This window comes from Lycium barbarum, chromosome 10 (genome assembly GCF_019175385.1).
Source record: "Lycium barbarum isolate Lr01 chromosome 10, ASM1917538v2, whole genome shotgun sequence".
NCBI lineage: Eukaryota > Viridiplantae > Streptophyta > Magnoliopsida > Solanales > Solanaceae > Lycium > Lycium barbarum.
The window spans coordinates 30,612,379-30,684,467 of NC_083346.1; the positions used below are offsets into that span (position 1 = coordinate 30,612,379).

Consider the following 72,089-nt stretch of genomic DNA (forward strand, 5'->3'; position numbering starts at 1 on the left):
GGTCGCTGACTGACCTGAGTGCCTGGAATGCGTCTGTCTCGGTCCCCCTCGGTACTCACTTCTCTCCCCCATAGATCTAGCCCTCTTACCTTGTCTTCTGTCACCCTCACGATCACTTCTCTGTTGTCGTTGTCGTTCCTCGAGGTTCTGAGCATGGGCCTGTATTCGGGAAATATCCATCCCATCTTGCAAAGAGGCTGTCAGGCAATCTCTGAACAAGTGTGGTCCTAAACCACTCACAAATCTATAGACTCAGTCCCCCATGTCAGCCACCATAGTCGGAGCATACCGGGCCAATGAGTTGAATTGCATACTATACTCTCGGGCACTCAAGCTTCTTTGTTTCAAATTCAAGAACCTGTCCACTGTAGCTCGGCGGACTTCAGGTGGCAAGTAGTGACGAATAAAGGCATCTACAAACTCTTGCCACACGGGAGGTGGTGCATTCTCCCCTCTTGTTATCACCCAATTCTTATACCATAGTACCTCCACGTCGCGAAGTCTATATGAGGCCAACTCCACGGATTCGGTCTCAAAAGCATGCATAAGTTTCAGCGTCCGCAACATCTTATCGATAAAACTTTGTGGGTCCTCATCCGGCTTCGACCCGAAAAATTCTGGAGGATTTAGAGTAAGGAAATCACGGGCTCTTGTACTAGCCGAACGATCACTTGGGCCCGCATTCTGTCGTTGTGCCTGAGCGGCAACCAACTACGTCAATAAATGTATGGCCTCGGACACTTGTTGACCCGAAGCACCCGGTGGAGGAATCGGAGTTGAGGCTCCTCCCTGCTCTTCTACATTGGGCGCAGCCTCACTTTGCGATTCACTTTCCTCTACATTTGCCGGAGGCTCTCTTTCCGCCAGCCTCTTTGTCGAAGCTTTTCCTTTCTGGGCAGCTGTAGCTTTTCCTTTCGGCGGCATTTTCTGAAACCATAACGCACTTTTAGGAATGATATAATCCTAGACATGGCTCTATCGCATGATCTCATGAGAAGAAAGATGGTCATTTTCCTAAATGCCCTGTAGCCACTTGTTTATTAGCGTGGCGCGCAACACACCATAAACAAGACTCTACTAGACACAGCTCGTAGACACTTCCTAGGGCGAACTTCTCTGATACCACTTCTGTCACGACCCAGCTAGGGGCCGCGATGGGTACCCGGAGCAATTACCGAGCACCGCTTACTCTACTGCTTGTCTCGCTCATTTAATACTCTTTTATCAATTTTACATACCAATTGTAGGAAAATCATATTTAATCAAAATATAAATACTTTATATACATTTTCCCCTTGGCCATCAAAATAATATATATACATATGAAAACATCTTGTGAAACCATCTAACCCACGCTGCGTATCTACGAGCCTCTACTAACATAATGAATACATACACGGAACAAGACTCCGCCATGCCCAAAATATGCATATATGAATGTACATCAAAAGAATAGCCATAAGCACCTCCGAACAATGGAGTGCTATCTATCAGCTGACAGCTACTGAGGACCTGGGCCAAGCTCTCCTCCCTGTCTACCTGTGGGCATGAACACAGCGTCCGAAGAAAGGACGTCAGTACGAATATTGTACCGAGTATGAGAGGCATACATAATGAAAGGAAACATCAATAATATAAGGATAACATCAACATGAGACATCTGGATCTGACTGATAATCATAAATGAAGTAATGCATGCTATCTTACTCATACTCATCATCATGACATGTATGAATCATATGCAAGCTGCCCGTCCATGTCGGAACGGTGTGATAATCAATAATATTAGCCCGCGTCCAGGCCTCCCGCATCCGGGGTACCATCTCATGCCGCCTACTAGTGGTGTCTGCCCACGCCCGTAGGTCGTGGTGTATCCATATCGCCGCCCGCCGAAGCGGTGTCTGCCCGGCCAACTAGGCCCGGTGTGAATGCAATCATGACATGCTTAACGTAAATACTCATAGTAATATGCTTATCATAAAATACTTATCTTATCATAATGCGTATATAAGACTCATGATCAACTTTACTCTATCGAGGTGACGTAAGGTCGTGATCCCCCGATTACATTATGGAACCATTATGGACATTCTGCCTCACCTTGAAAGGACTAGTACATAAGGTGAGTGTAGGCAAGGAATAACATCATCATCATTCTAGTGTCATCATATTGTATAACTTATCTCATATAGACATTCATAGGTATAAGCTTTTAACTTCTTGGAATGCAAGAACTCATGAAGGGAATAGGGATTCAAGCTAAAAGATTCATGCCATTAGAAATAAGGACTAGCCTCACATACCTTGGTCGTTTAGCTAAGATATCGCTCACTTGTTCTCCGTCGATATCACGTCGTTACCTTCATAAGAGAATTCGTATCAACATTAGTAACTGACTATAAGAACGCATCGTTAATTCTAGGAAAAGTCGGACAACGCTTCCTTCGCTCATACTAATTTTCTCACGTTCTATATCAACTCCCAATATTCATAATATTATTCGCAATATCATAATCGACAATCGTCATTTATGTGCGTTTAGCAAAATCCACCATTTTCCTCCAATTTTCCCTTATTTCTACTTCTAACTCATCCTTGCGTTTTCATGCATTTAATGCTTGTTTAATGATATAAACATCATTTATAACGTTAGTACTCACAACACTTCAATATTCATAGTTCAATTCCACTATCATTCACTTATGTCACTATTCACTCAATAATGACCCATTTCTATGTTCTTCCACATTTCAAGTGTCTAAGCTTTCCAATACTTCAAACAACATGGAATAATCATGAAACTACCTTGGGTGATGGTTGAACAATCCTTAAGTTGAAATACTTCACTTAGCCAAACCCTAGTTCCACCTTCCTTGGAATTTCTTCACTTAGATGATCCTTTATTGTGTTCTTACACTTGATTTCATGAATTTGGTGGTGTTGATCTTGATATCCCCTTTAATTCTCTTGAAGTCTTGTGGAGGAATTATTTGGAATGTTCTAGAGGTCTCTTGAGTTGTTGGATGAATAATGAAATAATATGAAGCCTAAGTCCCTTTTTAAAATCACAAAATCTGATCTTTAATGAATTCTTGTCGGGGTGAACAGTGGTCGTAAACCACCATATACGGACCGTATTCTGCCACTGTGGTCGTATTTAACCATTTCAAAGACAGAAAGTTTTAGCTGATGGACATGGTAGTTTACGACCTGGTTTACGGGCCGTAAACTGGGTCGTATTTAACCATATTCAACATTTACAGAAAGTTGGGATTTTTGACAAGCTGGAAGACGATTGCACTATACGGTCCGTAAACCACTTTACGGGCCGTATAGTGCCATATACGACCACTGGGCTGAAAAATTTTCCGCGACTTTCTTATTTCCAAAAATGCTTAATTAGCCATTCCCGACTTAATAAAACATCATTCACTCAACTTTTCATCATTCCACTCATCATACAAGTACGGAGAAATTTCCGAGGTGTAACAGTGGATGACCGACCAAGGATTAGGTAGAGGAGTTTGACTCCGTCTAGTGCCCTAGAGATGGGGGAGAAGTTGATGGCTATGGGAGCGTGGGATAGTAGGGGGGATGCGAGCAGTATGTGGGATAGGACGGCCAGTTGCATTAGGGAAGCAGCTAGAGAGGTATTGGGGGTCTCACGAGGCCGCCGTGGTGGGTACCGAGGGGATTGGTGGTGGAATGGAGAAGTCCAAGGGAAGGTAGAAGCAAAGTAGCAGTCATATGTAAAGTTGGTAGATAGCAAGGATGATGAAGAGAAGCGGACGAACGGGGAAAAGTATAAGACGGCGAGAAAGGAGGCGAAGTTGGCAGTTTCGACGGCTAAAACGGCAGCCTTTGAATGCCTTTATGCAGAACTAGAGGATAGAGGTGGGGATAAGAAGCTATTTAAGCTTTCCAAAGCGAGAGAGAGGAAGGCACGCGACTTGGATCAAGTAAAGTTCATCAAGGACGAGGATGGCCAAGTGTTGGTACAGGAAACCCGCATTAGACAGAGATGGCAGTCATACTTTCATGAACTCTTGAACGAAGGAGGGGACAGAGACATTGTGTTGGGAGACTTGGAGCACTCTGATAGGCATCGCGACTTTGGATATTGTAGGAGTATAAAGGTTGAGGAGGTTAAGGGAGTTGTTCGTAGGATGCGCAGGGGAAGAGCGACCGGACCTGACGAGATTCCTGGGGAATTTTGGAAGAATGCAGGCAGGGTAGGCTTGGAGTGGCTGACTGGGTTGTTTAATGTCATTTTCAAGACAGTGAAGATGCCGGAATAATGGAGGTGGAGTAAAATGATTCTCGTGTACCAGAACAAGGGAGACATTCAAAGCTGCAACAACTACAGAGGTATCAAGCTGCTAAGTCACACTATGAAAGTATGGGAAAGGGTGGTGGAAATGAGGGTGAGGAGAGGTGTGTCTATTTCAGAGAACCAGTTTAGATTCATGCCGGGGCGCTCGACTACAGAAGCCATTCATATTGTAAGGAGATTGGTGAAGCAGTATAGGGAGCGGAAGAGGGACTTGCACATGGTATTCATTGACCTAGAAAAGGCCTACGACAAAATGCCAAGAGAGGTCCTATGGAGATGCTTGGAGGCTAAAGGTGTACCTGTGGTGTACATTAGAGCAATAAATGACATGTATGATGGAGCTAAAACCAGGGTAACGACGGTAGGAGGAGACTCGGAGCACTTCCCTGTTCTGATGGGGTTGCATCAGGGATTAGCTATTACCCCGTTTCTATTCGCCTTGGTGATGGATAAATTGACGCGACAAATACAAGGTGAGGTGCCTTGGTGTATGTTGTTCGCGGATGACATAGTCCTGATTGACGAGACTCGCAACGGAGTTAACGATAAGCTGGAGGGCTGGAGACAGACGTTGGAGTCTAAAGGATTTAAATTGAGTAGGACCAAGATAGAATACTTGGAGTGCAGGTTCAGTGGCATACCGCGTTAGGCTGACGAAGAAGTGAGGCTTGGTACCCAGGCCATTCAAAAGAAAGGAAGTTTCAAGTATCTTGGGTCTATTATACAGGGAGATGGGGATATCGACGACAATGTTTCACATCGTATTGGTGCAGGGTGGATGAAATGGAGGCTCACCTCCGGAGTGCTGTGTGATAAGAAAGTGTCACCAAAACTTAAAGGCAAGTTCTACAAAGTGGTGGTTAGACCGACTTTATTGTACGGGGCGGAGTGTTGGCCAGTCAAGAAATTTCACGTTCAGAAGATGAAAGTCGCGGAAATGCGAATGCTGCGGTGGATGTGTGGGCACACTAGGAGGGATAGAATTAGGAATGAAGATATCCGAGACAAGGTGGGAGTGGCATCGGTGAAGGACAAGATGCGGGAAGCGAGGCTGAGATGGTTTGGGCATGTGAAGAGGAGAGACACAGATGCTCCAGTGCGGAGGTGTGAGAGGTTGGCTATGGACGGTTTCAGGAGAGGTAAAGGGAGGCCGAAGAAGTATTGGGGAGAGGTGATTAGACAGGATATGGCACAGTTTCAGCTCACCGAGGACATGACCTTAGATAGGAGGTTGTGGTGGACTCCGATTAGGATAGAAGGCTAGGTGGCTTATCCTTTCACCATAGTAGTTGTAGTTTTGCTCATTTGTTTATTGCCATTTGATTTCTGCATTTGATTGCTGCTTATATTTGTTGGGCCGTTGTACTTTGATTTTCTTATTTATCTATAGTAGTTAATGCTCCTTTCTTTCCGGACTGTTCTACCATGACTTTCTCGCTTTTGTTATTCCTTGTTTTCATATTGTTTTCGATATGCTTGGCCCTATCTGACCTTTTGTCTTGTTTTCCTCTCTTGAGCTGAGGGTCTTTCGAAAACAACCGCCCTATCTTTCAAGGTAGGGGTTAGGTCTGCGTACATTCTACCCTCCCCAGACCCCACATGGTGGGATTATACTGGGCTTGTTGTTGTTGTTGTTGTTGGTTATGAGCCACCAAAGTTCCTGCCAATTTGATAGATGATTCTGTCGACTTTCATAGGAATGTCGTCAAACCTGCATTTGCATCTTGCTTTCCAAATATCTCATAGAATGATACTAGGGAGGACTTGTAAGCTCAGATTATGAACAAGATTTCTCCATTTGTTCATCCACTAGTTCAGGATATGAGTTCTCAACATACTATTGGCCTGAATACCAAACATGTTATTGAAGTGCAACCACACTTTTTGACCTGTCATGCTTCCATGGAATAGGTGTTCTTGATCTTATTGATGGTGAATAGAGCAAGAAGAACACAGAGATGGTAAATTAATATCAAATCGTTTCATGTTAAGGTCAACAGGCGCTTTGTTGACCTTGATGAGAAACAATAATATCACTAGTAAGGGCAGGGTAGCCCAGTGACAAAGCACCCCGCGTAGCAGGTTCGGGAAAAGGCGGCAAGGGAGTGTGATGTAGACAGCCTACCCTAATGCAAGCATTGGTGGCTGCTTCCCCGGCTCAAACTTGTGACCTATAGGTCACATGAAGACAACTTTACCGTTGCTCCAGGGCTCCTTTTCACTAGCAAGGAATTCCGGAAATAAAGAACCATGAGAAGTGAAGGAGAAAACAAAACACAACACCTGACTTTTTTAGTTCATATAATGCAAAACCAAACTCTGAGAGTACACCACACATCACAAAAGCAAATTCAAACTTCAGACAATAGGAAATAGTTTTATCATCCAAAAGTTACAACACATACATTCAAGCATCTCCATGCCCAATCAAAGCCAGAAGCATTTTCTTGTAGTCCCCTGAAGTGTCTCCAGCAATTGCATGGTCCAATGTAACACTGTTCCTCCTATGGTACTCTTCTTTGATACGCTCCATGTCAACTTCAGCCCGAGTAGTGACAACTCTAGTAAGATCCCATTCATCTGTGCCCAGCTTCTTGATACCCAATCGAAGAACTTTCTCAAAGTATTTCTCTGGGGTTTTCAAGCACTCTATTGCTGCTCTGAGTAATTTCAGGTACTCATCATCATCATCAGCTTCCAGATCCTACATCGGTGCCAAATAAGAATCAATATGAAGATATTGAAGCAGTGATTCAAAATGGCACTACTAGTTAAGAGCTTCTTTCTCTAGAATAAATGCGAGATCTTGTATAGAATTTCAAAGATGGAATAGCAAACAGATCCCTTTTAAACAATGTGTAAGTAACGAAATTTCAAGTCTTTCTAATGTTTGAGTTTTACCTTGATGATTTCATGGCCATGGTGATCATTGTAGTGGTTGAATGTTGCATTCAGCTGTGCTTTACTCCTAGTAGAAATAATTCGGATGACCTCCTCATCATTGTAAGCCTTGTCAGAGATCTTCTCATGTAGTATATTTGCCTCCTTTCTTGCCAGTGTCATGTTCACTTCTTCTCCCTCGTATCTGTATGCAGTTATAAGAGGAACCAAAAGCTGTTGGGAAATTAGTTTACTACAAAATAACCAGCTCAAGGACGAGAATTGTAAGATTTATTTGTAGACAGACAACGCGATTGTCTAACTTTTTACACTGTTATCTCAGAGACTATTTACAAGGGGGATAGCTGTTACCCCGAGGCTATCCATTCCTCATCACCCTTTATTATTTATATTCACAAAGGTGACAAAAAGGTCTAACCAGCTTATATGGCAGAAAGAATCATCCTTTAGAAGTCACAGTAAGCAAAAAGAAGATTTAATGAGATTGACCAGGCAAAAGGATCTACTGGTCCTAGAACAAATAGTCAAACTAATAACAAATTGACTAGCACTAGAGTAACAATGAACTAAGGGGACGTCTGGTTCGAAGACAAGTTATGCTAGCATTATTTCTTATCGACTGTTTGGTTTATTGTATTAAAATAACATGCATTGCATAATTTCTAAATAGTATTGAATAGGTTGTATAAGTATAAGAATAGTACTGGTATGGTTAATGCATGGTTTACTATGTGTATAAGAATAGTACTGAACATGGTGTATAAGTAATACTGGTATTAGTTGTACTAAACTTAAATTTGCAACCAAACATTGTACTAAATTTGATACCAGCATTATTCTACCTAAAACACCCTACTAAACGAGCCTTAACTGTAGCACTGCAGATCTTATGAAGTACCTTACGGAAATCCCCAGTGGTGTGATAAGCAACATCTTCTTCAAGTGATTTCTTGTATTTAGCATGGTAGGCCTGCCTAGCCTTAAAGAGTTCATCAGAAGACCTGGTACTAGCAATTTCCATGATAACCCAATTGCTAGCAGTCAGACGTTTGGTAGCCTCATTAACCAAGTAGGCGTCGCGCTCAGCGGGACTCAAAGTCCACAGAAGCACTACACGCTGCAATGCCATGTGAATCAAATTATAGACTAGTCAAAGCAATATTTGGCTTAAGTTACGTATGATTAACCAATGTAGATGCCCTCCAGACAAATCTAATAAAGTAAAAATGAAATACACCACAACGATTCATAAAACGGGGTACTTCAAAATTGAGAGTAACCTGAAAATCACTTGACAGTTCAGCATCCAAGTCCTTGAGAAGATCCTCTGAATAAGCAGCAGCATAAGAATCTCGGATTAACTTGCGCTGTGCTGCATTCCTATGTGCCAAAATCTGAATAATAAGTTCCTCATTTGTACCCCATCCTGCAAATATTTAACCATGAGCTTTCTGTGGAAGATAAACTTCATCTTTCCCTTGCAAACCCAAGAAATAAAAACAAGCAGTGTCTGATGAGTTCTTCCAAGATTACTACGCCACTCGGTTACAACCACAAGAAAACATCATCTCTTATAACCAGCCAAACAAATAGTGGTAAATCCTTTTGTCAACAAATTAGTAAGCAATCCAGAAGTTAGATGCCACTAGACACAGAGGCGGTTGTAGACTACTGGTACCGGGAGTTCATCTAAACCCGGTACTTCTGATGTGGAGCACAAATTTATGAGTGAAAATCTACGAAAAATGCAACAAATAGAAGAGATGAGCGCATCACTTTAAAATTACAATGGGTTCAATACTAAAAACCTTAAGGATCGACCACATAAAACTTAAATTCTAGATTCAACTCTGACTAGACAACTATACCAACCATATGTTTGGGGAATGTCTAAAGAGAATCATAAAGAAACATCTGATACATATGGCTAAAGGCAAAGATCATCAATTTCCTCTATGAGTCCAGATTTTGGAATATATAAACAGCTGCATAGCTGTGAAGGACTATATCCTCCTCTGCCTTCAGATCACAAAATCCCACTAAACCAAAAAGTAAAAACAAAAGAGGGAGGGGGGGGGGGGTGTTGCTGGTTAAATCCATAAATATAATCTCATTCAACTAGGAAAACACGAGTTGATTTTTAATAGTTTTTATCTCAGATTTCTTTTCGATTCCAATTTTTTTCAAACAAAAAGTGACTTTTTGAGATAGTAAGTATCGAGTGACCATCAGAAATCAATACAGAAACATACCAAGGAAAAGTAAATGTCAATTACAAAGTCAAAATAGTGCTCAGTCAACAGTGATCACCCCATAAAACAGCAAATGCAATTGGAAAAGACTAGAATTTACATTTTTCATGATCATGTACTAAGATTACGCAATTGGAAAAGACTAGAATTTACATTTTTCATGATCATGTACTAAGATTAAGAATAAAAAAAATCCAACAACATATACCATGAGGGATCTAAAAAAATATTCAAAGTGGGACAACACAAAATGATGAATTAAAAAAAAAAAAACCTTTAAACGCTTTTTTGAGTTGCTCAGCATCCTCATAAGGATCAGGAACTGATGCTGGAATCTTAACACTAGCCATTTTCTTTTATTTTATTTTTTCTAATAAAATGTGGAGAGACTATATGTGTGTGTGTTCTTGAATTGATGATATCTATGAATCAGTCCCTATATGTTACATGTAAAAGTCAATAGTAATAGAAAAGTATTAAACGCGTTGGGTAGGTGGAAAATCGAATGCGATATTAAGAAAAGGACAATTTTTGGTAAGTCATTGAGATCCACGCTAGGACTATGTTTCATTATTTTGTAACGCATCTTGTCGTAACGTTACTTTTATGACTAGACTAGATGATCATAACGCAAGGAAAAAACTTTGTAACCTCCGTGTTTGAATTTTTAACCTAAATAATATATTATTTCAAACAATTAACAAGAATAATACAATATTTTTAAAATTTACAAAAATAGAATAAACATAGTTGTGTGTAACGTTTTAGGTAATATTTTATTAAAAAAATTTAACAAAAAAAGTTAGGGTGAACGGAATAACGAAAACAAAAAATGTAATTGTGAGTAAAGTTTTACAAGTATTTCGTTACTGAGAGTTACGACTCTCTGATTCTATTAATTACACTCTGCTAAAGTAAAACTTGTGGGTCCAAGTAATTTTCATTTCTCTCACTCCTTTTTCATGTGCTTCTTTTCTTATTTTTTTCTCCTATTTCTCTCTCTTTTATTTCTTTCTAACAAACTACACCAAAAATGAACATAATGAAAGAAATTCGCACAATTAAAGTGGAGATTTAAGTTCTATAGAAGTCCCTTACTCGTTTTCCTTTTCCTAGCCACACCTTAATTCTTATTTACTTTTTCAACGGAAAAAATGTTTATTTAATACACATACTTGTGTCACTAAAGTTTATTTAATTAAATTTTATTTTCATTTTTTGAAATATCTATCTCTTTGTAACTAATAATACTTTTACAATCGAAGATGATATTTAAAATTACATTGTAATTATATTATGATAAACAAATATATTTGCATACTTTTTCGAAATATGTAAGGACAACAATGCACTTCGGCCACAAGGAACAAAAAGTCATAGAAAGAGCAGCTCAGATCAATCAAATTTCACAACGGAATAAATTTTACTTATGTTTATTTAAATTGAATGGTCTTCAATTTTATCTTTATCTTAGGAAATTGTGTAGAAACTATAATATGCATTGTAGTATAGGAGATTTCTCACTTTTGTAAGAAAAAATTAAGAAAATAAGCATAGAAGAAATGTGTGAGAGAAATGAAAATCATCTTCGACTCACAAATTGTACTTTAGCCGAGAGTAATTAATAAAATCAGAGAGTCGTAACTCCCAGTAACAAAAGACTTGTAAAACGTTACTCACAGTTACATTTTATATTTTCGTTATTCCGTCTGTCCTAACTTTTTTCCATTAAAATATTTTAATAAAATATTACCTAAAACGTTACTCACAACTACGTTTATTCTATTTTTATAAATTTGAAAAGTATTGTATTATTCTTGTTAATTATTTTAAATAATGTATTATTTTGATCAAAAATTCCTCCGTGTTTTTACTAAATGAGTAAATGCAAGATGCGTGTATAATTAAAGTCCAGCCTCGGTTACTATTTGGCTAGCAAGACGGTTAAGATAAATATTCCATCCGTTTCATTATACCCCTATACTAAACTAGGAGTATATTTTCTTCTCTTTTACTTCTTTATTTTAACATGGCTTATTCGTTTTCGTTATTTTTATTTGCATACTGCTTTGAATTATTTATCCTTATCTAACCTTTTTTGTCAGGCTTTCTCTTGAGCCGAAGGTCTTTCAGAAACAGTCTCTCTATCTCCCAAGGTACAGGTAAAGTCTGCATACACTCTACCCTCCCAAATCCCACGTTGTGGAATTTCACTTGGTATATTGTTGTTGTTGTACTTATTTATTTTAGCAAATCAAGAGAGTTCTACTATTTTTTCTCCATACTACCCTTAGTATTAATAACTACATAGAGTACTAATAATCAATTTAGAGTTCGAAAGCATCATTGATATTTGATAAGGCTAGTTTAGTAAATTATAAAATACACCCCTAATTAAAAAAAAAAATAAGGAGTGTGCCAAGTCAACATGTGTCATGTCAAATGAAATGGGGGGAGTAATTATTCATTTGACCCATTAAATACGCGTCGAATAACATATTACTTAAAAATGAATTAAATATGAGTATTATCCATTAATCAAATTGAAAAATGGATATCCATATTATAAATATTCATTTGTTTGCTTCTTATTTTTCATGAGTTCTTGCTTACTGTGAGTCGTTTATTTTGGCTTTTAGCTTGTGTTCCAATTGACTATTTCTGAAACAATGGAAATATTGATATTTGTCTGTTAGCCCATTTTTATCTGTGTTAAATATGGGTGGTAACTTACACAAATAGCTACCTTTTTATAGGTTCTAACAATTTATAGCTACAAGTTGCAAAATTACAATTCGTAACTGCTTTTATTGTATTTCTGGTCATTTTCGCGTTTTCGAAATACAACGAAATACAAAATCATTGTTGAGTAAAAAACGGCTGTATTTAAGGAAATAAATATCTTCGCGTTTTCGAAATACAAAATCGTTGTTGAGTAAAAAACGGTTGTATTTAAGGAAATAAATATCTTCTATGAGGTTCCATAACATCACTGAAATATACGGAAATTAGATAAAACACAGTGAAATGCACATAATCAATGGCAAAGAAAATTAAATATAAATAGAAATACACAGAAATATATTGAAATACACATAGTCAATGGCAAAAATAACACACTGAAATATATTGAAAATTAAATATATTGTTTGCTAATACACTGAAATATACTGAAACATTTTATCAAACACTTGGTGGGCATAAAGCTCCACAACTCTCATCAATGGTGTTTCTACACCAACCTTCTATTCTCTTGCTCCTAGATGATGCTACAATATCATATTGGTATAATCAATACTATTCTTCATCACTCATAAGATAAACAATACCACATGATCAACAAACATAAGAAGGATTTTCCTCTTCTTTCGGCCCATCCATAGAGATTTAGCAAACGAATTGTTATGAATGTAATCACATGAATCTCCATTAACAGAACTGATAAGCTCCAGGATAACCTTATACCCAAGAATATCATAAACTTGTCGTCGAACCACTTCAGATGGAACAAGCTCTAAAGCTCTCTTTTTGATAAGGACAACAATGTCATTAATCTTTTTGTTTTCAAGTTTACTAGTTGATGCCATTAATTAACTCTTTGTATATGAAGTCATATTGGTTGGAAATTAGTTTTAATTATGATTTGAAAAAATGGAAGAAAAAATGGCACAATTACCATGTATTTAGGGAGAGAGAGTATATTTAGGGAGAGAGATAGTAATGCGGCGTGTATTTAGGGATTATGGGGTAGCACAGTTAATTAAAAAAAGTGGGTAGCTATGAAATGTAAATTTTGAATAATATAGATACTAAATTTAAATATTAAAAAAGGTAGTTACTATTCATAATTAAGTCTTCGGGATAGCTATGGCAAGTAAATTTTCCTTTTTGTTTACTCCATTTTTTATCTGTGCACATACGATCACATTTGACCCGCCCGTTTGCAACTTGTAGTTCCTACTATTAGTCTGTTATACACCTTTTAACCAAATACTAATTTTCGTTCAAGTGTGTTGTACATGCATTCCACGTGTTACACCCCGAAAACTTTCGCGTTACCAAGACTGTAGACGGCTTAGTATGAGCTCAAGGAAGAGTAAAGTTATACAAGGATTAAGGATGAATATTATATTATATAAGTATAATAATAACATATATATAACATTTGGAGACCGTATGGTGTAAATCAATTAATATGTTACTTGATGAATAGCCCTCGTAACCGTAAGTTAAGGTGGGGCCCACATGCCGGGGTTTAATAAAGGACATATGAAAAGTTATATGAATAGTACATGGAAAGTTGAGCAAGTCTTAAGAAGGACCCTTAAGCCAAATATGAGCACAAGCCCTCAAAAGGATGACTTAAGGATACGTTTTCGGACGATCTGACTTAAAGAGGCCAAAGAGCCATTATCATTTTGGAATTTGGAAAAACACCAAAAATGAAAGTTGTAGATAATTGAAATAGCTTTCCAACCATAGGTCGTGGGCCCTCATAAGATATCGGGATCAAATGTTATGAACATTTTAAGACAGACTGTCAAAGGAGAGGAATTTGCTCTGCGCGAACGCGCCCTAAGGTGGCGCGATCGTGCTGAGCAAATTTAAGTCGGTCCAGGCAGACCCTGGACCGTTATAAAAAGGAGCCTACCCCTTATTTCATCAGCCAAAACACCCCAAACTCTCTCCAAAAATCTAGAGAATTCTCTCCAATTCCCAACACCAAATTTTAAGCCTAAACCAGGTATAATTCCCGAATTCCGGTCCAGATAGCGTACAGTTGCGATTACAAAATCGTATAGCAACGCGTTTGGCTCAGTTCAAGGTGGAAAAAAATGGAGATATAGCAATATTATCAGGAGAAAGGTATGAATCTCTTATTATCAATGTTAATCTTGGTTTATTTACGAAGATAAAACTGTTAAATAGCGATATCATAATTTTGTTGGTGGAAATATAGGATAAACACTATATGGGATGTTTATGGGGTATTTTGGTATTGAGAATATTATGGTTGATATTGGTATTGTTGTTGTTGTTGTTGGTTGTTGAATTGAGATTCCGGGCTAAGCATATAAACAGGGGAGATGCTGCCCGATTTTTGGCAGAATATAGAATAGTTTAATTTGAAGTCTTAGCTCAAGTATGCGACAATGCGTGTAACGATAGTGTGAATCCTCTCGAATGTAGATTTACGAGCTTGGACGGATAAGCGTAGCTAATAGGAGGTCGAACAAGTATGTTAAGGCTCGTCCCTTTCTTTCAAAAGGCATAATTCTTATATTATTGTCTTTCTTATATTTTTATGACCTTCTTACATCCCAAGAGTTGAAAGCTCTAGATTATTAAGAGCTTCGTATGAGATAGAGATGAGATGTGTTTTATGATAATAATGATGATGACGACTCTATTTCTAAAGATTCCAAAGTTTACGAATTGATGCTTTATGAGATTTATGATCTTATTCTATGTTTCCCTTGATGTTATTCATTATTGATACTCTCATCTCATAATGCTAGTTCTTTCAAGGTGAGACATGACGATCATGATGTTCCATAATATAATCGGAGGTTACCGACCTTACGTCACTCCGATAAAGTTGCAGTTTTTACTTGAGCTCCTATGCATGCTTCATGTTAGGTATATGATGATGATTACACCGTGCCTAGATAGCCGGGCAGCACCGCTAAGGCGGGAGGCTTATAGATAATGATGATTACACCGTGCCTAGATGGTCGGGTAGCACCGCTAAGGCGGGCGGCTTATTACACCGTGTCTATATGGCACGGGCAGCACCACTAGTGGGCGGCATGAGATGATTACCCCGGACGCGGGCTAATGATGTTATTGATTCAGACATTTTATGTATATATGTGTGATATGTTCTAAAGGTAAAAGTGAGCATGCATGATTCCGCCTCAAGAGGCAAGCAGTTACAGTTATCCTTTCTTCTTATGCTTTCTATACTTCCTTATTATGTTATCATATATGCTTTACATACTTAGTACATTGTTCGTACTGACGTCCATTCTTTTATGGACGCTGTGTTCATGCCCACATGTAGAAAGGGAGACGGTGCAGATCCTTAGGAGTCATACCAGCATACATAGGAGCACTCCACTACCCCGGAGTTACCACTGTTAGTATATTTTTCTTTTGCGTACATATTTGGGCATGGCGGGGTCTTGTCCCGTCCTTATGATCTCAGTACTCTAGTAAAGGCTCGTAGATACTTATGTGTGGGTAATAGATGTTATGAGACTTCTTTAGCCTATACCTTGTATATCATTTTGTAGCCTTATGGGCCTATGTATGCACACATGCTTTGGGAGATATTTGGAGATTGTTTCATGATAAGTCTGGTGTTGAGAATGATGTATGTTCAGGCTGAGTATGATAGACAGCATGATAAGTGGTGCTCGATAGTCAGTTCCGGGTACCCGTTATGGCCCACTAGTTGAGTCTTGACACCACGTCAATCAATAGTAAAATTGTAATTGACGTTAAAATTAGTTCAACTCTCATTCAAATGACAAACTTAATGTTATTAAATATAACAAAGAAATAGTATAGTATGTAATTATAGATAGTTTATTCTATGAGATAATAATATGTTATGTGATTGCATCTCACCTATTATCTCTTTTACCTTTTTAGTTTCTCACCAAGTATTCCACATTCACATATTGAAACCCGACTAATTCAGATTATCGTCGTGTAAGACCCTTTACTTGGGCAAGTGCTCCCCATATAAAAGGTGATCGCCTAGCGAGAAAGGTTGTTTTACTAAGTAAGATAAGGAAAGAAACAAAGGTGTAGCAACTGCGCAAAAGTTGTTGTTGCAAATCGATTGTTACTAACTGCAAAGACTGAATTTGCTTGCAAATCGACTGTTACTAACCACAATTTTCGGATTGGTTTTAATAAAAAATATGAGTTCAAAAGTGCAGGTTTTTAAGAGCAAAAACTGCATATTTTCAAGAAGTAGAAAATCAGTTGCAATTTGCACGATTGGCCTTATTCGGGGGTGGTCTTTAATTTTTGGCCTTCGCCTAAAATATCTCGAGGTTTTGGGTTCGAAATCCTTCTCAGTAAAAAAAATAAATCGCAAGGCAGAGTTTCGTAGCAAAATTAGGCCTATTCGGGCAAAAGTTAGGCCTCAAAAGGCCTAAATTTTGTAAAATTCCAGCAGAGTAAAAAAAAAATCTGGCTTGCAAAATTTCGCAAGACAAACCTTTGCCTTAATGCAGAATTTGCCTTAAAATTCCGCCTTATAAGGCAGACCTTAAGGTAGAATCTTAAGGCAAACTTTTAAGGTAAATCGCGAAGCCTTGCCTTGCGATTTTTTTTTATTTACTGAGCAGGGGTTCGAATCCAAAACCTCGAGGTATTTTCGACCACTTTTTAAGCGAAGGACGAAAATTAAAAACCAGTGCCTTTGAACTGCAATCCGTGCAAAAAAATGAAATCAGTTTAAGGTCTCTATTGGATTTTAGTCTCAAAGGTCTAACAATTTGAGTAAGCCTCTAAGAAACAATTTTTATTTTTTTGTTGCGCGAAATGGCCTCCGAAAGAACTGGTATTTAATTTTTGGCCCTCAAATTTGTGGTCTTTAATTTTTATCCTTCGCTAAAAGCCCTTTGGTTTCGGGTTCGAATCCCCGCTCAGTAAAACAAAAAAAAAAATACGCAAGGCATAAGTTGGGATTCGTAAGGCATAAGTTGGATTAAGGCATAAGTTGAGTTTTAAACTCTGCCTTAAAGGCAAAAAAAAAATTACTTTGCTATTAATTTTGCAAACTTCTGCCTTAAGGCCTAATTTTGGGTAAAAGTTTGCCTTAAGACAAACCTCTGCCTTAAGGCATAAGTTGGGGTCCAACTTATGTTTTGCGAATCCCAACTTTGCGATTTTTTTTTTTACTGAGCCTGGGTTCGAATACAAGACCTCGGGGTATAAGCGAAGGTCAAAAATTAAAGATCACCAATTTGAGGGACAAAAATTAAAGACCACCCCCAGCTAAGGAATTTCAGAAGGGCAATTCTGCGAATTGCCCTTCTTTTGGGGTGGTCTTTAAATTTTGCCCCTCAAATTTGAAATCTTTAAATTTTACCCTTCGTCTAAAACCCATGGGTTCCAGGTTCGAACCCCCACACAGTCAAATTTTTTTAAAAAAATCGCAAGGCAGAGTTTAAATTTCGCTATGTCCCCACCGGCATACACTTGTGAAGGAATTACCAAAGTTATGCCGGACCCGACATACTTATGCCTTATGGGCAGACTTGGCATAAGTATGCTGGATTCGGTATAACTTTGGTAATTCCTTCACAAGTTTATGCCGGGTCCGGCATAAAAGTTTGCCCATAAGTATGCCCTCACCGGCATAAACTTGTTAAGGAAAAACCAAAGTTATACCGGACCCGGCATACTTATGCCAAGTCTGCCCATAAGGCATGAGTATGCCGGGTCCGGCATAAATTTGGTAATTCCTTAACAAGTGTATGCCGGGTCTGGCATACACGCGACCCAAATCTTGCCTTGCAATTTTTTTTTTTTTTAATTTATGCTTGAGCGAGGGTTCGAACTCAGAACCTCATGATTTCTGCGTGAACGCTCAGGGTTTCAATGCGAAGGGCAAAAATTAAAAACCAGCAATATGAGGGGCATAATTTAAAGACCATAAATATGAGGGGCAAAATTTAAAGACCACCCAAAAGAAGGGCAATCCGCGCAAAAAAATGATTTCAGAAGCCATTATTTGGGCTCAATCTGCATATTAAGGGCTACCCCGAGTAAGGACAATCGTGCAAATTGCCCGTTCAAAAACAAAATGCAGAATCTTACCTTTTTAATAACAATTTAAAGATACAAATTGATGAGTTCTTCTAGATAATAGGATCATTACAATATTACTAGGGCATGTAGAGTTCCCTATTATATCACTACACGTTTGCACGTGAGAAATATGCTACAGTTTCAACACTGTCAATACATCATTACGAGAGCGTGCAAAATTTTCCCGTCATACTACCGATACTTACAGAGTAAGAAATATGCTTTAGTCTAATACTTTTCTTATAGCTAGATAATAAAAATCAAAAGACCAAAGAATAGGAAAACAACAAACTAAATCGGTAACACCTACGCGTCATAGTTCAAGGACAGTGGATGACCATTGGATTTTCCGTTGCCCATTCTTTATTACTCTATATCTAATTCAGTATGACACATATGCCTTATAGTTTAAGGATTGTGGATGACCATTGAAATTTTTTGTTGCCCCTAGGATTACCATACTATATCATTGTGGCATATAACTCTACAACTTTATGTAGAAAAGCACCAAGACTTTCCACACTATTAATATTGCACTCGACGTATGCAAAGGCAAATGGTTATCCGTTCTACAGCATTAGAATCTCCAACAATTGACATTCCAACTAAGATGACGGAAACATTTGGAGCATGACTGCGTGAGTCTTTAAGAGTGGTTACCACTGTGTAATTGTATTGTTGTAATCAAATGTATCAAATAAGTCAAAGTAAAGGAAAATGAATTTAAATGAGGGAAGCTTGTAATTTTGATCTACACTTTCATCTCCCAACACGTTAACTTTAACCTCTTTGATTCTTTGCCATCTATGGTGAGATAGAAACTCCACATATCCAAAGTTGAGTTGACAAAATTCTGCCAAGATTACTTGAACACCTAAATCTAAGCCTCAACTCTACAATGCGAACATAAGCAATTATTTTGATGTAGTGCTCCGCATGAATAAAGTTAAAATGTATCGTTTAGCCGTCGCAAAAGCTTGTTAATTCTAGTCTCGTTCATATGGCTTTTGATCAGCTTCGAGATTTTTCTCCACACTTCGATTCTAATACTGTATATTACATAAATAAGAGCACTTGTAGCAAATATTATAATCAATACAAAGGTCACCTTCTTTGTAGATCAAGCACTGGCATGGAAGTGAGAGCTATACTCCACTTCCCCTTCCATGACCTCATATAGCGGATATATAAATTTCACCGCCGCGTCTCCAAGATGCTAATCGGGAATCATAGCAATGAAGTTTTTTTTTCAAAGAAAAAAAGGTTGTATTTGTTGGGAGGGTTGGGTGTGAGTAAAATCCCACATTCACGTATAAGACAATTAAAAGTAAATTTCAATATAAGTATTAATCAGTTATCTGATAAAAATAATAATTAATTTTCTATAAGAAACTAAAAATATACTATAATACTAATGTGAAAGAATCTCTATACTGCAGGACCAAAAGTTGATTTATTGAAAGTGGAGACAACAAAAATAAAGGTACCACCGACTTCACTGGGGATCGAACCCAGAATCTCTGGTTTCGTAGACCAGCGCCTTATCCATTGGGCCATGAAGTCTTTATGCAGCTTAGCCGCTTAACGTTTTACTAAACCAATTGTTTAGAAAACTATAAAGGATCGTTTGAATGGGAAACAAATTATCCGGGGCGTGAAATTTTCGGGATTGTAATTCCACCCTCAACGTGATATACAGAGGTTAGTTATTTCAGAATTTTATCCCAGCCAAATATAAACATGAACTTATTTCAAATTTAATTTCGAAACTAATTATCCCTTATCAAACAAGCCCTAAGGTTTGGATGGTTGATGAGTATCTATGTCTAAATAACTACTGATGATGAGATAGTCCCTTCCAACACACTCCTTTTCTACTTTCTCCTAATATTCCACCCACTTTCCTTTCTTTTGTTTCCTCTTTATTATTATGAGAGAAAATTAAAAAAAAAGGGTATATTCTGAAGTCTTTTCTCCATAGATGGTATTGAAAAATATGTCACCATATTAGAGCATCAAAAACCCAAAAAGGGTAGTGGAATTTCTGGCCATAAAGAAGAATAGAATACAACACAAAAAGCTTTAATAAGAGTAATAAAATGGGTAGTGAAAACAAGCAAGAGCAAATTCAAGAAAATCTTGTTGTCCATCATCATCCTTCTTTAAGGAGTAAAGCTGCACACTTTGTATCTGATGTTGCCACTGTTATTTTCAACCCCATTTCTGATAAACCCTTAAAGCCTAGACCACCACCTGTACCTGTAAGTTCTTTTTTTTTGCTCTTCTTTACAAGAAATAATTATTTTTTGAGGTTCTTGAAAATTGGAATTTTATGTGTAGTATTTTGATATTAGTTTCTGTATTATATCAGAAAGTCACCCTTCTTCTTGATTTCAATTCTTTGTTAACAAAGAAAGTGACTTTCTTAGATAATAACTATTAATTGAGTGACCATTTGAGAAATCAACTCGAGTATTTTGATATTAGTTTCTGTTTTGCTATTCTGAATACTGAAATTTGATTCTATGGGGTTTAAATTTTCAGCTTTTTTGGATACCTAATTGGAAATTGATCAGCTATAAGGTTTTAAGTTGACTATTTAGTGTAGTTGTGGTCCACTTAGGTTGTGACTTGTGAGCTACTTCAAATAATTTTTTTTGGGGTTCTTGAAAAGTGGAATTTTATGTGCAGTATTTTGATGTTAGTTTCTGTATTGGCTGTTATTCTTTTGAGCCGAGGGTCTATGGAAACAGCCTTTCTACCCCACAAAGGTAGGTGTAAGAGGTCTGCTTACATCCTACCCTCCGTAGACCGCACGTGTGGGATTACTGAGTATATTGTTGTTGTTATTCTGAATTATAAAATTTGATTCTATGGGGTTTGATTTTCAGCTCTTTTGAATACCCAATTGGAAATTGATCAGCTATAAGGGTTTAGGTTGACTATTGTAGTGTAGCTGTGTTCCACCTAGGCTGTAAGCTACCTTTTCTTTGCTATGTTTGCAATCTGTTTGAAGAATAATTCGGGTTACTAGTTACTATAGTAGTAATTTTCATTTTCACAATTAACTATTCAAGCCGTGGAAGTATCTACTAATGTTTGCATTAGGGTATGCTGTCTACATCACACCCCTCTGGTGCGGCCCTTCCCCGGACCTTACTAATGCGGGATACTTTGTGCACCGGGCTGCCCTTTTTTTTTTAATCTGAGATATCTGTTTAGGAACTCCGTAAAAGATTATCTGCAATGTTTAGCTGAAATTGGTAGTTTCTCAATTTTTGTCTAGTTAGGGCAAGTGAGAAACCACCCTCCCACCCCGAACTCTTGCATATTTTTGTTGGTTTTAGAGGGATTCGTTTCATGTCAAATTCTATCTAGTTTGTCCCCTGTTGATTTTTCCGCAGTAAGGTAATCGTTGCTGCCATGTGACCAGGAGGTCATGGGTTCGAGCCGTGGAAACAACCTCTTGCAGAAATGCAAGGTAAGGCTGCGTACAATAGACCCTTGTGGTCCGGCCCTTCCCCGGACCCCGCGCATAGCGGGAGCTTAGTGCACCGGGCTGCCCTTTAAGGTAATCGTTAGGTCCTCTAGGATTAGAGGAAGTAGAGGTTACTAGGATTGCTGCATCATTATTCATTACACACTTCTTAGTATTTAGATTCATCAAAGAGGTTTTGTGATTCCTTGTTTTCTCCATACTGTGAATTCAACAACATACCCAATATAGTCCCATAAGTGGGGTCTGGGAAGGGTGGGTTACGCAGACCTTACCCCTACCTTTGTCGGGTAGAGAGGCTGTTTCCGATAGACCCTCGGCTCAAGAAATTTGTTTTTCAAACATGGTTAGAGAGGAATGCTAGTGTGAATTTAGTTAATCTAAAATTGTATGCTAATAATTTTCTTATATTTCTTTAGGAAGATGGATCTGATTCTGATGGAAGTAAGCATGAGTTAAATGCAGCGGAAGATGCCAAAGATTTAGTTGATGGTCCTGATACATCTTCTTTCACCGCATTTCTATATTCTCTGTTGTCGACCTCAGGATCTGGGGGTAAGTCTAACACTAATGGCGAATACTATATGCAAGACGATCACACTGAGTCAATACCCGAACTTACAATGAAGGAACCTAGCAGAAAAAAACGTATATTTTCCAGGGGTAAACAGTCCCTCGGCAAAGCTCTTCACCAAGTTGCTAGACTAGGCGGCTTTAGAAATCAGGGTTCCGCCAAGGGAAGCTCTGAAGTGGTTGGTGGAAGTAATTCCAAAGTTTGTGAAGATAATCAGATACCTTCGGAAGATATGAATCAGAAACTTCTGAACAATCTTCCGGAAACTTCTGAGCCTTCAGTTCTCCTCTCTGAGAAGGCACGAATTGCTCTTTATGCTGCACTACCTGTGCTTGTGCAGGACAGGAAGTGGGTCATGTTATACAGGCAGGGTTAAGTTTGAATGCTTTTTGAGCAGCTTTATGCTTATCTTCTCTCCTACTTTCCAATTTGTAGTAGAATTTAACTTCTCATTTCTATTTTGCCAGTACATGGAGGAATGGAGTATCACTCTCAACTTTATATAGGAGAAGCTTACTCTGGTCTGGCATCAGTCTGCTGGTAATCGACTGGAGACTCGTAAAGAATTATGTACCAGGAGTTACACATCGAAGAATAGTTTTTATTTTGAACAATTGTTTGATTTCTTATGGTTTAGATGAATAAGAATAATGTTTATGGTTTAGATGAATAAGAATAATGTTTTGTTTCAGTTGTGTATTTCATGCTTGCTTGTATGTGGAATAGGACCCAGCTGTTTTATTAATATATGGTGAAACACTCCAAAGTCTTGCTATCTTTTTATGCCCTAACTTATTAGTGCTTCTGTTGCCGTCCAAATAATATTTTCAGAAACCAAGTATAGGTCAGCTAGATTATATATCTGTCACTGAAAAGACAACATGTCATTGTTTCATAACTTATTAATGCTTCTCTTGGCTGATAAACTCATAATATGGTAATCCCTTCCTTCTGATATTTCTGGAACTCAAGATTTCTGGGTTAGGCGTTATGGTTTTGGAAAAATAAAAATGATAGTTATGAGCTGGAGAAGTTCGATGTGTGCGGAGGCGGAGCCAGGGTTTCAACTTAATGGGTTCTGGATTTTAGTACAAAGACTTTCAAGTGCTAATAACTGGGTTTTAAATGTAATAGGAGTACATATTTAACGATTTTTTTAACACAAATACACTGTTAGAGCAAAAGCTACTGGGTTCGGCCGACCCTCTTAGCTTCTACCTTCGCCCCTGGTTGTGTGTCATTTTTGAAGTTGCAAAAGCTACTGGGTTCGGCCGACCCTGTAGCTGAGCTTCTACCTGCGCCCCTGGTTGTGTGCCATTTTTGAAGTCAAGGGGCAGTATATTTGTCACTTCAGATTTTTATTTGTAGCTGGTTGTTCTTCTTGCATGTGCTCTATCTGTCTATGCATTATTGAAGTTAAAAGCATTCCTGTCCGTGCTCATTTGCTTTTCCATCACTGTGAATGGTGGACGCAGTCATTAAGGCTTGACATTTCTAGATTGTCTAGTTGTTTTTCTCTCATGTTGTCCAAATCTTATAGGTTGTGGGGGACCGTAACGGTGCTGTATTTGGTGGGCTAGTTGATGCACCTTTAAAGCCAACAACGAAGAGAAGATATCAGGTAATTCTGAGCACAATGCTTAAAACATGTCACCTTTGTCTTTGAATTTCCATTTGTCATCTTGATTTTGATTTTGGTATTTGACAGGGTACAAATAATTCATTTGTCTTCTCAAATGTTTCTGGCCAACCTGTCATATTTCGTCCCACAGGTATCTCTTTGTTCCTTGTACTTCTACCAGACGTTTAAAATTTGGAGAACAAATTTCCGTTCTTTGTTTTTACTTGCTGTCCCTTTCGGATTTATTTAATACATCGAGACAGGAGAATGCTGGTTATCTTTTGTTGTTTATGGAATTGATGATCAAAAAGAGAACTCAAATAGTAGTCGTCTTATAGGAAATCTTGGGTTTGAAACATATTTAATCCATTGGTTACCTAAATTACCGTCATCTTAAGATGCTGAAAATTTTAGCTGGTGATAGTAGTATACCATACAAGCTATCAAATATAGATTTCTTAGTGGGTACCAAAGATGTAATAATCAAGAATTTTACTATTTTCCAGAAACTAGTCATATTATTCTCTCTGAAATCATTATCATCCCAATCCTGCCATGCTTAGAGCTGTTTCTGCTTTTGCTTTTTATGGATATTTTTTTACATCAGCCTTGGAACTGTTTGGAATTCAAATCAATTACTTATGACATTGACACTGGCGCCTATGTAGGTGTCAATCGCTATTTCACTGTCTGCTCCACGGAGTATTTAGCTTTGGGAGGCGGTGGTCATTTTGCCCTCTACTTAGATGGAGACCTGTAAGATTTCTTTCGCCTTTAATTTGATCCTTATTTCATTGCTTTATTTACATATGCCTTTCACTGCTTCCTACTTAGTATAATAATGCTCTCTAGTATGTTTTGTTCGAAGCAGCTTTTTGCCCATCTGTAACCTTGCATCTTCTTGATCCTTTACTAATGAAATTTTATTACTTTACCAAAAAAAATAATAATAATGTCCTCCAGTAAAGGGAGAAAAAAAGAGGAAAATCAAATGCCCAACAGTCCCTTGGGAGTTACCTCTTTCCTCTGTCCAATTTTAGGTTGTCATGTCAAGATTTCAAAAAAAAAAAAAAAAAAAAAAATCTCAACGAACTCAAGTTCAGAACTATAATCCTGATCGTCATGAACGTCGCCTTTTTTATTTAATATATTTACTGGGGAATCAAATCTTTTGATCCCAACTTATTCCCTCTATTGCCATAGTTAAAAAACTGGGGGGAAGCTAATTCTATCTTTTGTGTTAGATATCTTTGACTCGGATATTGTAGCTCCATAAACTTCTACCTGTATGCCCTGTCAACTAAGTTTACAGAATACAGGATGAAGGGATTAATTCTAGTTGACTTTTCCCAGGCTAAAAGGTTCAAGGGATTAATTCTAGTTGACTTTTCCAGGCTAACAGGTTCAAGTGCAACATCAGAAACTTATGGAAATTCTTGTTTGGCACACACTGAGGACTTTGAAGTTAAGGAAGTTGAGGTAAGTCTTGCAACTGTATCTCTATGTGTCTATTTGCACGCGTGCGCATGTTGTATTCTGCCTTGTCTGTGTCTGTATATGTACATGCATGTGTGTGTCAGCCTGTCAGGGCAGTTGCCAGTTTGTATGCACTTAGCTATATGAGAATTTATCTTTAAGAGTGCAAAAAGCATTTATCATGAGAATTTAACTTTTGAGTGCGTTATGCATTTATCATGTGCCATGCAGTTATGGGGCTTCGTATATGCTTCCAAGTACGAAGAGTTGGTTTCCATTTTGAGAACGGAGACACCTGGAATTTGCCGCTGGTAAACACAGGTTTCAGATGCTTGCTTTCCAGTCTAAATGATCGTTTCTGTTCGGTGCCCATGCTTGTGCGCCATGTGGAACACGGGATAGGTTTTGTATATATTTTTTCACATTTTCTGCAACTATGTTAACACTTGTATAGACTTGTTTACTTACATGTACAGCGAACCATTTTGATAAAATGCTCTTTGCTTACGTGAGAGCCAGCTGAATATATCCGTAAAGCTGTTATTCAGAAACTGAAGCTAATGCGCTGTGATGTTGCTGATGGTTCTTTTATTTTTGGGTGAAATTAGGATTTAAATAGACTTGTTTGAGCAGGTGCTTGGTGTTGTCTATTTATATCCCGAAGAGTCGAAGACCTTCTCATTTCATGCCTTGATTTCTGAACTTGAAATCTTTGATAGTTTGATAGTTTGTAGAGACAAAATCACCTCCTGGTGTTGGTTCTAGTTAAACCTGTCAAGCCATATACTGAAATATTGTGTATTAAGGCAACCCCTTGGAGGAATTCCTACTTGAATGTGTAATTGTGGGCTTATGAAGCTAATCAATTTGATATCTTGACCATGATCCTACAGATGAATTAAATGTATTACTAGTACTTAACGTTCATTGCAAATATACTGAAACTAAGGCGTATTATTTAGGCAAATAATTTTATAACACGAGTGGCTTTAAGCTGAAAAGGTATGAATGCCATACAAAGGGAGTTTAAAAGTTTAATGTGGAAGCCACAATCTTGATTTTGTACAAAGTTGTCCAAGCCTGGTTTCCTGCAGAGTTCATATGCATGCATATAAATACCAAAATATGGTTCTATCTCTTTCACATAACGTTCTCGAACTTATTTAAATTTCTCTATTCCAATTTATGTGACACTTTTTACCTTTTAGTCTGTCCAAAGAGAATGTCACATTTTCATTTATTATCAACAACCTTACCTGAAAATTCTCCTTTTAGTCTTAATGAAATGATTTATAGTCGCAAATATGTCTAAGGTTTATTTTAGACAACAAATTTCAAAAGTCTTTGTTTCTTTGTTAAATTTTGTCCAAAATCAAATGGTGCCATATAAATTGGGACGGAGGGAATCAAGGGCGGCTGTGTACCATTAGTGGCCTAAAGCCAAAATATTATAAGATATAATAATATTTTTAAAGAAGTTCATGTATTTTTTTTGAAAGGCCAGAGTCATAAGTGACCCCCTAAACTTGTTCCGATATTCCTTATAGCCACCTAAACTAACGGTTGTTTCAATTTGATACCTAAATCATTTCAAATTTGTACCACATAAGCATTTTTTTAACAATCAGTGAAAAACATGTGTGTGGTTCACTCGCTTATGATGTGACAAAATTGACAAATTAAATTATGACACGTGGCATTTGACCTCAAAATAATTATTAAAAAATATCAACTAATTAAAACAAATAGTTAAAAAAAAAAAAAAGGACTAACCCATCCCCCAACCCAAAAAAACCACCACCACCTTCCGTCGTTCCCCCACCCCCCAGCAGCCATCCCCCCACCCCGCCAACAATTATTCCCCTTTTCTTCTTTCATTTAGGTCCACCAATGCCTTTCCAAGACTCACCCCTCCTTTCTTATCCCTTTCTTTCCCCTCTCCTCAGGATCCCTTTGCACTTTCTTCACCGTCGAATTCGGCGACGGCCACCGCTGGACCACCACTACAATTATGGTCCTTCAATCTTTAAAGTTCTTGTTAAATATAAGTTAATCAATGAAAGGCGAGAATGCACACTTCATAAAAAAAAGAGTGCTAGCAGTGGTGAGTCTCCATTTTTTCCCGTGAATAAGATAGTGATGGTGCTTTTGAGATTTAGAAAAGATAAAGAAAATGGTGATCAAAAGAAACATCTAATTCACAAATTATTTTTATAGAAAGAACCAAAAGAAACATCTAATTCACAAATTATTTTTATAGAAAGAACCAAAAAAAAAAAAAAAAGAATGAAGAAGAGAAGCAGTGGTGGAGAAGACGAAGAGGGGTGAGGGGAGGTGATTGACGGGCTTAAATCGCATGGTACATTTTTTTTTTAAGTCATATGTTAAAAGAGGTAAGCTTTTAACCAAAGAAAAATAAAAAATTAGTATTGAAGAGTAGTTGACACGCCCAAGAAAAGTGTATTTCACTTTTTTTGCCATGTTAGCATAAAGTGCTTATGTGGTACAAATTCAGAATGGTTAGGTATCAAATTAGAACAACCATCAATTTAGATGACCATGAGGAATATCGGGACAAGTGTAGGGGGCGCTTATGACTGTGGCCTTTTCGAAACTCACCCCTTTAACTTTTTTAGATGCAAAGCTCTAAAGTTATCCTTTGAGGATTTATCCATTCAACTATTTCTTTTCATGGACGAATAAAAACAATTGATTAAGAAAAAATGAGTTTAAAACAATATATAAAATCGTCATAAACAAACAAACAAACAAAAAACGAAGAACGAATGTATGGAAAGAAGGAAAAATCAAAATCCAACAGGGTAGATATATGTACTAATAAATAAGAGATAGATGGCAAGGGAAGGAGCGTAAGGGCGTTAAGGCGAAAGACAAGGGTAGGACCCCGAGTTTGGATGTGAAAGGTAGTTCTTTCAGCCGCGGCTCGAAGATGGATTACGCGGAAAGGATGGATAGGATGAGTGAAATGGTGGACAGGTAAATTGCTCGTTCATTTGAATAACCCAAACTTAAAAGAAATAAATTATTTATGATAATTAAAAAAATCATATATTATATAGAATTAAATATCATTTTCAACTCTTTTTAATAATATATAATTTTCTCGTACAATGACATAGGAATGAATTAAATCTTCTTTTATATTATCAAGTTTTTATTTCAATATCTCAAGTTACAATTAATTTCAATTTTTCAGCAAAAGTCTTCTTACAATCACTAGAAAATTACTATACGTATTACAAAGTTACAATTAATATTTAGAAAAGTTAATTATTTCTTTATATAATCATGAACATTAGGAATGTACGTAATTTTTTTTTTCAATTTTTTAAATTTTAGTTAGATGACATTAGAACTGTTTGTATTTTGAACTTTGAATTAAACTACTTAAATCTTAATATCTACCAAAAAGTTTTTGACAACAAGAATAAAGCTACTGTATTGCAACAAATGGCTGGCATTTTATTAATTTGAAAGATCATTTTCCAAGTTATATAATAAGACATGCGATACTGATCTTTTACCTACAAAGCTAATAAACTATAACTACAACTTATATAATAATAATAATAATAATAATAATAATAATAATAATAATAATAATAATAATAATCATAATCTATAAAATAGGAGAGGTACAAATAATGTGATTAAGCCAAGTGGCAAGCTAATAATAAGCCACTTGGCAATTTTAAGACAGTCTTAATATGCTTTGTAATAAACTTTTTGAATTTGAATGAAAGATTAAAAAAAAAAAAAAAAGTGAAATTGAATAAAAATATAAATCTGAAAATTTCAATAACAAAGCTTATCTAAACTTAAATAATGTTGAGCCTATCTAAGCTTAAATTTATCGATTCTAAACTTATCTAAATAATTCCATTTATCAAAACTAACATTAAATGGGTTATTTAATATTTATATTTATCACAGATTTGTTTTGTTTAAAAAATTTAAATTAAATGTTAGAAATTAGTTTGAATTGGAACAAATTGATTAAGAAAATATCTGGAATTTGAATTAATTAAAATAAGATCCCCAATAAGATATGTATAATTCTTATAAATTTAAAACGTGGTGTATTGAATGAGGTCAGATACAAGTATTTTGAATTTGAACTGAAGATAAAATAAAGTTATTTAAAATGGGATAATATATTTTTTTTAATTTGAAGTTGATATAAAGAGGCAACAATCACCTAGCCTAGCATCAAGTTGAATTTTTTTTAACAATATATTATACTTTTACAAACTAATGAGTATTAAATAATGAGGAAAAATATGAACTGGCCTAATATTCATTTATTATTAAAACAGAAACTAATAGTCTTAGGATACTACGACAATAATCAACATGTGAAAAGACAAAAAGTTAAAGTAGAAACAAACACACGAACTTTCTATTTAAAAAACGATATACAACTTTATTTAAAAACAAATAAGTAAATAATCTAAATATAATACAAATAAATAATTGAAGGATGACGTCTTTTGAATTGAATTAAATAAGATAAATATCTATATTCATATTTAAATCTCTCTTAAAATAACAACCAAATAAGTGATGATGAGGATAACATCAATTAGAGTAAAATGTTTTATGATGAGTGGTAAATTCCTATTTGAATTTGAATTCCTTAATAATCTTATCAGATAAAAATATTAAGTTAGTCACAATTCTCCTAAAAATATGATAGAGATTACCTTGACTTTCTCATGTTTATCAAGATACAACTCTACCTTCTATAAATTGATGAAACCAAAGTACATCACGCATGTTTTCATGATTAGTCCACTATCAAGCTTTTTATTTATCTTTCTTCTGTAAATTATTTTGTATGTTGTTGTATTCTTTAATTGTATACTTATATTTCTATTTTGGAGTCAAAATGTCTATGTTTATTTTTTCCGTAGAATGTCAACGGCAGATATCTTCATCAGATTGAGTAGCAATTACGCCGAATCAATATTTTATATCAAGCCCAAGTAGATGAAAGCGGTTACGCTGAACCAATATGTCGTGTAACTGAAAGTACTGCTTGAAGCAAAGCTATAAAGTTCAAAAGAGCTCGGCTAATCTTTCGGTAGTCACTTTCCATGAGCTATATCAAAAAAGAAAATAAAAACTACAACAAATACATGTGTAATTAGTTAGAAGTTTTTCCTTTGTGATATCAGTTCGAGGCAGATCCAAAATTTAAAATTTAGGGATTCAATTTTAAGATTTTTAGTATTAAATCCATTATATTTTTTAAGTTATGGATTCATATATACTATTTATTACAATTTTAATTATTTTTTACACATAAATTTATGTTTCGCGTCAAAAGTTAAGAGTTCAATTGAAACCTCATTTACTATGCTAAGTACGCCACTAAGCAAATGTCAGATAAATCTTCATCCAAGAAACAATTGTAGCAAGTTGATATTGCTAACTATTGAAGTGCATAATGCAAGATTCTATCTCTTGAACAACATAATGCATTCCAAAATAATCTCTTCAATCAACATCAAGTTATTTTGTTCAATCACGAAATTGTTTTTAAATAAACAGTAACTGTTAGCATCCCAAAATTTCACACTGATATTATTCATAAAAAAATTGCGAGCCTAATGGAATAAAATTGCTAATTCCTATCACCTAAATCATTTTTATCTTAAATTTTAAATTAACATGTACAAGAGAAGTTATATGAACATGTTGGTAAATATCAAATAAGAAAGGAAAAAAAAATAGAGAGTCATTATTTGGAGCTCCATCTTGTACTTGGCAGTACAATGCAAATTATACACAAAGAATGGACTAATAAAGTGGGGTGCACCGGGGTAGAAGTCAATCCAACAAGTATATTGTGTGAAAGGTATGAAAATTTCCTAATTACCAAAAAATATAATTAAAATTAAACCATATTCAATTGAAAACAAAAAAGAGGAAAAAAATCAATTGCTTATCGCATATAATATTATAATGACAATTCTCACGTGACACTTTATGAGATAATGTTTAATAGATGAAACAATATTTAAATTTGAATCGAAAGATAATTTATTATGGTATTAGAAATATATATTTTATTAAAATAAATTTCTTGAATTTGAAGAATAGGAAAAGTAAAATATCATAAAAATTCAGGTTCAAAATATTACCATAGAAATATAGGTAAAGCCTAAATTCTATCAAATTTAGTTATGTTCGTTTATCTATTAGATGATATATTAGTATTCAAATATAAAATCTCAATGCAGATAAATTCATTAGATAAATCCATGTTCCAACCGGTAAACTATTTTAAAAATATTTGAATATTATCTTAAAACTTTGAATACTAAAAAAGAAGTCAGTGTAATAAAAAATCAAACCAAGGGAGATAAATGTATCACAACCTACAAAGGAGGTTAGTGTTAAGAAGGTAACATTGAAGAATACAGCTTATTCCCAATATTGCAAGAAGAGTAGAATAAGGATTTTATGGCAAGTAACGAGCTAACGATCTAATGCGACATGACAGATTTTTTTAACAATCTTAATAGGCAATATAATAAGATTAAGTATGGTTAGTTTTGAATTGGAGATGAAAGATAACATTTTGAGAATCTGAATTGACATATTATTCTGAACATGAATTGAAAGATAAAAATTGTGTTCCCACGTCAACAGATTAAACAAATAAATATATAAGCCAGCTGCGATATAGAAAATTATTTTTTAATATCATACTTTATTCTTTAAAATATATTAATTAGATATAATAAATTACATTGTTTTATTTTCACATCAGAAAGTCTAAAGTAATTCAATCATGATAGGATATTAAGTGTGAATTTAGAATTTTAATATTAATGTTTTATCGAAGTTTTACATAATTGATGAAGTTAAATTTAGTATATTTAATAGTTATTTTTAATATTTCAAAAATGAATTGATTTTTTTTAGTAATTAACTTTTATTTATAACATGAACAATACAAATCTACGGCATAGCTACACACAGCTTGCTGTCCAAAGAAAAACCATCAACTATTGAACTCTGCCTGTTAAACAAAAACAGTGCAGTTCAAAATTTATTGATTTAAAAAATGTCAACGGAATATGATAAATTATTATTATTATTATTATTATTATTATTATTATTATTATTATTATTATATCAAACAAATAATATCATAATTTTCATGATTAGTTATTTTTGATAATCGGCCGCGCATCGCGTGGGTACAAAAACTAGTAATAATAATAATAATAATAATAATACTTTTAGGGGCTTTTGATTCAGGGGACCTAAAGCGTTAATTTTTTATTATTTCCTTCTTTCCTAGCCAATGGTCAAGTTTTGTTTGATTTACTTCTTTCGGAAAGTTCATTTATGTCGCGTCATTACCTAATTCTTTTTTCTAATAATCGTATTTTATCTTTTATCCTAGCTTTTTAATGACAACTCTACCCCGCACCTAACCTTTTATTTTATTTTATAATATTCTAAGTTTATTCTATAACAAAAAACAGGAACAAAGAAGGAAGGACAAAAATAGCAGAAAGCTTTCTTTTGAATAGAAAAAAAAAAAAGCAGCAACTTTTCTTTAATAAAAAATAAGCAACAGAAAAAATGCTTAAGAAAAACAGTGCCAATACAGTGTTTATATAGGTAGATAACTACTGCTGATATAACTCTTACTTAATAGTTTATTATGCTAAACTAACTCCTACATTTACTCCACCAGTCCACCATTATTTTCTCCTAAATTTTCTAAGTCCCGAGCCACTATTTCAGATGAAAAAATCTCACCTATATAGTTACTTTGACTTGGTACAATAGAGTAAAAACAACCACGGCTAATTCAAAGCAGTAAAATTGCACTACTTTTTACATATTCTTCAAATTGCTTATGTGCGTTACTACGTGGAAAACATACAATCTATCCAAACATTGTATTCATCAAAATGATACAATATAATATAATAATATAATAAAATCAATATGATACGTTATGAAATGATACGTGACAACCATCCAAAAAGCTGTTAAACGTGATGCATTGTGTTGTTTTTCGGAGTGTAGTTATGTCAATATGATAATTTAGTTGTTTGTATTACTTCCGTGACTTAGTAGATTATTAATAAGTAGAAATAGATGTACAATTGTGTTTGCGCCTTGAAAACCGTAACGCAAAACTTTCAACTAACGCACTCAATCAATTAGCTAGTATACTACACAAATAATGACAGCCTTTTCTTTCTTCAGATAATGAAACCTATTTTTTTTAAAAAAATTATTATTATTATTATTTTAATGTTTACGTACTCATCTGATATTTTGAAGACTTAAAATTGGAACCGGAAATAGGAAAATGAGTTAATAATTGTTTTTCTTCTTTTTACATTTAAAAGAAGGAAAGAGAGTTAGAATTAGAATACAATTAATTATCCTTGAAGATTCAGTCAACTTTAGAAGTTTCAGGAAAAAAACACTTCAGTAGTTTATCTTTCTTCATGTTTTATAATTATACATGAACTCTACCCAAACTAAAGCCATTAACATTCTTTAATATCTGTGGATTTTTCAGCCTATCTTGGTCAATATATGTGATAGAAAGGTAATTAATCAATACAAAGTAGAAAGAAATCAATTTCACACAGACGAAAAGAGGATATAAGTCCAATAGTGGAAAGAGAAATTGAATGTAGTGAAAAATATAAACTTATTTGTATCAATTTCATATCAAACATTAAAAGCTCATGTCATTTATATAATTTTTCCTTTTGGTTGTTTCAACAGAGAAGTAGTAGAAGGAGAAAATGACTTCAAAGTTTGCTTTGGGCGTTATTGGTGTATGTCTGCTCATTTTTTCAACAATGGCCAAGGCACAAGACAGCCAATACTATGGTTCATCATCAAAAGTCTTCAATGTTATGTCATATGGTGCAGTTGCTGATGACAAGACAGATAATAGTCAGGTTAGTGCTACTTATCATGTCCTTAATTTCTTAGTAGACGGATCTAGAATTTTAATTTGATGGCTTCAATTTTTATATATTTATTACTACTATACTTATTACACTTTTAGAATTAATGAGTTCAAAATGTAATATTTATTGAAAATTTAATATTTTTTACATGTATATCTAAACTCCGCATTACAATTATTGGATTTAGTTGAACGCGTAATTTGTTAACTACATATGTCATTGCTTTTCTCCCGTGTCATGGAATCAAAAAGTGGTTATTCTTCACTTAGTTCATATAACTCGAACTTGTGGCCTAAGTCAGAAGTTCAGGGTGTTACGGTCAGAAACACGCGTTTTATCGACAGGTGTACTTGTTGACAGAAACATTTTTCAACGAACACATTTTGGAAGTTCGTTATAATTCGAACTTGTGGCCTAAAGGGTCAAAAGTGAGGATGTCATCACTAGAAACGCACATTTTTTCCAGAGGAACGTTCTCAATGTCTGAAAGCAGTTTTCGGACGGAAGTCCATCTAAAAACGTGTGTTTCTAGTAGTCTTCCCCTGTCTCCATACTTAACATGAATATGATTTCTTAGTGATTTTATGTTTGTAATTATAATGATTTTTAGGCCTTTCTCAAAGCATGGAATGATGCTTGTCAATGGAAAGGAAGGAGCAAGGTATTGATCCCAAAAGGAACCTACGTGTTGAACTCATTGACATTTCAGGGACCATGCAAGGGTTCAACGACAATTTTAATAAAAGGGGTTCTTAAGGCACCCACAGATCCTTCATTGTTCAATCCAAATACATGGATAGGATTTCTTTATGTGAGTGGACTTGTGGTTAAAGGTGGTGGCTATTTGGATGGACAAGGTGCTTCTGCTTGGCCATATAATGATTGTTCCAAGAATTCTCATTGCATGTCTCTTCCTGCTGTAAGTCTATTGCCAAAATTTTCAGTTTTTTCCTTAATTTGACTATGAGGTGAAATATAGTATTATTCCTTCTCTATCTAGTATACTTATTGATCTTTTAAGAAGATGTGGAAATATTACAGATGGTATAACTTAGGTAAAGACTCATCAACACTCGATGTTTGCATCAAACTAAATAATTTATTGTTTGCAGTTAAAAATTAAGATAAGAATAATATCACATCACAATTGTAAAGTTATAAATATGGACATTTTCCTCACTTTTATTGGTTTGATGTAAACCATAGGTACATATGTCATGAAATAAAGCTTAATTAAGCAAGTTGAAATCATTAATCATATTCCTTTTTCTTCATATATCTCTTTCCTTTGTTAGAACGAAAGATCCTCTAACATTAGACGAGATCCCAAATAGTTTGTGATATTCACCACTTCTACTACTTATATACTGTAGCTAGTGATTTGATTTTATTGTGAGAAATTTGAGAATACTTAAGTAAGTACATATCTTTTTACAGTATCTAAAATTTCCAAGTCATATACTTCTTTTTCTAATTTTACTCTTATCTTTTTGCTAATCTACGTTCCAACATCGTATGATGATTATCTTCTCTGATATGGTTGAAGAGTTTCCTTCAGTTTTCGTGGACTTACTTTTTTTTTAATTTTAAATATACAAAACCAGACAATGAGATTCGACTTCGTGACAAATTCAGAAATCCATCATGTGAAATCAATCAACAGCAAGAATACCCACTTCAACCTCTTTGCATGCAACAACATAAACATGACATACCTAAGTATATCAGCCCCTGCAAATAGCCCCAACACTGATGGCATCAAAATCGGAAAATCAACAAACATCAAGATTTCAAGAACCATTATTCAGACCGGCGATGACTGCATCTCCATGGTTTCAGGCAGCCGAAACATCGACATTTCCGACGTTACGTGTGGGCCAGGCCATGGCATTAGCATTGGTAGCCTAGGAAAGTCCCCTGGAGAGTTTGTAGAGGGAATAAACGTGAGGAATGTCACCTTCATTGAGACTCAAAATGGTGTGAGGATCAAAACTTGGGCACCTTCTTTGTCTAGTGTGGCTTCCAACATATTCTTCAGCGACATTCACATGCAAAATGTCAACAATCCTATCTTTATTGATCAACAGTATTGCCCACATACAACTTGCTCCTCGGTAAGCAATAACATTCATATGCACATATATATATGAATATGAGTTTAAGTTATATATACATCGCGAGTGTAACCAACTTTTGCATCATCAAGTCATTTTTATCTATTTTAGTAGATCACTTGTATTATTTTCAAGATTACATTGCAATATTTTAGGAAGACTTATTTGAAGATATCCTTTAGGTGACCTAATAGTTTTTACACGTATATATAACTTAAACTCCTCACACACGGAGACACATAGATGTATTATTAGGTGGTGCCACAGTCCATACGTCTAAACTATTTCAGAGGTGGATCCAATTTTTTTGTGATAGGAATACAGAAAAAGGTAATCAAAATTTTAAACTTACTTAAGTATTGCTCTAGAGATACTTGTATTAAGTGTTAATTTCAAATAGCCCATGTACATAATTTTATTTTTAACATGTAATTTACTTGTATAAAGATTAATTGAATATTTCAACGAAAGAAATTCATTTGAATCCTTTTTTTTATCTTTAGATCTGCCAATGGAATACTATTGAGTACTTATTTCTTCCCGTCAGTTACAAAAATGAATAACAAACTTTATCCGTCAAAACTTAGACATATGGAAAGATAGGATGTAGAGTACTCCTAATTCTTTTGCCTCGACTAATTCATTGGAGTCAAACTCACACTTCCTATATTTTTGCATTCTTTAAAGCTCTTTCTATATACTAGTACATAATTGGTAACATGTGTAGGGTAAACCAAGCTCACAAGTGGAGATAAAGAATGTGAAATTCAGAAGGATATGGGGGACATCAAGTTCGAAGGTAGCAATATCCTTAAAATGTAGTGCATTGGTACCTTGTAAGAATGTGGAGCTTGAGGACATCAACTTGGCATACCATGGACATCATGGCTCAGGATCAGCAACCTCGTCTTGTTCCAATGTCATCGGTGTTTCACATGGCACACAGTTTCCTCCCAATTGTATTAATTAGATAGGGGATAGCTCTTTTAGTTCTCTTTAATTTTCTTCATTTTATTCTCATCTTTCTTTAGGTTCGCGATTCTTTTTAGAAAATCCTTGTAACTTAGGGGGAAAGGGGACTCTGAGATTTGAAACCACACCTATTGTGTGAACATTTTTCAATCAGTATTACTAAACTATATGTCTTCGTGGTAGTTTGCTAACGATTATACTAGACTAAAACTCTTTTTGTAGTTTTCAGGTTCCTATTTTATGGAATTGGCTTTGTTTCGTGTGTGTTGGTAGAGTTTTCGGTGCCATCAAGTACTAGTACATGCGTAGTTGAAACTTAAGGGTGAAAAAATAATGTAATTTGCAAAAAGGAATTAATTAAAGCAGTCTTTGTCGTACCTAGATGGCAATCAAGCAAATTTCTAGTGGTTTTGATTAGACTTTCTTACTAAATGAGACTGAATTAAATTGAGTTTAATTAGTTGACTAGCGGATACATTTTTTATAAAGATTAAGTTAATTTTTAGTTGAAAAATTCACATTTCTATCTTTAGCTAATTAAAACAGATACAACTTTGGAATTGGATCTGAGACAATGACTGCCGCGGACCGCATTCTTGTTTGGAAAGCCATTTAGGAATGTTGGGTATTTGTGTGTAATTGGCTTAGTAGGTTTCATCAAATTCAATCTTCTTCTTCTCCCTCTTTCATATTATCATATCTAAAATGTGCTTCCCTTACTTCGTTATCTAGTGATTCACCAGAATTAAGATATATACATATCACGTAGAATGAAGTACCACATGGGTTGATTATATATGAATCCATGTATGCCGAATCATGTTATGATCTTCTACATCCCGAGTCTTCCCGTTCCGTCATCTACCTTATGTTAATCATGCAGCATTCATAATGACTATGAAATTACGTCGATACTTCCACATATTATGGGTAGCGTAGGAGACATTTTTATTTTCCCTCGGGGAATCTTTAGAATTCCCACTACTTAACTTTCAATTCGCCTATGACCATCAAATGAATGTGAATAATCCGTCCTCCTGTCTTTGAAAGAAGGGGCGCTTCTAGTTTTGCCAGTACTTGAAACAATTTTGTCTTCTCTATATTACTATAACTCTAGAGTCAATAATTTTGCATGAGAAACTATTGAACTCAATTGGCGATACCAACCATAAGTTTCATTAATATGAGTAAATTCATCTATGCGTAAACGTTTTTTACCTCTCGAATAGGATTTACTATAAATAGAACCTTTTTTCCTTCTTACCCTTTCCCTGATAAGTCAGATAGGGTTACACTAAAAAGTGCTTTAGGAGCCATAAAATAGCAAATATAATAAAATTAAATATGAGAATGAATTGAAATACAAGCACTAAAGCAAGTAAGAGATGGAACGAGTGTACCAAATGTCTGCATAAAAGTATAATTGTAATCCGTAAATAAATGTTGAAGGCTGAAACTTGCTCCAACCAATTGCAAACTTCACAAAAAATTTAATATCACTCTGAAACTTGTTCCAACCAATTGCAAACTTCACAAAAAATTTAATATCATTTAAGTAGTTAAGTAGCAAAATTAGAATGAGAGAGTGAGAGAATTTGAAGTTTGTGGGAAAAATGAAGAGGGATGTAGGCTATTTATGGTTTAGAAGGGCCAAAGTGTAATTCAATAAATTTGGGAGTTAAAGTAAAGATTTGAGGAGGACGGTGTGTGTGTGTGTGGGGGGGGGGGGGGGGGGGGGTTCTCTAAATGATATAGGGCCGGTACAATTACTTTGAAAGCCACCCCCCCAACACACACACACCCCAAATGATATTGGGATGGTACCGAGACAGTATCGACCTATAACGGGATGTCTGGCGCCCCTGGTCAGCTTTACGCTAAACTAAGTATCATTAGAACTTATGCCCTCTTGTCATAACAAATAATTTTTTCTGTGGGGCAAAAATTTGTATTTTCGTATCATAATATCCCACAAGTTTTGTCCGGCGAGACATAAGTTCAATTGGTAAAGGAAAAATCTAAAGACCAGCCCATCTGAAGGAAAAAAAAATTTGGGTCATTTGCATTGGTCTTTAATTGCCCCTCAAATTACTGGTCTTTAAATTTTTCCCTTCGCCTAATACCCCGAGGTTTTGTGTTCGAACCCAGGCTCAGTCCAAAAAAAAAAAAAAAACGTGATGCAGAGGTTTGTAGCAAATTTAGGCCTATTCGGAAAAAGTTAGGCGTTAAGGCAAACATTTACCCAGAATTAGGCCTATTTGGGTAAAAGTTAGGCCTTAAGGCAGATGTTTGCCTTAAGACAAACTTTTACCCAAAATTAGGCCGAAGAGGTTTGCCTTAAGGTAGACCTTTGCCCAAACTCTATCTTATAAGGTTCAAACTCTGTCTGGCGAATCCAAAATTCTGCCTTGTAATTTTATTTTTTAATTTTTGACTAAGCGAGGGTTCGAACCCGAAACCCATGAAATTTTAGGCGAACGACAAAAATTAAAGATCAGTGCCTTTGAAGGGCATTCCGCGCAAAAAGAATGAAATTAGAGACCAACCCATTTTAAGGGAAAAACATGCAATTTCTTCAAGTAAATATTGTCCAATTTTTATACCTATAAAGAAAAATCCCTTTGTAAAGTAAAAAGAGATTTCTATATCTATATAAACGGCTAAGGAGTACGAACATAGCATCACCAAATTGTACTTTAAGTAATCTAAGTTGTACATCAAATTTGGCTTATTTGGCTTATTTGCCTGTTGACACGTGTATTGATGTTTTTCCCAGCAAACCATGGGTACCACTTGACATAAGAAACAAAGTTATATATATATATATATATATATATATTCAAGTGTCCAAGAGGGACTAACAAAGCAACAACAAATTGTACCAAAAGTTGTCTGAGTTGTACACTAAATTTGGACTTATTTCAATTGTACTTGGTTTCTTTCCTTTATTTCCAGTTGTGGTTCCACTGCTTTAACAACTGCTACTTGGTAATATATAAGTGTCCAAGATGGACTAACACAGTAACAACAAATTGTACCAAAAGTTGTCTGAGTTGTACACAAAATTTGGACTTATTTTAATTGTACTTGGTTTCTTTCCTTTATTTCCAGTTGTGGGTCCACTTCATTTAACAAATACTACTAGTTGGTTTGCCACCTATACACATGTATTCCACTTTTACATTATCATATTTATTTACTTCTACACTTCATTTTATTACTCTATTATAGAAAGCACATGAAATTGTACTCTAAGTAGGGACTAACATGTATACATTTCAGAAGTTTAACATTAATTCTACTTCTTGTGTGTTTACTTTTTAGGTCCCCACGTGTCCGCAGTGTCTCAATTGTCCTTTCATTTCTTTCATTTGGCATATACTCCCTCTGTCCTAATTTAAGTGCCTAAGTTTGACTAGACATGGAGTTTAAGAAATAAAAATAGACTTTTGAATCTCCTGATTATAAACTTGACATGTAGGATATTTGAATTGTCAACTTGCTGAATATAAAAAGAGACAGACATAACTAAAATATGACAAAGTCTAACAACAAATGAGAAATTAAAGGGAAAAATAAGAGGAAAAAAAAACAAAATATGGAGACTCACTAAGGAGAATCACGGTATCCTTTGCAAAATATACAAACCATAATTTTTTTATTTATTTTTTTTGTCTGTGATTCGGCAATCCCAAAGTTTCTTTTTAATTCGATCAAATAGGGAATTTTTTTTCCCGTACTCTTTCATAACATAAATATTGTTAAGAACTTTCTGGCATGAAACTAAAAAAGTTTGTAACGCTGAACTGAACTCCTGATAGATAAGAGAAAATCGGAAATACCCCTTATCTCATACTACTCTCTCGATACAGAATCTAATGTTTTGAAAAGAAAAAAACAATACAAAAATTTCTCATATCAAATTTGAAGTGTCATGCTATTATTACTTAGTATTCATATGCAAAGGCATAGTCTTCTTTTTTCTCTCAAATAAAAACCTCATTGGCGCCAAGCGTGAGGAAATGCTAGACGTTTGGTAATTTCTCCTCCGACCAGGATAAAAGATCTCATTGAAGCGGCTAATCTCATGCATACTGTATGGACATCTGGTCGCACAAATTGCATATACCCAGACCCCAGGAGAGTTTATAAACAAATACAGTTCTTTGGTCTCATCCTCAATACTGAGATATACCATAAGACCAATAAATTGATTCAAAATCTCGCTATTAATCCTTAAAGTGAATAACCAAATTAATCATGTTGGGCCCCGTGCATCGCACGGGCATAGTTTGCTAGTTTAGATCAAAAGGCGCAGATATCGCGTAGTTTTTGCTTTGAATTTTGCAAGTCTCCTTCCAAAATAAACAAAGCGAAAAAAATAATTTCACTAACTTAATGGAGCCTAGTTATCACTGTATATTTCTTCAATTCTTGTATAACAAAAAATAAACGGAAAAGGGTCTAATAATTCCCTTGAGCTATCAAATTTGGCACAATATTGCCATCCGATTACTTTTTGGGCAGAAAATGCTGGTGACGTCAATCTATTGGCTCTAAACTACCCTTACTTTTAACGACCCTCTTCGAAAATACAATCATTGAATTTATTTATTACGTGGGACGCTCCTATTGGTTAGTTTTAAAATTAATCTAATCAATCCAATCCAAATATGGATCCGCCTAATAACTCATACCTGTCCCGACTAAAATTTCCTTTAAACTAAGGAAAAAACCCCTCGAATCTCATTTCATTTAGAGGTCATGAACTCAACAACCAACAACTTTGGAGGGGAATATTCTAGCCAAGAATTTCAGAATTCTCTACCTAATACTCTGGTCGTTAAATAATTTGATTCTAGAAGTAATATTGTCCTCATTCAAGGAAGATTCTGCTGGTATGTTTGTTCTATTCAATGTATAGTGATGTTTCAGTTGCTATTCCATATTTTAGTCAATTTTTAGTTGCATGTGGTCCATCGTCCTCTATTGTTGTATCAAGTTAGTATTTTTATGATGGGTGGTGTTGGATTTTTCTACTGGAATGGGGTTCTTTTTGTTGTTGGTTACAACTTTTATGTAATGCTTTCTTTATTCCATGTTTTTTTCTCTTTGGGTATTGTTGTCTTGAGTTGGTGTATTTATGACTGTTAGGTGTATGAGTTTTCTATTCGGGTTTGTCCTTTTTTGTTTGTTTAAGTTAAGTTATTCCATGCTTTATCTGTGTATATTGCTTTTTTGAAGCATGTGGTCCCTATTCCTTTATCCGTGTCTTCACTTAATTCATTAAAAATTATTAGATTCCATTCACTTTTTGTGTTTATTACTTTATGATGGGTCAATTTCTCTTTATTTTATGATCGGCATTTGACTTTCTTGAAAAACGATTGAGAAGATAAGGTCATTAACTATGGGGGCAAGTGGGTCTTGACACCTCAAGTTATCTACATTAAAAAATTGAATCGTGTGCGGCAAGGGTATGTATATATTTCTTGTCCTATATAGACATTTGTTCTGAATACACAAAAAAAGTTAGATTTAGGGAGGTGAAACAATTGCTAGTAACAGGGCCTTCTGGTATCAGAGCAGGTCTGTTTCCTACGGAGTCTATGAAGCCATGCCTAGTAGAGTTCTACTTGTGGGTGTATAGCGTGCCACACCTATAATTGTGAGGCTACAAGACATTTAGGAAGTGCTACCCTTTTCCGTTTCTTAGATTGTGCGATAGAGCTATGTCTGTAGAGATTTTTCAGACTCGTGTGTTGCTTCATTTCTACCATATATGCCTCATCTCTAATGGATAGAAGAGGTAAGTTAAAGTTTGACGATTTATTATCTTCATACAAGAGTCGTGCATTATAAATACGGTTGCACAGAAACTCATGGAAAGAATAAACTAAGTCCTGTATATATTCGAAGTTCTAGTTTCGAGAGATATGCTCTTGTTTCCCTCCTACTAATACCATTTCGACCCCAAATAGAGTTGCTTCGGAAACAAAAGTATAAGAAATGATTGATCATGGAGATCAACCAAGTTGGGCTATATGTGACTTGGGGATCATAAAATCATCAGTATTACCGTTTTCATTGTCTAGTCAGTTTTATGTGCTTCAATTGGTTATTGTAGATGAGGGTGAAGTTACTGTTCCAGCTCCTAACATCTGTCACCACAATGAACCTTACTTTGTGTCGGTAGATGTAGCAGTCATGAAGAGGATGGTGATAATGAACCTTATTGTCACGCCCCGAACCTGGGCCTGGACGTAACACGGCACCCGGTGCCTGACTGCATGTGCCCGAGCGAACCAACTGGCTGGCTGAATCAACATGTGATACCAAAATATAACTAGTTTATAAAATAAAACTAACACATGCTGATTAACTAAACGTCTGACTAAAATATCGTAATGCGGAAATACTTAGACAATCTGAACATATCTGAAAGTAGCCAACATGGCTAAACCAAAACGATTTAACAACTGCCAACAAGGCTAACATAACAAATATCTGACTGTCTGAACTGTGTCTATGAAGCCTCTAAGAGTACTGAATGATAGAGCTGTCTATAAACTGAAATAACTGGATAGCTGACAATGCCCCGAAGGAAGGTGGGGCTCACCAGTAGCTGATACGTGCACTCCTAATTAGCTGAGTCGTCAACCTGTGTATCGTTACCTGCATCGCGAGATGCAGGCCCCCAAGCAATAAAAAGGGACATCATTACATTTGAATTGTACTGGTATGTAAAGAAACTGAAACAATAAAATACTGGAACTGAAACTGAAAACTGAAAACTGAAACTGAACTAAACAGGAAAGCAAGAAGCTGAAGTACTCCCTGTTCTGGATGAAGAATCACCTGTAAAACTGTAAATATAACTGTGGCCTGGGGCCCAAATAATGTGCACAAAAACTGTGGCCTCTGGCCCAAGCAATACGTATGCATAAACTGTGGCCTAGGGCCCAAAAGTACAGATAGAGGTGTTCAACATAAACAATTTACAAAACTGATTCTGGCTATAGCTGATAGCATAATAACTGTTTCTGATTATGGGACTCTTGCAAATAACTGGTTATACACTGACTGAGACTCATGTGATAATAATGCATAAGTCTATAAAGATTACGTGCTGAGTTCATGATGTTCAAAGTGACAACCATGAACGAATTCTGTAACTGCAACCCTAGAAGATAACAGTTCTATATCATATCATGAAACTAGGCTAAACTATGTTCTGAGTCAAATTGCTGACAAGCATGAAGAATGAGGCATAGGGAGAATCATGAATATTCCCTAACGTAGATAGTTAGCCTCACATACCTTAATTCCAGCCTTTGAGCGTAATACAATGTTCGTCAACCCTTTCAACTTTGATCTATATCAATACAAGTCAAAGGGATTCTATATTAGCAATAATATTCATGCTTTGGTCATCTAAGCATTTTATCAAACACTTGGTAGGCATAAAGCTCCACAATCTCCATTAATGGTGTTTCTTCACCCAATTCCCATCCTATTACTTCTAGGTGATTCTACAATCTCAATTAGATGTAATTAACATCATTCTCCATCACCCATATGATTATAACAATCTCAAGTCAACAATCCAAAACTCTAGCATAGTTCATATAATCCTCTTTATCAAACCCATTTACTATTCTCCCAAGAACTCATCAATTCACAACTATACATGATTAGAGAGTAGAAACATTACCTTTTTGAAGTCCAATCCTCTTGAATTCGGATTCTAGGGTTTCCACATCCAACAAAAATGTTCCAATTCTAACTTTATAGATTAGAAGAGTTTACTCAAGTTAGAAAGGGATTAGGGACTTAAATTCAACCTAGAATCATGATAAAAACTTACCTTGGAAGATCTTGAGGTTTGGGATTTGTTGTCTCTGAGTTTAGAGAGAATTTTCGTGAATGGGGTGTTGGGGAAATAAACCCCAACCCCAAATATAACAAGAAAACGCGTAAACCCGACTTTTGACCCGAAATTGACCTGTTTCGCGATGGTTCCGCGATGCGGGTGCATCGCGCAACATTCTGCAGCTAAAAACTCAGAGTTGCGCGATCGGTCCGCGAAGCGGGACCATCGCGCGCTCTCTCACGCGCCCCCACGCGCCCCGAGAAGCGACGGGTATCGGTTCTGCACAGTGTTCGGTAAAATGGGCATAACGTCTTGTACAGATGTCCGTTTGACCCCCATAATATACCGTTGGAAAGATATTTCAAAGGGCTACAACTTTCATCAAGGAAGTTTTCCCAAATTCCCAACTAATTTTCACGAAAGTTGACTGGAAGGCAGACGTATCGAAAACTTAGCCGGTTCTATAGGATTTCAAGTGCCTTACTATTAGCCATATTGAGACAATCATATCTCCTTGCTCCGATCTCTGATTGGCTTGATCCTTATATCGTTAGAAAGGTATTTCTACATACTACAACCTCATTGAGGGTACTTTCCCAAATTCCAAACCGATCAAGGAGTTATCGCTGCCCGAAATAGGCCTATCAACCATTTTCGCAAAACGTTCAAACCTTCAGTGTTTCCACTAGAACTCTAATGATATGAGCTTAAACTCAGTTCCAAGATGCGGGGTGTTACACTTATCCTAGTGATTATAATAGTGAAGAGTTAGAACTCTTTAGGAAGGAAAAGAATAGATAAGTCAATGACAAACTAAACATGTTCATAGGTTTGGAAAAGGGTATGAGTTTTAAGGATCTTGAAGAAGCTAAAAAAGTTGTGGACTTTTATTCATTTGCTAACAAGGCTGGCTTTAAAGTTGAGAAGAATGACTCTACTATAGTTCGATATAGATGTGATGTCGGATGTCCGGGAAAATAGCTACACTGCATTCTGACATTTGGTCGGATTATTTATAACACACTTAACCTTTACGGGGCCCTATTACCCCCCTTAGCTATTTTAACTGAAATAAACTCCGCCCTAAAACTGGATAGCCAAATTTATGGCTGAACGTATTGTGCACGCACCGACACGTGTGTAGCGTGTCATATTTTTTCCGATTCGCATTTACACTTACCTCGTTTAAAAAGGAAAGTGTACAGTTGTCAATCGTACCGGGAAAAAGGAAAAAATACAGTTCTACGTAATAGTACTCTAAATAGACTTATTTTTTATAGTCGCCACCTAATTTTTAGGAAATTAGGAAAAACCAAGTCGAAAAGGGTTCATTTAAAACGGTTAAATTTTAAAAGAAACCTAATCTAACCAAAGTATGGGTAAGGGTTCTGGTGATCCCACGGGGAAGGTGTTAGGGACCCCGGTATTAAGGATCCGCTCAATTGCGGTTTACCTATGGGTTCTAATAGTGTGTTTTTGTAGATACGAATTATTTATGGTAAAAACCGTTTTGGTTTATATTTCCACAACAAAAAATTTTAGCCATTCATGCAAAATATACCACGTTTCAGGAATCAAAAGTGGTAAATATTTGCCCAAAATTGGGCATTTAGGGTGTCGGACTAGAACACTTAGGCTAATACCCGAAGGCTCTTAGCCTAAATAGGACTCTACGTAAGTCCACCCAAAATAGTTTTGAATATATATATATATATATATATATATATATATATATATATATATATATATATTAGTACAGAAAATAGTTTTTTAAGAAAATAACTTTAGGCATACTATTATAATCCATATATTAATAGTATACTACATATATAGTCCATTTTTATTCTATGTTTTGGTCAAGTTTTAGCCAAATTTTATTTTTTAGTCTAACTCTAAATAGTCGCAATTAGTCCCACAAGTTTAGTCCAAATCAGTCCACACGTTCAAGTCCATATGCTTCGTAAATGTCCAAATCAGTCCCATAATTTATGAAATTGGTCATTTTTAGTCCAAATCATATTAAATCAATCTGTTTGAAGTCATGAATCTTATTAAAGTTAGCAAAATTGGTTTTGCATAATTTTAGAAATCGGGTTTAGGCAACTTTAAATATGGGGTAACCTTAGGGTTCCAATTTGTAGATAAATATACAAGTATAGAATTTAAATGCATGACTAAATAAAGAAATAGGGAAATTGGGCCGACCAAGCCCAACAAGAATATGTTATACATTTGGGGAAATCCTCGAGTCCAAAACATATGCTCCATTTTTGCTCCAAGTTGGGTTAACTCAATCTAGATACGTTGGTGGGCCTCGTTGGGACCCACCAACGGATTTAGGTGGACAAGAATACAAATGGCTATACATGATATTAGTACACATTTATGAATTAAACTAAGTGCAAAATTAAGACTACAATAATTATTACAAAGAAAAATAATGAATTACAATTTGTTAGGCTTAGCCCACTTAATAATCCATGACGTCAAATAGCCAAAATGGCCCAGATGTGGAATAGGCCCAAAAATAATAACAATAACAGGTCAAGTATGGAAACACAAGTGACATACCCAAGCAATAAGCCCAGGCCCTTCTCTTCTAAATTTTTTTTCTAAGTGTTAAGAGGTGGTATTCATAATATACGGTTGGTATACTCCCCATTTTTTCTCAAATTTTCCTAAGTGTCAAAACACTAATATACATGATATACTGCCAATATACCACTCAATCAAAAGTTCTAAGTGTTAAGACTATGTATACAAGATATACTCCAATGATGCACAACTAAGGTGAGCAAAACCCATGTGGTATACTCTCCATATACCCAATATACACTCCTTATACGCACCATGGGAGCGTAAAACCTTAAGGCATACCCATCCATTCTTAACTCAAATAGCCATTCTTAGCTCAAGCAGATTTTCCAGAAGGCCAAAAGCTAGTTCACCCATTTATTCTAGGACTAGTGTTTAGTTCATTAGTTAATCTAGGAGGAGCAGATTCCCAGAAACAAGCAAGCTAAGAGGATGACAGCAACAAAAAGCAAAGGCAAAAACCACATGGTTCAACAAATCTTTTAGTAATGTAACTTAGGCTCACGAGTCACAGGGAGTGTCAAGATAGCCAAGGAAACAGGCAGCAACCACATCAAGGGGATAGGGGGGGAAAGGAACATGAAATCAAGCACAACAATGTGAGGAATACACAAACAGGCTACCAAACACACCCTCATGTTTCTATCTCCAGTTTTAAAGGGCTAACAGTCCAAGAAGAGGTAAACCTAATGGCTTAGGAGTCACACCTGTCCAGTGATGAACTAATTCAGGATTCAAAGATCATTTTTATATCAAGTTTTAGCTCAAATAGTCTAAGTGTCTAGCATGTTTAGAGTTGCAGATTTACTGATGACCCTTAAGTTTCCAAAGGCTAGTTTTAAGTTTAAATACCACAAGCAAGCAAAGTTCTAGGTGCTTTTAAATTCAAATGTGCAGAAAACAAAATACATGTCTCATGCTCCAGAATTCCAAATTAGTTTTCAAAAAACAGATAGTCTCCAGAGGGTCATTTAAAGCTAAAACACAGGCAGTTTTGAAGAAGTACACACAAACAGGCTCCTTTAAGAAGAAGATCAAGATTTAGATTCATTTTAGGACATGTTCTTATCATGTGGTCATTTTAAGCCATTGTAAAGGCATCATTTAGGCTAGTCTAGTCTACTGATAATTAACAAAGAACCAAAGGCCATTTGTATCCTTTGAAGCAGCCTTGGTAAAGAGTATTGACAATAAACTATAAGCATCACATACTTATTTTCACTCAAGATCAATGTGTGTATATATATATATATATATATAAAAGATTAATAACTTAAAATGATCCTAAAACAATCAGTATGAGGCTAAATTGAACACAGAATCCATAGGAAATCAACAAAAATGCACAGAAACTAGAAAAATACCTCAGAAATCCTGAAATGATTAGTGGAATAACAACAATGGTTTAAGACTAACATTTCTATCTCATTTCAAACCCATTTAAAAATTAATCTTATCAGTTAATGCTTTTAAACACCCTTTACACCTTGTTATAGTAATACTACAATATAGCAGCCTTAAAACTTCCAGTGAGACAGTAAAAAAAAGATCCAAAATCAACATCTGCTCCTTTGATTCTTTAGTTTTTAGCCTTAACCCCTAGTAGTTAGTGGTGAATTCCTTTGAACGTCATATTGCTAATATCATAACACCATAACATGGTAAACTCAATGAAACAGCACACCAACAACCTTTGTATCAACACAAACAATACTTAAACAAGCATACATACTAGATTCTACAAAAAAAAAAAAAAAAAAACTTGGAACATCTTTAAACAAATATAATCAAGTTAATGCATAAAACAAAATAGGAATAAGAATGAAGTGAATTGAAATAGGGTATTACCTCTTTGTAGGGCAACCTAAAGCTCAAAGAGGAGGGGTTGGTGTAGCACTTCAAGCAACAAAACCTTTTTTCAATTCTCAAAATCACCTTTTCTTCCTATATGATATATTTTCCTTTATCTCTATTGTATTTTTCAATGTGTATTTCGAATGAATAGTTAGTGTATATGAGACATAGGTTTTTTTTTTCTTTCAGTAAAAATCTCCCTCCCTTGTTCCCCAAACTTGCTCTTTTATATTCCCCAAAATCTATAGGAATCCTAGGACAAAATATAAGGACAACTGGCCTTTATTTTCCCCCCAAATTCCCAGAATTTGTACCTTATATTGAATTTCAAAAATAAATCAAACAAGACAAAATAAAATGCTAACTAATTGTACCCTAAATTTCAAATAAAATCCACAAAAATTAGATAAATATGAGGATAGTACAAATGCCAGCGTGAACCATGTATACTGTACAATCCAAACTATATAATTGCACCAACATTGTAGCAAGGGGATAATAACCCTCAAATTCGTACCTAAAAACTAGCGGACCCTCGTGGGAATTACCCTAGGTCCCCATATAGTCGCGTGTGGTGCGCAAGCTGGGAAAGGACTTGAGGTCCCGCCAATGGAAACCACACGCATGGGTGACCCGAGCAACATAAAAAAAAAAAAAAAAAGTATAACTAGTGCAACTTATGAAAAATTAAACGCAATTGAACCTAGAACCACCATAGACATAATAGCCCTTTCAATTTTGGTCGAAAACCACCGTGTCGCAGTGGAAAAAAAAAAAAAAACCCCAACCCTAAATAATCGTCTTTGTCGAAGAGAAACAGGCGGGTCAACAAAATAAAATCTGGGGGGGGGGGGGGGGGGGCGTTTATTTCATTAAACTCCCCACCTTCAGCCCCCCTCCCCCACCCCTTTCCTTTACATATATAATAAAAATAATTATTTAGGCTAATTAAAATTTAATACTCGTAAATTTAAAATACTATCTTCAAAACAAGCGTAATATTGATATAGTTCCAGAGAATATTTAAAAATGTGAAAAATGAGCCGTAATTCATACGTCGTCTTAATTAACAATTTTCCCGAGTTTGACGGGGTGGGATATGTATTTTATTTTTGAATTATATTTATGAAAGTAAATAACTCGTAATTTCTTGTAATTGTCAATTTTTACAGAATAATGATTAAACGCCAATTTTTTGCAAATTTCTCGTATTTTTGAATTTTAATTTTTTTTTAAAAGGCCTCCTTACTCCGTCGTGGACTCGGGAAATTTGAAAATTAGAATATGCGTTTTATGAGGTGAAAATTAGGTGTCAACAACGTGTACATTTTACAATTTTAAAAAAAATTATATTCTTTTCCTTTTCCCCATTTTGGGTAATTATATGTTGTTTTTCTTTTTTCATTTTCTTCCATTTTGTCATCATTGCCTCCTTCATTGCTCTTTCCATTCTTCCTTTTTATCTACCGAATTCATTATTTGAATTCATGGGTAGCAACCTAGGTTCAAATTGAGCCAATGTTTTTCCCATCTACGAAAATTTCCCCGGTGGGCTCTATTTCCTTTTTTTCTTCACAAATCTGAAGGAAATTTGGGAAATTTTTCTAGGTTTTGGAGTTGTTCTGATAAGGTAAAGCAATTCAAATGGCTGTAGGAAAAAAAATTATATTAGAAGAATATAGAGATATACTTTTCAGTGAGTTTTTATGAAATTGGAGATGATGATTGAAAATGGCCATTATTTTAAGTCGTCTTTTCCTTATGGGTGAAAATAAGTTGAAAAAATGAGTGAGGAAGATAATTAATGACAAGAAAGGATGATAGTTTCAGGAAAAAGAGTTCAACCATAGGCGGAGAGATTTTCGGTGATTGAGAAATTTCAAAGGTATAGTAGCAGCGAATAAGAGGAAAAAAGAAGAGAGAGAGAATGAAAAGAAAAGAAAAATGAAAAAACTAAATAATGCTTTTATTTTTTATTTTAAAAAAAAAATAACATTTTTAGTACTTCTCACTCTCTTAAAGAGAGTGAAAGACACTTTCTTTTCCAACTCAGCACTTGGGAGCTTAATAATACTAGTTAAAAAATTTGCAGGGGGTAATAGGCCCCCCATAAAGATTGAGTATGTTATAAATAATCCGGCCAAACATTAAGGTGCACTGTAGTTATTTTCCCTTGGATGTCCTTTAGTGTATTTGATATCTCAAGATAACAAATACCAAAGATTTAAAATTAAGATTTTGGAGACAAATTAAAATATACATGCGATCCAGCATAGAAGAACAAAAGAGCTACTCAACGAGCTTTAGCACACTACTTCAAGAACAAAGTTCAAAATAATCCTAAGTGAAAGGTGAAAGAGATAAGTGTGGATTTGGAGAATCAGTTTTCACTTAATATTAGCTATTTGAGGATGAAGAGAGTTAAGAGGATTGTCTTAGAGTAATTGGAGGGTTAGCTAAAAATGACATGTAGGCACTGCAGTGCAGTAGGTCACAACAAAAGAAGATATCCTATGGCAAGCAAGCTTTTTCTTACTTATTCCATGTCTACAATCTATCCTCCCCAGACCCCACCTGGTGGGATTATATTGCTATGTTGTTGTTGTTGATTCCATGTTTACACTAATGATTTCAATGTCTAATTAACTACTTTGCCAGTTTTTATGGCTTCCATGATCAACACAAACAGTGCAAGATGTACCACTGTCATCACCCCAAGCTAGTCAAGATTTTAAATTTGTTCATGTCTAATCCTAGCTTTATGCCTTTTCCAGCTAACAAGCAAGCCAACAATATCTGAACCTATTGGATCTTCAAAATCAAAGAGAAATGTCAAAAACAAAGTTATTGCACCTTCAAAGAGATCTGTCAAAAATAACTCTGCTCATTCAAGCACAATTACTTAATGGATCGTTGTTACCCATTGTATCGTATTGTATCATTATTACAAATACAATATTTGTTTTGATTGTTTTTTTAAAATGTATTGTATCATATTGTAAAATCCGTCGTTACGTAACAATGAAAAGTCCCATTTTATGTAACAACCGATTTGGTGTTATCCCATCGCTATTTAATTTCTCTCCAGTTATGTCCTTACTTACTATTTCATAATCCTATTCTATCCTATATAATTTAACTCCACCCAAATACCCTACCCTACGTCTTCTTCTTCTGCCTCGTTAACTTCTTGTAGAAGATTTTCAAACAAAAACAATCTGCTGCTTACAAAGACTGAAAGAAATTGCCATACAACTGCACATTGAAGGCCAAAGCCACAACAAATGGAGAAGTCATTTAGAGCAGCAACCTATATTTCATGTTTAAGTTAAATGTAGAGGCTAGATGACCTAATGTAATCACTAGTAATGAATCTATAGCTAATGTTAGTTCGTGATCTAGCCCTGAGCCCCAATAAAGCTAATAGCTTTGCAGAGATACATTTTGGTTGAATGAATATTTTATATTTTTGACCAAAAGAAAAAACTTCTCGTAGGTCTCCTATCTTTTTCTTTCTTCATCTTTATCTCCTAGTACTTTTTGGTGAAAAAACTTTCTTATTTTAGTTCGTATATTTTTTTTTTTTTGGCTAAACTCTTATTCGTTCTAGATTTTTCTTTATGTTTCTTGTTACTTTTTATTTTGTTGCTAAAGTCTTGTTCCTTACTACCATTCTGTTATTATTCGTTAGGAATTACTTTTTACTATGCATCGGTATTTTATTTGTGTTTATTTGGATCATGTATATTTTAAATCATTTTTATTAGTAATTATTGATAAATTTAATATTTTAAATAGTTAGAGTATTTTTGTAAATTTACCAGTTACAATACAGTACAGTGCAATACAATACAATACAATACAATACATTATGAACCTTCTGGGATGTATTTATATATTTGCGTTGGTGTTGGTTTGCTAAGATTACTTCAAATTGAAAATCCTAAGCTTCTTCTAATTGGCTTCTTTTAGAGTATGGTTGTGGGAGATGTAGGTTTGGTGATAATGACGATACTGGTGGTGGTTTAATGGTGGGTTTGGTCATGATTTACAGTGAGGAAGAAGTAATTAGGATGACATGGCATGTCTTTTTTGAAATCTGACGTAGTATCTGATGTGACAGTGACATGACGATAATATGGGGCGAGTGGAAAACACCTCTCATCATGTGACTGACTATATGTGTGTTAGGCTGGTATTAGTTCCACAAAAAATAAAGAGAAGGGGGTAATAGGTAGCTCAGTTGAAGTGTGAACTCGACTTTTTGGGTATAGTTCAGGGTGTAATCTATGTCTTTTGCCTATATTTTAATATTCAGCCTAAAATGTATATATTTAGCCATTATTTGCCTCATATTTTAGCATTTTAATCATCATTTGAGTATTCATTATAGTGATTTGTGCTTAATATAATATTTTTATGTTGTAGAAGCATGTGAATGAGAAGAAGTAAAAGCAAACAAGTTGGAGCAAAAAATAAAAAAATATGGACAAAGCTAAATTCACGTGGACTTGAAACTAGACTCTCCAGAAATGAAAAAATTTCAATGCCCAGCCTACTGTTTGGCGATGCACCGGACGCCGAATTTGGGAATTTGTTACTTATATTTGGGAGCGGCATATTTGTTCATTAGTAAGCAAAACACCAAGATGGATAACATTACATTACAATTAATTTGCAGATTCCTAAACACATTCAAGATACTAAATCTACAGATTTCTTTTATTTGAAAACAAAACCAACTCATAAAACTAACCTAACCACTCATAATACTAACAGAAAATACCACTACACTACCTCATCTTGGCAACCACAAAACCAACAATAACGTCCCGAGACAATAGAAGCAAGCTTATCAATCAATGCACTTTCAACGCCAAGTTCGACACTTCATCGTCCAAGGTAGACACTTTCTTCAAATTTGAACTTTTAATACCACTCTTTAACTCCTATTTCAATACTTTATCCTCCAAGATTGACACTTTCTTCAAATTTGTAATTTCAATACCACCCATATCTTCCAAGATAGGCACTTTGTTGAGATATGAACTTTCAACATCACCCATATCCTCCACAATTTTCTTCAGATGGTTCCTTCCATTCCGAGTGGAATCTAATGAAACTTTTTGATTGTGGATCATCATTGACACATGCGGTGGAAGTGTTTCATCAATTCAATCCCAATAACCACAAGAGTTTAACTCAGACGACAACATTTGTAGAATTGACGTCCACCATTTTCAGGGGTCGTAGCCATAAAATGTCTAGTAATCAATCCGCACTTATATGCACGGGACTGAACTTGTTGAGGAGAAGAACCAGAAGATGTCGATATTTTAACAAAAATGAATGAAACAAAGAATAATTCTTGATTGTGTTTACCCGAATTTCGATAACAATTAAATTTGTAAGTGAGGTATAGGATATGTGGATGAACTTTAATCTATTAGGTTAGTGTGAAGTGCCAATGGATTTGTTTATAGCTATACTTATATGAATAGGTGCTTGCGATATATATATATATATATATATATATATATATATATATATATATATATATATATATATATATATATATATATATATATATATATGATGGTGATTGATTTATGTCAAATATATTGAGTAATATTTAAAGGATAAGCAAACTAGTGAAGAACACCAGGAGATCCGGACCAATATCTTTAGGTGGGAGCTTTATATATTTGACTATTACAATGTTGAGATATGAAAAGAAGTTAACCTCAAAAAGGGGAGGAATGTCCTCTATTTTATAGGTATGTCTTATGGGCCATGAATACAATGCAAAAGCCTTTATGAATAAAGAAACCCTAAAAAAGATAAGATATGACCGTACGGTCTGACACCCGTACGATCGTCAATGCAAATGGCAGAACGGTTTCCTGACGCGTGGCAACCTCGCAACCGGTTAACTGAACTAACGGACATGTTGCTTTTGGCTCGGCATATCCGGACCAACGGACATGCTTTTCTTGTCTCGGTTCAATTACATCCGGTATGACCCCCTGGTATGGAGAAAACATCGAACATGCTCGTACTGATTTGGACTTATCCTCGGCTCCGGTCTCACCGGTCACACATTGACCCGGTTTTTACCCTATACGGATAGTCCCCACACTTTTCGGATCGTAGCTTTATCGGAGCGACGGGAAGTGGATAAGTCCCAAAACCGGTGGTTCCACAAGCTCGTTCTTATCTTCAAATTAGGCAGGAACCGTTATGTCACGTCCTTCTGACTTGGCCACGTGTCTCACCCCGAGTAGTCGGCCTCAGGAACTGCCTTAATCGACGTCGCTTCAAGTCACGTCCCATTAATTCTGGGACACGTGTCGTCTCTCGATTGGTAGACCTCTGTAACCGCTACAGTGAACTGTCTATATAAGGGCCAAAGTTGCTCATTTTTCACTTTACATTTTCAACACTCACTCTCTACTTTTTACTTCTTACCTCTTTGATCATAAGCTCTTTCGTTAACTTCCTTACTTGCTTTGAATCTTCAACGTTTTCTGCAACAAGGTTCAAATTGAGTCTCCAATCCTTCTAATCTTCTTCTTTCATTATTTCGTTCTTGTCTTGAAACTTTCATATGCATCTTCAAATCTTCAAATTTTCATACCAACTCCTTCATCTTTAAAATGTCAGCCAACACTGATTCTGCTTCCCAGGAGGTTCCCTCAGTTTCTTTCCCGGGCGCCGAGCCTACCTCTAAACCCAAAGGCAAAACCTTTGTGGAACCAACTGCCCTGGACATAATACCGTCCAAACCCAATTACAATCACAAGTTTGCCGTTGTGAAATTGGTACAAATCGCGGATAGGGGTTTCGACGTGAGGCGGTACCCTTCGTCAATTACAGAGTATCTCCTCTCTCGGGTCCGGGCAGATTGTGGATGGGATAAGCATCCGGTGCAAGTGTTCGCCCCCGCCCCCGACGAGTCCATTACCGACTACAAAGAAGGGTTCCTGTACGTTTACACATACTCGTTCAGGCTCAAACTCGATCCCCAGTTGATCCGGTTATTCTCGAGATGTGCCGGACGTACAATGTATGCTTGGCCTAAATCGGACCAATCATCTGGAGGATCGTGGCCTGCCTCCATCTATTGTCTAATAATGCCAACAAGGAGTTCACGTTGGCACACTTCATCCGATTGTATAGCCCTAGGATCTTCCGAGGAAGCATGATAAAGGTCGCCAAGCGAGGTCGAAACCCGATTCTTTCCAAACTCGACGACGATAGAGATCGAGAATGGTTGGAACGTTATGTCCAGGTAAGGACCGCAAACATCATTTCGGCTGATTATATGCCCTTTCCGGAAAAGTGGAATAATAGCCGTAAATTCCTCAGTTATCTTTTCTCTATACTTTGTCCAAATTTGCTCTCTTACATGCATATGTAAAAAAAAAAAAAAACAATTTAGCCGCGGCATGGATACCCGACGCTGTCCGGAACCTTACTAAGTGGGTTGAGGCAATCATCAGCCAACACCTTCACGCTGAACGGACATGGGGAGACCTGTCCCGTGGCCGGTGGGTTGCCCAAAATCATGGTAATCTTCCCCTTGATCCGGTACTTATTGCTCCCTCCCGTTTTGCCTTGTCTTTCTATAACTCTTTTGATATTTAGGCTTGCCCAATGGATTTGTGGAGCCACGGCCCGAACCTACAGTTGAGCCTGCCATACCAGCATCCGAATTTGATACAACAGGATCATCCCGGCTTATTGCAGCAGCCGAAAATAGGCAAAGGAAACCCTCGGCCAAAGGGCAAAAATAAAAGAAAAGGCCGAGGAGCGAAGTTTGGACCCTGAGGGATGAATCGGAGCCCGATATTATTATTCGAAGGGTTGGTGCGGGCCCCTTCTTCGCCTCTGTTCCCGAGAAAGGAACTACCATTCCGCCCTCGACTACAGCTGGGGAAGGAACTGTCATTCCGACCCCGAACACAAGTGGGGAAGATAATGTTCTTTTTTCGATTCCTCTAAGGTCCATTGAATTTATCGGCATTTCAGCTGATGCCTCGCCCGAAGTGGCACCCTTGGTGAAGAGGCCTAGAAGATCTGGCCCGTCCTCGGACACCAAGGCTGATCAGAGGGCTGAATCAACCCCTGAAAATGAGGTCATAACGGCTACCGGTCCATTGTCCAGCACCGATCAAGCTACCACGTCGGAGGTACCTTCAACTACCGGGGCTAATAGGGCCGTTCCGGTCTCTCCTGCTCCTGCTTCGAGGTCCGATAACCTCGATGACATGTTCTCAGATACCCTTCCTGCAACCGAGGAAACTGCTGGATTTGGACATCTTCCCATTCCTTGGGCCACGAGGGCGGCAAGCCGGTCTACTGAAACAAGTGCGAGGTCCAACCTTGTAGGTATTTTCCCAGCCCCAAGTGTAGAACCGAGAAAGACAAGATCGGTCGTGATCACCGTCCCCGAGGACTGTAGTTTTTATCCCGTCTTGTTGGGGTTGCAAGTTACCTAAGGCCTCTTATTTCAGATTCGGACAAGGAAAAAATGGCCGGGGTTCCTTGGCAATGCCTTATAAATGAGGGCATGTATGCAGGAAACCGGGTAAGCATAATACTCTTTTTTCTATATTAATGTGCAATTCTCTACTCTTGTTAATCGATTTCCTAACTTGGTTTGTTTCTTCTTCTGCAGAATGTTGTGCTCGTTAATGAAGGCTTTATCCGGGCGCAACACGAGGTTGATGACTTAAAGGCCCAGCTGGATGCTCAGGGCTGGGTGACGGAGAAGTTCTAACTCCTCCCGCGGGAGAAAGAAGACCAGTTGAGCTGGGCAGTCCCACCTCCGGACCTTCAAGCCGAGCTTGAGGCGACTAAGGCTGATAACCTCCATTTGAAGGCTGGACTTAATGATGCGGTTGAAAAGAACCAGCTCTTGGAATAGGATAACATGAACCTTGGCCAAGATAATGCCAATTTTGCTACGAGGCTCGGTGAATTTGAGGCTACTATCACCCAGCTTCGAGGTGAGCTTAACTCGCTCAAGGCCGATGCCGAAAAGGCGGCAGACAAATCTTATCAGCTCGAAACAGAGAGAGCCGCCGAGAGAGAGAAGCTGAGGGTATTCGAGGAGAAGGCCGAGGCTCGAGCTCGGATCAGTGATGAGCTCAAGAGCAAGCTCGAGGAGGCTACTGTAGCCAATGATCTACTTCAGACTGAGTTTGAATCGGTCAATCTAGGTCGAATTGCTCTTCTTGAAATGATGTCCGAGCTAGAGGCTAGATTGAAAAAAGCCGAGGCCGATCTATAAGAGTCTCTTAAAGACATGGAGACTGTCGAGGCTCGTTCTACGATTCTGATCGAGTATGAGCGATGGAAATCCCGGAGGGCTACCCTCGAACAAGTTTAAAAGGGGTTAGGGGACCTCCAGGCCCGGATACTTGAAGCCAAAAAAGTTGAGGACAGGGCCAAGAAAGCCCTTGATGTCGATTCTGAAGACTCCGAGCAACGGTTTCCGAGAACTCCGGTTCCAACCATACGGGGTAGACTAGGGCGTGTCTGAGCCTTCATTTTGTTTTTGTTTTTGTTTTTAACTTGTGTGAAAAAGTCTAAGTGTAAAGCCTTAGTTTATATATGAAATGCATATTTCCCTTTTGGATGTTGTTTTCTTCATTCTTTTATCTGAATGTATGTTATGACATTTGCCTTAAACGTTTGTTTCGTAAGGAATAATCAAAGTTTGGAGCTACCTCTTTTGTCCGAATTGCAACTATCTTAACTCATTGAGTATCGGCTTTTACTTCGTTCGGTAGGTTTTTAACCGAGGATTTTATCGACTTTATCGAATGGTTTGCCCTTGGGGCTTATTAATTTAGACGTCTCCGAATCACGTTGGGCATTTTGGGTCGAGGTTTTAAATTGTTTGAACCTTTTCCGACCATTTACTTATAATGGATTAGGTTCAGATACCTAAATCCGTGCCTTCTGTCAAATTTTCTGAGACGGTAGTCCCCATTAGAGGGTGTTAAAATATTTTGGGCTCGGTTAAACGTGACCTTGTTGCCTTTGCCGAATTTCGACAATAGTCCCCGGTATAGGGTATTTTAATAAAAATGGCGTGTCCGATACATATTTTTCATAATGCTTCTCTATATTGCCAGTGTTTGTACGTACATAATATAAGGATTTCATCCGCTTCCTTCTGTTTTTGCCATAGCAAATACTAGCCGAACACGATTCGTTTTGATCGTTTGGTCCTTACACTGAAACCTAACACCGAAGGTTCGAGTTTACACAGAAATAAGAAGCATAAATTTGAAGATCATTCCGGAGTAGGTTTTGTTCCTTCGTTTTTTCATTTGCTTTGGTGTACTGAACTCATTCTAGCCCTGATGTGGGTATGGTAGTCCCCTAGTGTTTATCCGAGAAGTATGATTGGGAAAACACTGTTGAGTCCCCAGTGAGGGCAGGCCTTACGCTTTTGGGTATTTTGCCTTATTTTCATAAGGTAACACGTTGTACTTGTTGCCTCGTTAAAAATCTTGTCGGAAAACCCTCTTCGGGACAAAACCAAACTAATAAAAAGAGTGCAACACGTGTTTTCAGACCTAACTCTACACCCTTGGGGTTTATCTCGATACCATCTCTGCAAAAAAGGATAGGTTAATAAAAGATGATCACAAGGGACAACGGCCCATACCTTAGCAATAATATTTCTTCAAATGAGCCACGTTCCAGTTACTGCGCAACCGTTGCCCATCCATGGATTCCAGCTGGTACGATCCTTTGCCAGTTACTCCGGTTATCTTGTACGAGCCTTCCCAGTTCAGGCCCAACTTCCCATCATCCGGGTTCTTGGTATTCAAAGTAATTTTTCGAAGTACCAAGTCCTCAGTTTGGAAATGTCGGAGATTAGCCCTCCGGTTGTAATACCTCTCCATTCGTTGTTTTTGAGCTGCTAAACGAACCATCACAATTTCGCGTATTTCATCCGCCAGGCCTAGTTTTACGGCCATAGCCTCCTCTTTTGATCCGTTGGTGACGTATTAGAACCGGAAGCTTGATTCACCAACTTCAACGAGAATTAGAGCTTCAGCCCCGTAGACCAATGAAAAATGTATCTCTCCTGTGCTCGACTTTGACGTCGTTCTATAAGCCCACAATACTTCCGGAAGCACTTCCCTCCATTTATGTTTCAATGTTTTAAGTCTTTTCCTTAGATTTGGAATTATTGTTTTGTTCGTGGATTCCACTTGCCCGTTTGCACTTGGGTGATACGGAGTCGATACTATCTTCTTTATCTTCAACCCCTCGAGGAAGTTACTGACCTTGCTGCCAACGAATTGAGGGCCGTTATCACAGGTTATTTCGGTCGGGATACTGAAACGACATATAATATGGTCCCATATGAAGTCAATAACCTTCTTTTCTCTAATCCTTTCGAAAGCCTGCACTTCAACCCATTTTGAGAAGTAGTCAGTCATAAACATAATCAAATGAACCTTACCAGGTGCCCATGGTAGTGGACCGACGATGTCCATCCCCCAGTTCATGAACGACCAAGGGGATGTCACCGCGTGCAGCAACTCCCCGGGTTGATGAATCATCGGGGCGTGCCTTTGATACCCATCACATTTCCGGAAAAAGAAATTCGCATCGTCCTCCATCCAATTCCACCAATAACTGGCTCTGATAATTTTTCGAACCAAGGCTTCCGCACCGAAGTGATTACCGCAGGTACCCTCATGGACTTCTCTCTAAATCCGTCAACCGGTTCGAGTTAACCGGTTCAAACCAGTAACCGGTTCCGGTTAACCGTTTATTATATACCGGTCCGGTTTCAATTTTTTTGGAACCTGAACCTGTTAAACCGGTAAAACCGGAACCGGACGGGTTAAACCGATAAAACAGGTGGAATTAAAAAAAATTAAATAGAGTCGTTGGGGCAGTCCAATGGACCGTTGGGCAACGGTCCATTTGCAAAAATGGCCATTGCCAAACGGTCCCAAACCCATTCCCCCCCCCCCCCCCCCCAACCCCCCAAACTTTTTTTTAACACTTTAACCCATCCCCCACCCCTATATAAACCCCTCTCCATTTTTATTTTAATCCACACCAATTCACTCTTCTCTTTCTCTCAAATCTCAATCTCTCAATTATAGTTACTTTGCAACAATTAGCCAGTTTAAATTTCTCTCAAATAAATAGTATAAAGTCTTATTATAGTTTCAATTATTAATTTTGCAATTATAATATTGTTGGTGGAGTTGGTGATTTTGCAACAATCCGAAGTAGCTTTGGTGGATTTGCAATTCTAGCCGCCTTCACTTTGTTGGAAATTAGTCCGGCAATTTGGTACCTTCGTTCCACCTCTATCTTTATTTTTCGCAATTTAATTTACGCAATTTAATTTGTTGCAATTTATTTTCTTGTGATTTAAATTAATTCTATTTAATAATGGCGAAGAGATTTAGATGTGGTGCCGGTAGTAGTGGTATTGTTAGGCGTGGGCCTAGTGAGGAAACATTTGTGGAAGAAACATCTAATTTAGGTATTGATGTTGTGGGGGGTATTCAATGACGATAGACCCACAAACCGGTAAAATTTTTAAGTATGACAAGAAAAAAGAGCGTGTAGAAATAGCTAAAATGGTAGCTTATGATTGTTTACCATTTTCCTTTCCTTCGGGTTTGGGGTTTGTTACTTACATTCAACGTTGTTATAATCCGTTATTTGAGGGTATTCCTAGAAGTACTTGTAGAGCGGATGTTATAGATTTGTATAAAAAAATATAGATTTTATTTGCGTCATGTATTTAATTCTTTAAATTGTAATGTTTCTCTTACCGCTGATTTGGGTCTTAGTCTTAACAAGTTAGATTCTTTTGCTATTACATGTCATTGGGTTGATGACAATTGGGTTATGCAAAAAAGAATTATATTATATCTTTTTTATATGATGAAGGAAAAGGTCGTCATGATGGAAATTTTTTAGCGAATTCAATGTCTACTATTATGAGATTTTTTAACATTTATAGAAAAACACTTTGTATTGCTTTAGATAATGCTTCTAATAATACAAAGGCGATTGGTCTTTTAAAAAGAGAATTAAACCCTCCGCTAAAAAATATTTTTCATGTAAGATGTAGTTGTCACATTTTAAACTTAATTGTTAAAGATGGTCTTGTGCGTTTTGACGATTCTATTAAAAAAGTTAGAGATGCGGTTGTATTTCTTTTTGTAATGCTAATAGGGGAAGAATTAGAGATTTTAAGAATGCTTGTGTGGAAAATAACCTTAGACCTAGGAAAATTCAAGTAGAAATTGAGGCTAGGTGGAACTACACTTACATTATGCTACAACAAGCATATGAGTATAGGATTCCCATACAACAAGTTCACAACAAATATAATATTAATAGTGATGATTGGTTAAATTTTACGGATTGGGAAGATATTAAGGAATGTGTTGAACTCTTAGAATTTTTTTATAATGCAACTCTTGCTTTTTCTAAACAATTCTATCCCACGGTAACCGGAATTTTAGCCTACTTAGCGGAAATAGCTAGAGTTTTACAAGAATATAAATATAAACCCGGATATCAAGCTGCTATTTTTGATATGACAACAAAATTTAAGAAGTTTTTTTTTCCCATCCCAACTTTATTTATATTGAATTCTCTTTTAAATCCTTGTTTAAAAGTGTCTTATACTAAAACATTGGTTGGTCAAATTTATACATTTTTAGAAATTGAGGAGGGAGTTCAACCATCTTTAGCTGAAGCCGAACTCGCTATTGATGACGAGTTTAGAAAATTTTTACTCATTATTCTAATTTGGAAGAACTTGCTACACCCGTTGCTCTACGCCCTACTACTTCTCAAAGTAGCAAAAGGGCTTGTCGGGTTTAAAAGTTTTACATTCACATCCAACTCCTTCTTGTAGTGCAAACTTTGATGAATATCACTTTTATTTGATGCAGCCAAATGTGGATATCAAGGAACTAGATAAGTTGGACGTCTTAGCATGGTGGAAGAAATACAAGGCAAGTCATCCGATATTCTCAAGAATGGCTCGAGATATCCTTACGGTTCAAGTATCAATCGTGGCTTCGGAGAGCGCATTTAGCCAAGGAAGACAACAAATTGGAGACCATAGACACTCATTATCCGGCTTTAGCTTACAAGTACTAGTGTGCATTCGCGATTGGATTCGATCGGAACGACGCAACCAAAACTTAGAAGCGGAGGAAGGCGAAGAGGAAGAGATTGAAGATTGGATAGCAAGTGGAACGAACCAAATGGAAGACTTTGAAGATATCTCCATGGCCGAATATGATATGGGGGAAATTAACCAAATGATTGAGAATTGGTGATTTTATTATTCTATTATTTCTTTGCAACTCATATATTATTTGCAAGTTAAAAAAAACTACAACTTGCAAATAAATATTATCCAAGAATGAATAAAATATATGGCTCACTGAGCTTTCTTCTATTTACTTGTGTTCATATTTTTACTTATATTAAGTTAGGAACATACCTAAAATATACTAAGAATATACTTATAATATACATCTACTTAAATTAAAAAATAGAAAGTTATATATTTGAAAAATAACTAAAATATACTAAGAATATACTTATAATATATAGTATACATACAACTTAAACATATATATATATATATACAAATTTATAAACTTAGAAAACAATTAAGCTATATATAATATATATAGTTTAAGTATACTATATCTACTTATAACTTATAATACATACTATACATATAACTTAAACATATATATATATATATATATATATAGTATAACTTAAGCATATAACTTAATATATATATAAGTTATAATATGTAAGTTATATAACCTAAGTATATTGATATATATAAGTATATTCTTACTATATTTTAGGTATATATAGTATAACTTAAGCATATAACTTAGTATATATATAAGTTATAATATGTAAGTTATATAACCTAAGTATATTGATATATATAAGTATATTCTTACTATATTTTAGGTATATGTAGTATAACTTAAGCATATAACTTAATATATATATATATATATATATATATATATATATATATATATATATATATATATATATATATATATATATATAAGTTATATATATGTAAGTTATATAACCTAAGTATATTGATATATATATATATATATACGGATTTATAAACTTAGAAAAAAAATTAAGCTATAAATAACTTAAGTTATAAGTATATATAGTATACTTAAACATATATATATATATATAGACACGTATATGCTGTATTGCTGACTTGCTGTTAGCCTGTTAGTCAGTAAATATATAAATTTTACTTATAAACTTATATAACATATGTAAATATACCTACAATATACTAATAAATACTATAATATATATATATATATATATATACTATACAAAAAAACAAAAAAAAAGAGGGTTTGGACGTGTTTGAACCGGACCGGTTCCGGTTTCGGGTTTTTAACCGGTAAACCGGAACCGGTTTAATCGGAACCGGTTATCGGTCTGGTCCGGTTCAAACCGGTTAACACGTTTACCTCTCTCATCACATAATCTGTTTCTCTAGGGCCCAAAAATTTAGCAAGAGGTCCGAAAAAAGACCGTCGATATAATTGGCCATCTATCAAGCAGAACCGAGACGCCTTGGTCCGGAGTGATCGTGATTCTTTAGGGTCGCTCGGGAGCTTCCCACTTTGTAAGTAGTCGATGTATCTATTGTACCAATCCCAAGTTAGAACCATTGTGTTTATCTCGGCCTGCCCATTTTCTACCGCTGAATTCATCAATTGCACTACGATACCGGGGTTGAGTTCCTCTACTTCGACCGAAGAGCCCAAATTGGCCAATGCGTCGGCTTCGTTGTTCTGCTCTCTGGGTACATGTTGCATGGTCCATTCTTTGAACCGGTGTAGTATCACCTGAGTTTTCTCTAAGTATCTTTGCATTCGCTCATCCTTGACCTCGAAGACGCCATTCACCTGGTTCACGGCCAAGAGAGAGTTGCATTTTGCTTCGATTGTTTCAGCTCCCAGACTCCGAGCCAATTCCAAACCTGCAATCATAGCCTTATACTCGGCTTCATTGTTAGTCAATTTTATAGCCCTAATCGATTGTCTAATGACATCACCGGCGGGGGGTCTTAAGAACAATGCCCAACCCGGAACCTTTTAGGTTCGATGCCCCGTCTGTATGTAGGGACCAGATACCCGAAGCCTTTCCCGAGGATAGCAAAAGCTCTTTGTCTACCTCGGGAATCATGGTGGGGGTAAAGTCTGCAACAAAATCAGCTAAGATTTGAGATTTAATAGTTGTTCTAGGCTTATACTCGATATCATACCCGCTAATCTCTACGGCCCATTTGGTCAGTCTACCTGATAACTCCGGTTTCTGCATGACATTTTTTAGCGGGTAAGTAGTTACTACACATATTGGATGGCATTGAAAGTAAGGTTTTATCTTTCTTGACGGACTTACCAATGCCAAGGCCAACTTTTCGAGGTGTGGATAACGAGTCTCCGCATCTCCTAAAGTCCTACTCACATAATATATTGGGAATTGCGTACCTGCTTCTTCTTGGACCAAAACACGGCTTATCACTAACTCGAACACGGCAAGGTATAGAAATTACTGTTCGTCTGCCTTCGGTGTGTGCAGCAGAGACGGGCTTGATAAGTACTTGTTCAATTCCTGCAAAGCCTTTTGACACTCCGGTGTCCAGATGAAGTCATTCTTCTTTCTCGGCAATGAGAAGAAACAGTGACTTTTATCCGAAGATCTCGAAATAAAACGGCTCAGTGCTACTATCCTTCCGGTGAGCCTCTGCACGGCCTTGACATTGTTCACTACCTCAATATCCTCAATGGCTTTGATCTTATCCGGGTTGATTTCAATTCCCCAGTTCGACACCATGAAGCCCAAAAATTTTCCTGATCGGACACCGAAGGCACATTTCTCCGGGTTAAGCTTCATGTTGTATTTAAGAAAGTACATTAACGGTATCCTGCAAATGTTTTAAATGGTCCTCTGTTTCCAGGGACTTGACTAGCATGTCATCAATATAAACTTCCATTGTTTTCCCTATCTGTTCTTCGATCATTCCATTAATTAGGCGTTGGTAAGTTGTTCCGGCATTTTAAAATCCGAATGGCATGACATTGTAACAGTAAGTCCCGTATCGGGTAATAAAAGAGGTCTTCTCTTGATCCTCCGGGTGCATCCGGATCTGATTGTGCCCGGAGTGAGCATCAAGAAAACTTAATATCTCATGCCCGGCCGTTGAGTCGAGCATTCGATCGATGTGAGGCATTAGAAACGAATCCTTCGAACATGCTTTGTTCAGGTCTTTATAATCAACACACATTCTAAATTTATTACCTTTCTTTGGTACCACAACAACATTAGCTAGCCAGTCCGGGTATTTTACCTCCCGGATATATCCTATTTTTAAAAGCTTTGTTACCTCATCTTTTACGAAAGCATGTTTTGACTCGTCCATTGGTCTCCTTTTCTGCTTCACCGGGGGGAATTTCATATCGAGGTTGAGCTTATAAGTCGTGACTTCTGGTGGCACACCTGTCATGTCTATATGGGACCAAGCAAAACAATCGACATTAGCTTGAAGAAATTTAATTAACTTGTTCCTGAGCTCGTAGGTTAACCCCGTGCCCAGGTATACCTTTCTATTCGGTAGCTGTATGAACAAGATGATTTGCTCCAGCTCCTCCACGGTATATTTGGTTGCATCCGAGTCATCCGATAATACAAACGATCTAGGCACGCTGAAATCGTCCTCTTCACCAGCCAGGTCGGATTCCTTCTGCTTTGTTTTCGAACCTGTATCCTTTAATTGCTATTTGGTGTCCTTGCCTTCGATTGATTCATTATCTCTTTGATCCGGCTTCTTCGGAAAGAGGGATGCTTCCTCGACTGCGAACATTTCCCTTGCTGCGTGCTGTTCGCCTCGGATAGTTTTTATCCCCTATGGAGTTGGGAACTTTAGCAACTGGTGTAGTGTTGATGGTATCGCTCCCATGCTATGAATCCATGGTCTGCCGAGCAAAGCATTATACTTCATATATCCCTCGATGACATAGAACACCGTCTGCTGTATGGTGCCGTCAATGTTGACCGGCAAAGAAATTTCACCCTTCGTGGTTTCGCTTGCCATATTGAACCCACTGAGAACCTGGGCTACCGGCACAATCTGGTCGAGTAGCCTCAGTTGTTCTACCACTCTCCAACGGATGATGTTGGCCGAACTACCTGGGTCAATCAAAACACACTTACCTTGTGATTTAAAAATAAAGATAGAAATTACCAATGCATCATTGTGCGGTTGAATGATGCCTTCTGCATCCTCGTTACTGAAGGAGATGGAGCCCTCGGGTACGTAGTCCCGATTCGCTTTTCTCGTATAATCGAGACCTTTATTCTTTTCATCACCGGTCCTCGTGGAGCATCTGTTCCCCCTATTATCTTATTGATTACATGTTGGGGTTCCACCGGCTCTGCTCGTTTGTGACTCTCCCTTTCTTTGTAGTGGTTTTTGGCTCGTTCACTCAGAAATTCTCGAAGGTGGCCATTTTTCAATAAACGAGCCGCCACCTCCCTCAATTGACGACAATCTTCTGTTCTGTGCCCATGGGTCTCATGATACTCACACACCACGTTCGGGTCCCGTTGACCCGAGTCGGATCTTAATGGCCTTGGCCATCTAGCCTCCGTAATACGGTCGATAGCCGAGACTAGGTCCGAGGTATTGATGCTAAAGTTGTATTCCGATATCCTCGATATGTCTTTATTGCTAGGCGAACTCCCGGAGTCACTTTTAAACGACAGGGCTCGACTGTTTGATAGGCGTTCAACTCGTTTATCGCCCCTACTAGAGAAGTGGGTGGGATCGATCCTCAATTTTTCCGACCTGAAGCTCGGTTTTTCTGACTGAGAGTACGGTCGGTATCTTTCCCTCGATGGCCTTGTCTCCGGTTCGTAATGTTTTCTCGACCTCTCAGAGCTTTTGCTCATATTTATAGGTTTCGGGGGAAGTTCGAGCCAGTCATCCTCTACTCGAATCTTAGATTCGTACCTGTTATGGACATCTGCCCAGGTTACATCCTAGTACTCCAACAAGTTCTCCTTCAGTTTGAATGAAGCAGTCGAGCTCCAAGGATTAAGCCTTTTGGTGAAAACTTGCGCTGCCCGTTCTTCCGGAACCGGAGAGAACTCCATCCGTTCCCTTTGGAAGCGGTTCACAAAATCTCGTAACAACTCATCATCCCTTTGGGATATCTGAAAGATGTCCGCCTTCCGGGCCTATACCTTTTTGGCCCCAGCATGGGCCTTGATGAACGCATTTGCGAGCATTTCGAAAGAAGTGATGGAATGCTCGGGCAAATGGTCATACTAGGTCAATGCTCCTTTCGCGAGTGTTTCTCCAAGCTTTTTCAACAACACGGACTCAATTTCATCTTCTTCGACATCATTTCCCTTTATGGCACAGGTGTACGAAGTCACGTGTTCCTGCGGGTCCATTGTACCATCGTATTTCAGAATATCCAGCATCTTGAACCTTTTTGGGATTAACTTCGGAGCCGCACTAGGAGGGAAAGACCTTTGATGTACCTTTTAGAATACGACCCTTTCAGAATCGGTGGAGCTCCCGGAATCTGATCCACCCGAGAGTTATACGTTTCGACCCTTTTCTCTATTGAATCGACTCGTTTTGCCAAGGTCTCGAGCATCTTCAGAACTTTGGTAGACGAACCGGCTCCGGATCCATTGCTCTCGACTATCTACCTTGTCGTTTTTGCTCTGAAGCTATGGTATAGCAATCCCCTGTTCGGCTATAGCGGTCCCTTGTTCCTGCAACATTTCAAATATTAAACGTAAGTTAATCTCATCCGGAGTGTTTTCTGACCTTGAGCCCGGGACAAAGTAATCCAGTCATAAGTGTTCAAGGGATCGGTGGCCGGCAAAGTGGCATTCTCCTGATTCATGGTATTGTGCCGGTTGAGGCCTTCTCTCGAGTCGACAGAATTTTGGTCGACTGGATCTGCAGGTAGGTTTCGTAACCCGCTGTTGTTCTCGTTTTCAGCTACTATCTCGTTGTTGTTCACTTGACCAGAGTGTCCGCTGCTTGCCATTTTGTCCGTTTTTTATGAAAATTTGCGGATTCTTCAATCAACAGGTGAAAGAAGGAAGTAGCAAAGATTAAAAAACCACTATTATCCTAGCCCCACGGTGGGCGCCAAACTATTTACCCCGAATTTCGGTAACAATTAAATTTGTAAGTGAGGTATAAGATATGCGGATGAACTTTAATCTATTGGGTTAGTGTGAAGTGTCAATGGATTTGTTTATAGCTATACATATACTTATATGAATAGGTGCTTGCGATATATATATATATATATATACGTATGATGGTGATAGATTTATGCCAAATATATTGAGTAATATTGAAAGGATAAGCAAACTAGTGAAGAACACCAGGAGATCTGGACCAATATCTTTAGGTGGGAGCTTTATATATTTGACTATTACAATGTTGAGATATGAAAAGAAGTTAACCTCAAAAAGGGTGTCACGACCCAGCCCCGTGGGCCGCAACTGGCGCCCTATTTGGACACCCAAACAGACTTACGTGCCAGATCAACATATCAAAGACTTAGTCAAACTTAACATACGTCATTTTAAGCAAATACTGAAAACAAATATCGTCGTAAGCGGTCGCCCGTACGAAAACATCATATCAAATCCAGTAAGCTGGCGGAATAGACATCGCCCAGATATACATACACATACAAACAGATTGGCCGTTTTGGCCATAATAGTAAACGGGGCCGCATTAAGACGCAGATCATAATCACAAACAAACAAACGTGACCCATGACCCACACATATGACTACAGGCCTCTACAAAACATAACAGAACATATGACGGGACAGGGCCCCGTCGTACCCAAATAGTCATATATACAAAATGTATATAACAGAAGGTATGTACCAAAAGTATGAGCTCCAGATCAAAAGAAGTAATCCGAGTGGCAGAATATGTGTCCTATACTAGAGGATCACCAAAACGATCGTCCGTGCCTGCGGGCATGAAACGCATCCCCCCGAAGAAAAAGGGTGGTCAGTACGAAATATGTACTGAGTATGCAAAGCATGAAATACAGAAATCCGAATCATAACCAAAGTGGGGAGTACCGAGTACGGATACAGAATGGGTATATCAAAATCTGTACAGAAAGTAGGTGTATATATATCATGCAAATAAAAATCATGCATAAGGTTCAGGAACGTGGCCGCCACTCCGACGCTGGCTCCACAACACATCATACTCTAGAAAGTTTCAAATCCCCGTACAATTCTCCGAACATATCATATCATCAGAACATATCATATCATCCGAACACACCGTATGCCATATCACATCATAACGCCGTATATCAGCGGTACCCGGCCCTATGGCGAGGTCTCGGGAACCGTAACACATCATACTGCCGAATATCACATAGTGCGCATGATCACAAAACCGACCCGGGATCCGGCGAACGACATCATAGTAGTAGGCACGAGCGGAGTAGTGCGGAAACCATATGCATATACACAATTAAATTCCAAGACTCAACAAATAAATACATATATTTATATTGATATCAGAAAGCTCAAAGTAAGTGTCGAGTCTATCGGAATTAGTATACAAAAGATGCGAGCCTTTAAATTTACAAAACTTTCGAAAAACACTTCATAGGTCATTTCCTGAAAATATAATATCATTCACATTAAGGAACTTTCAAATAACGTTATGGGGAGAATCAAACGGAGACTTAAAATCATATGCACATCTCTAGAATTTACATATCCAAACTTAGGCCATATCAAATATTTTTCAAACCATATCCGGAAACGTACCGACTAATATTTCAAACATCATAAGTATATGACAAGTCATATGGAGTAGTTCGTGGAAATCAAAGACATAGGCCATCTTAGTGGCTCTAAGAGTAGAATATTCCTTTGGAGCATACACATGTATCGTTCGTTTATTTCATAAGGGTCATGCCAAAAAGGAAGAACGATAGACTTTACATACCTCGATCGCTCACTACCAAATTTCGATCACTCGCCAACAAATCCCGTCTCAAATCTCGGGCTCTCCAATATCTACAATAATATTAACAATTT

At 36.7% G+C, this 72,089-nt stretch overlaps 3 protein-coding genes and 1 non-coding gene across 4 annotated transcripts; 2 read left to right on the forward strand and 2 right to left on the reverse strand.

Moving 5' to 3' along the window:
• Positions 1–6,605: 6,605 nt before the first annotated feature.
• LOC132614411 (annexin D2-like) lies at positions 6,606–9,919 on the reverse strand. The gene is made up of 5 exons (XM_060328862.1): positions 9,761–9,919; positions 8,515–8,660; positions 8,133–8,351; positions 7,235–7,447; positions 6,606–7,037 (listed from the first exon to the last, which is right to left on the reverse strand). The coding sequence occupies exons 1-5, from the start codon at positions 9,834–9,836 to the stop codon at positions 6,741–6,743; spliced, it is 951 nt and encodes a 316-aa protein (XP_060184845.1). The 5' UTR covers positions 9,837–9,919; the 3' UTR covers positions 6,606–6,740.
• A 9,889-nt stretch (positions 9,920–19,808) lies between these two features.
• Positions 19,809–19,881, reverse strand: TRNAR-ACG (transfer RNA arginine (anticodon ACG)). Its single transcript has one exon. It is a non-coding gene; the product is annotated as a tRNA-Arg (tRNA).
• Positions 19,882–20,154: 273 nt separating this feature from the next.
• Positions 20,155–26,036, forward strand: LOC132614112 (uncharacterized). The gene is made up of 8 exons (XM_060328477.1): positions 20,155–20,579; positions 22,234–22,754; positions 22,856–22,928; positions 23,929–24,009; positions 24,097–24,160; positions 24,678–24,765; positions 25,404–25,488; positions 25,717–26,036. The coding sequence occupies exons 1-8, from the start codon at positions 20,418–20,420 to the stop codon at positions 25,798–25,800; spliced, it is 1,158 nt and encodes a 385-aa protein (XP_060184460.1). The 5' UTR covers positions 20,155–20,417; the 3' UTR covers positions 25,801–26,036.
• Positions 26,037–34,290: 8,254 nt separating this feature from the next.
• On the forward strand, positions 34,291–37,739 carry LOC132615599 (exopolygalacturonase-like). Its single transcript, XM_060330211.1, has 4 exons — positions 34,291–34,457; positions 35,080–35,388; positions 36,074–36,583; positions 37,311–37,739. The coding sequence occupies exons 1-4, from the start codon at positions 34,299–34,301 to the stop codon at positions 37,551–37,553; spliced, it is 1,221 nt and encodes a 406-aa protein (XP_060186194.1). The 5' UTR covers positions 34,291–34,298; the 3' UTR covers positions 37,554–37,739.
• Positions 37,740–72,089: the final 34,350 nt, after the last annotated feature.

Bases quoted from the DNA above. Each gene is read 5' to 3' on its own strand.
- LOC132614411 (XM_060328862.1), bottom strand. From the start codon at position 9,836: ATGGCTAGTGTTAAGATTCCAGCATCAGTTCCTGATCCTTATGAGGAT. The intron at 8,661-9,760 runs GTTTTTTTTTTT...AAATATTTGCAG, and splicing joins ACTCAAAAAAGCGTTTAAAG to GATGGGGTACAAATGAGGAA. The intron at 7,448-8,132 runs GTACTTCATAAG...ATTTCCCAACAG, and splicing joins CCACTGGGGATTTCCGTAAG to CTTTTGGTTCCTCTTATAAC.
- LOC132614112 (XM_060328477.1), top strand. From the start codon at position 20,418: ATGGGTAGTGAAAACAAGCAAGAGCAAATTCAAGAAAATCTTGTTGTC. The intron at 22,755-22,855 runs GCAGGGTTAAGT...CTATTTTGCCAG, and splicing joins AAGTGGGTCATGTTATACAG to TACATGGAGGAATGGAGTAT. The intron at 24,766-25,403 runs GTAAGATTTCTT...TGACTTTTCCAG, and splicing joins CTCTACTTAGATGGAGACCT to GCTAACAGGTTCAAGTGCAA.
- LOC132615599 (XM_060330211.1), top strand. From the start codon at position 34,299: ATGACTTCAAAGTTTGCTTTGGGCGTTATTGGTGTATGTCTGCTCATT. The intron at 34,458-35,079 runs GTTAGTGCTACT...AATGATTTTTAG, and splicing joins ACAAGACAGATAATAGTCAG to GCCTTTCTCAAAGCATGGAA. The intron at 36,584-37,310 runs GTAAGCAATAAC...TAACATGTGTAG, and splicing joins CACATACAACTTGCTCCTCG to GGTAAACCAAGCTCACAAGT.